Here is a 72,089-nt window from a genome sequence, read left to right on the forward strand (position 1 = left end):
GTTCTTGCTCAATTTGGAATGCTTCACAGATCAGAAGGATTATTTCATTATTAAAATGAGACCCTCGGTCTGATTCGATTGTTACTGGAAAACTGAAACGTGGTATGAGATCTCTTAGTAGTAGTTTAGCTAGAGTGATGCTATCATTCCTGCGGGTAGGGTAGGCTTCCACCCATTTTGAAAACAGGCAGACAATGACAACGACGTACTTCAGTCCTCGGCAAAGGGGTAATTGAATAAAATCAATCTGGAGTCATATGAAGGGACCTTTAGTCTTTCCAATCTTTCCTGTCAAAACTACGGTTCTCTTACCAGGATTCATTCTTTGGCATGTTATGCACCTCTGGCAAAGACTCTCTGCTACATTCCTGAATCTTGCATTGTACCAACTCTGTCTGAACTGTCTAATCATCTCGTCTCTACCTATATGTGAACTTCCATGATACATCCTAGCCATAGGAGCAAGCATACAATCTGGTAACACAGGTCTCAAATCGAGGCAAACAATAACACAATCCTCAGCCCTTCTCCGATATCCTATTTTCTCCCACTCTTCCTTTTCATTCATTTCTGCCTCATTTTGCAAATCTCTCACTTCTTCCCATGTTTTCACTCTCTCAAGAAACATAAATTGGCAGCTGTTTCCATGTGCATCAATTTTCCTAATTATTGCCATCTTATGTTTGGCACAATGCTGGGCTAGTTGGTCACCATATTGGTTACCTGCTGCCACTCAGTCATTTCCAGATTGGTGAGCAGCACACTAAACCACAGCCACTTCTTTTGGTAATTAAATTGATTCCAATATGTATTTTACATAATGTCCATTCTTAATAGGAGTACCCGAAGAAGTCAAAAACTCCCTTTGCATCCAAAGTTGGCCAAAGTTGTGCACAATCCCGTAACTATACTGACTGTCAGTGTATATGGTTACTTTCAAATTTTTCCCACATTTGCAGGCTCTTGTCAATGCAACTAATTCAGCTACTTGTGCAGACTATACTACTGGTAAATAGGATGCTTCCACTGGACCCCACAAAGTACACACAGCATAAGCAGCACTTAAGCCTCCTTCCTCATGTCTCATGCAAGAGCCATCCACAAACAGTTCATTTTAAAATGTCATCAATGGCTCTTCTTTTATGTCTGGTCGGGGTTTTGTACTGTATTCTATGAGGTCAATGCAACCATGCTCGACTTCCCCTTTCACTTCTGCGTAGTGTGATTCAGGTAACAGTGTAGCTGGATTTAAGACAGTGCATCTGGCAATGGTCACATTTCCTGCACCTAGAAGAATCTGCTCATACTTAGTCAGCCGACTAGGAGTCAAATACTGAGTACGTGTTCTGGTTAACAGAATCACCACTGAATGTGGAACATACACGGTTACAGGGTGTCCCATAATGATAGATTCACTTTGCTCTAGACTCATGCAGGTTGCAGCTACTGCTTTCAGACACCCTGGCAAGGCAGATGCCACTGGATCTAGTGTGGATGAAAATGCACAACTGTTGCGTGCATTACAGAACAATGCTAATTATTTTGAATAGTCAGGCATTCCTAAGGCAGGAGCTGAGCAGAGACAGTCTAGCAGTTTCAAAAAGGCAGTCATGCTCTGGTCATCCCACTCTACTGGGTCCTTTGCTCTTTTCGTTGTCATCTGTATCAGGGGTTTAGCTAGGTCTGCAAATCCCACAATCTACTGCCTACAGTACCCTACAACCTCAAGAAACATTCTGATTTCTTTCTGTGTCTGAGGTAGATTCATATTTCTGATTATTTTTATTCTTTCAGAGGTAACTCTTCTGACACCTCTTTCTATTTGGTGCCCCAGGTACTTTACCGATGTTGGGCAAAATTGCAACTTCTCAGAAGACACTTTATGCCCACCTTCTGCCAAATGATTCAGCAATGCAATGGTATCAATAACACAGTCATTTCGAGTCTTAGACGCCACCAACAGGTCGTCTATATATTGTACCAGGACAGACTGTCCGGACAAAACCAGAGATTCAAGGCACTTTTTCAAAATCTGATTAAAAATTGATGGACTTTCTGTGTACCCCTGAGGGACACAGTTCGAAACGTAGACATGGTTGTCGAATTTGAACGAGAAAAGATATTTGCTATCTGGATGGAATGTTTTGGTGAAAAATGCATGGCATAAATCAATTACCGTGAACCATACGACTCCCCACGGTATCTGATACAGAATCACTGCAGGATTTGACACAACTGGACAACATGGGACGACAATTTTATTAACTTTGCCGAGGTCTTGTACGACCCTATATTTTCCGCTCTATTTTATTTCTTTATGCCAATTATGGGTGAATTACATGGACTGCTCATTAGTTTCTGTAAAATGCCTTGCTCAATCAATCGTTTTATTTCTACTGCAACACCTGCCTTTACTTCTTTGCTCATTTTGTATTGTAGATTGTTTTATGTAAACTGCACCTTCTTTTACTGTCACTTTTACCAGGTCAACATTTTCCATTAATCCTACATCTTTTCCAGTGAAATCCCACACTTCAGGGTTCACCGTATGCTGTAAATCTTTTGGGAGGTCTTCCACTAGCATCTTTTTATTTTCAGCTTCTTGTCTGGCCAACATTGATTTATAAATTCCATCTTCGTCTGTGGTTTGTATTTCAACACCACTTGGGGTACAAAAGATTGTGCAATTCATTATGCACAGTAAGTCCCTACCTAATGTCAGGATTTCACCTGTCTATTTTTCTACAGGAACGCCAAGGAACTGAACAGGGGTCCGTAACCTTCCCCAACCACCTATCCTGCAAGCATAAAATGGGCAACAACAGATAACCAGGAAAATAAGAGAAAACAAAACAAGGTAAGGAAGGGAAGACACTCCTCTGAGATGAACCCAGGAACTGCAGGAGTAGTAAATTACCACCGAGGAAACAGCTGACCAGTAGTAAGCAACATGAAACTGTAAAGGAGGGTGACTCACATTAGAGAGAGTATACCATAAGCTGTGAATATGATTTATAACAATATATTATATACCTAATCTCTCTTCTTCTATTCAGGACTGTATTGGAGGATCCCTTAGTGAAATCAGGAATGTAAGTGTGAGTAGGGTCTGGATTGAATACTGCTGCAATACAAAAGATATGAATTATATGTGATAAGTTGCCACAGGATAATCGTATATTTTCTATTTACTCTGAGGTTGCCCAGCTGGACTTCTTTAGTGACTCACCTTGCCTCTCTCACAGATTCCCAACTGGAAAGCAGCTAAATATGCCCAAGGTTCGTTAGAGCAGCTTGCTCATTCCAATAACATGACTTATATAATGTAACAAAACTGTTCAAAATAAATAAGGCAGCGTAACGCGCTCAAATACCGTAACCACGGTCAATAAGTCTTCTTTTGGTTCTCCCTTCTATGCGCAGGTATCAGGATCCAGAATTGAATGAAGAAAGATAGGCACGGGAACTAAACACCCCGACGAGGAGTCAGAGACGCCGAGCGACGCGGAAGTGCAGGGAACCCGACGCACCGGAACTGATGTGACGGTAACAGGTACAGGATGAATGGAACGCAAAGCGCATTCCCTTGGGACGGCAGGGCTTTAACGAGCTCTGCCTAACCCTGCGCATGTGTTTCTGTCGGGGGCCATCTTAGGAGTGTGCAGGAGTATGTACTTCCGTGTACTCCGTGTCGGCAATCATAACACCTAATAGGTTTACTGGACTAGAGTCGCATACCACAAATGTGTGCATTTCTTTAAAATTCCCTATTCTGATTTCCATAGGTTCTGTAACAGGGGTACTAATTTTTTTATTAGGAACACCCACTACTTGGATCGCTTCTCCCGAGAGGGGTAGGTTTGGAACGTCTGCTGTTCTCACAGTAGAACGGGTAGCACCAGTATCCAACAAAAAGGTAACATCATTTCCTTCAACTTTTCCCTCAATGTATGTAATTTGCTTGGCTCCCAGAATCTGGTACAAGTGCAAGTGGTAACCTGGTTCTGCATTACCTGTTGTTGTGGCTTCCTTGACACCCAATTCTGGTTCTGTGGATTTAAATTTTCATTTTGTACATTGTTACTCAATACAGCTTTACACTTGTTTCTCCAATGCCGCATTTTTCCGCACCCATGACAAGGACATTTTTTCTTGGCCTCCTCTCTATTCATTCTACCTCTTGGTTTACCCCCATTTCCATCTCCTGGATTCTGATTATTTTTCAATTGATTTAACTGGAGTTCATGTTGTTCTGCTAATTTTACCTGTGCCCACATTACCTTTTCTTCTAAATTCTTTCATTTATTGTCAATCTCATCGCCACAATATTTTGCATACTTAAGTATTTTATCTACAGGCTTGGCCTGCCAGCAGATTTTATGATCCTTAATCATTTGTGAAATTACTGGCTTTAACCCTGACACAAATCGATAGATAAAATGTGTCATGTCTTTCGTGTCAGTACTCTCCAACCCACTGTACTGCTTAAATAACTGCAAAAGGTGTTCATGGTATGCATGTACCGATTCATCTTTATTTTGAGTAGTTCTGTCTATTCTTGTCCAATCTGTTTCTTTCGGGGGTACTTTCCCTTTCCGAAATGTTATTACTTGATGATACTTCTTCATAACGTCATCTGCTGGTGCCCTTGTCTTTGGGTCTCTGAGGTATTCATCACTGGGCCAATCGATAGTGATCTTACATTCTGTCCATAGATCAGCGGGGACTACAATTTCAAATAACCCAACTAAATCTTTTAACAGTACTTTTGAAACTTTTACAAATCGTTCGACTTGTCTGTACCACTCTACAGGTTTCTCTCTGAGTTTCAGGAAATCATTCGTAAATGATAAAATATCCTGTCGGGACCATGAGACATGCACATAACCTCCTCCTGGCACCTCTCTCATCGGACACAACCTTTCCACGCTTTCTGGTTCTTTTGATAAGTATTCATTTGCAGTATTTTTTGCTTGGGCTTCCTCCTTTTTCTTTGCCCATCTAGCTTTCCATTTGTCTAAATCACCCCACTTCTGTAATGACGATAGTAACCCCTTGATCTGCACTTTACGTCCTGACACATTCATATTTTCTAAATCCTTGTCAGAAAATTCAGCTCGGTAATGTTTCTGTAAAACTTTAGATTTTCCAATATCAATTCCCATTTCAGAAGCCAAGCTCACTAACTCTTCATTAAATATTTTAGTATTTTGAGGGATACTTCGACATATAAACATCAATTCATCCTCACTGAGGTTGTTTAATCTTTCCAATCCCACATTTCCAGCCATCAGTTCTTCTAATTCAACTCTTAATTTAAAAATATCCAATACCTTTGGCTGTGATTTTGGCTTTTCTATTTCTTGGGACCGTCTCTCTATTTCTTCTGGGGATACTACAGTAGCACTTCTTGTACCTGAGGATGTTTCCATCGTACCTCTCTAGAGCTTCCAGGAGTGTTTTTTCTGATCGAATCACCCACCGATGGTAAATCTATCAGGGAAATCACTTGCTTGATCAACTATCAAAGGTTCTTTTCTAGATTGCACTTCAGGTGTAGTCAGAATGGGAGGTATAGGACAGGACTGCTTCTCTCCATATAATGGAACAACGGGACCTATGGTTACGGGAATGGTCAAGGCTTCAGGACTCATATTCAGCTGTGAAATTTTCTGAATTAATTCGCTTCTCTGTTTATTTATGGCTTCTCGTTCCCTCTCCTATAGCACTTTTTCTAAAAAAGTTTCATGCATTACTTCCGGAACCAAAGGTGGTTTTAAGAACAGGGCGCTAAGGTTAACTCTGTTTGCTTATTCATTGTAAGGTGGCGGACTTTTCATTAACAAATCCTCCAAATAGTCATCATCTGACTCACCACTAGTCATTACATTTCTCATTTTCTCTGTGCATTTGCGTCCTGATGCTTCCTCTAAAGTCCGTACAGAATATAATCCTTCCACCATTTCTTCATTTGTTTATCTCTTGTCTCCTTTGGAAATCTGGGACAAAACTTACTCCAATTTCTGTCGCTTCTGGGTCTATCTCGCTCAAAAGCCTCAGTTTTCCATTCTTCTAATGCTTCGTATTGGGTTAATCTAGGTGTAGGATCTAATTCATTCATGCGTGTTCTCAAATTGTACACAATTCTACCATTAAAAGTACCATGTTCTGGAAATGCCAAAACACTGTCATCTTTTGTGTACTCCTTCCAATTTTCTAACCACACACAGGTGTGGTAGCCCCTTTCTACCATCATATATGATGCGGGCGTATTTGGTGAAGGAAGAATAATTCCTTCTCTAGTTTTAATCGTTTTGTCCTTTTTAAAGAAATTCTTAATCTTTTTAAATAGCAACATTTTCCTCCCTCCTCCGTACATGATATGAGGTCTTCCCCTTATGTATTGCTCGTACGCAAAACCTAAGTACCTCCTAGTGGGTATATTTCCTATAACTGCTGGGTCTAAATGCCACATATACTTTACACCAATAAATTTTGTATGCAGTTACATTCAATTGTTTACTAAATGCTTTATCAATACCTGCACTTTTCTTATTTTCGATAACCAATCAGTGATTTGAATTCAAATTACTTTTGACCAATGATTGCATTGCTTTTCTTGTGAGACAAGTTCCCACGCTCCTGCACTCACCCCTCCTTTACAATTACCTCAGCTACACACCCGCTGTTTTACCCAATACCAGCGCGGCTCTAGGTGACGTCAGCGCAGCACTGCAACTGACTCCCTCCTTTGCAAGGTAATAGGAGTACTTATTCCTTTTCACTTTTAAATGCAATATTCATTAACCCCTTCCACGCTGGTGACGGAACCGCTCCGTCACCAGCCTCGGTCGCGCTGTGCTGGTGACGGAGCGGTTCCGTCACGGTCCACCTGCGCGGCACTGATTTTGCACCCGTGCAGCGCATTCTATTGAGCGGGCGGGCCCGTGATGGAACCGCTCCATCTCAAGCACAGCGCGCCCAAGGCTCGTGACGGAGTGGTTCCGTCACGAGCGTGGGAGCGCCACGCAGGAGGTTAATTAACAACTTAAAAACATTCACCACTGTGCCTAAGTGCCTAAATTCCAAGGAAAGGATAATTTTCTCTCACTGCGAGTAGATCCCTTCTGCCTACTCTTCATACCAGCATTAGAGAACCTATTACTTCCTCGGGCTTACCCTTTCTAGGTGATATAAGGCCAAAGTTTCACCAACGAACTCCTTTGTTAACATTTATTCACACATTTATACAGAAATTCCCTAATCAGTGCTTCCAGTTTTACCTAATCATGCACTTACTTCCTTAGACAAGTGACCTCATTGCAAAGTGGCTTCCATTTACCACCCACTATTTTTCCCCCGGGGATTCCAAAACAAACATAGAACAATACAAACGGGTTTTGGTTAATACATAAAATCAAATTCAATCAATTTATCAATACACAACTAATTACCTATCCTAACTAAACCCTAACCATGCCCACCTGCTCAGAATTTTAATCATACTCACCTGGGCCCATAAACACATACACACTCTGAATATGTAAACCTTCGCTTAACCAGTGATTTAATCTTAACCTTTTAGGACCTATACCTTGACTTACCAATCCTAGTCAGCGGTACCTAGAGTCCTAAGGGATCAAGGGAGTTAGCAAGAAAATAGGTAGTAAATAAACATTTGCACACATTAAAATAACCACAGACTTGGGAAAGATTTTAAATGCTTTATCTAAATAATTTCTTTAAATGTTAAAATCCATAGTAAATTAATCAGAGCTTTATCAATCAAGAATAAAATCAAAGCAAGATGATGTGAAAATATTATGAAACGTTCTTTAAGCATTTAAACATAGGAAGGGTAAAAAGGGGAAACAAACCAATGTTATACCCTCGCAACTTTATATTTACCTAGAATGGTGTGAAGACTAACCCATGCCCTGGGCTGGGATAAAGGAAAGGACCCCGGATAGTGCAGGTGCCAAGAATAGAAAAGATGCAGACCAGAATCAGGATAAGTACGGACCAAATTGGATCAGGACAGGACCACCGCAGGTCAGGACCGGCACCCACAGCTAGAGTGCAATGCCAGCATCACACCCCTCTGGGCAGCTAACAGTCGGACCCCGATTGGGTTAGCGAATCTTCTCCCTCAAGAACCCCGATTGGATTATCGAACTCCTTCCCAGAACCCCTATTGGGTTATCGATTCTTCTTCCCAAAACCCCGATTGGGTTATCGATTCTTCTGACAGAGTGCTCCGCCAGCACCTCTGTTCTCGATTGCCTATTGAGTGCGTTGGGTCAGTGACAGGTCAGCTATTCAGACAAGTCGGACAATCTAACTAGCTAATCCTACCTTAGATATGCCATTTTCCAGGGCAGTGTACCACCCCCAATGTTGCAAATGTGTGTATTCCCTCAATTTGATTGGTCAAAAGACGAGGAGAGGTCATCACACCATGCTAGTTATGAAGTCATGCTCTTCAATATTCAGATCAATGTTCCCGGCCAAATATTTTATCTTTCCATGCACTTTTATTCCACTGGACAATGGATATTTCAATAACAAAAAGAATTGCATGTAAAATGTCCAATTTGACTTCCTCTCGAGAGGTTGAAGGGTGAGTTTCCCAGGCGCACCTTCAGGGAAGACAGTTACTGGCACAGGTTCAATGCCATGACTCAAGGATTCTTGGAATCTTGTGTGCAGACTCAAGTCTTTCAAAATGGAGTTCAGAAAATTACATCAGGCCCAAATACGAGCTAATAGCAAAGTAGAAGAGAAACAGTTTTAGAACAAAGAATACATTAATGCACTGTATACCACTTATCATACTCTATTCCCATTACTTTATTTTAACTACAGCATTAAGAATTAAGCAGAACAAACAATTTAGTAAAAGCTGGAATGCAAGCGTTAGCGTATGAGAACATAGAGCAGCCATCTTTAGTTCTAGTGCGCAGAAGCAAAGTTTTTCCCACCAAAGCAGTAAGCACGTCATGTCACGTGAGTGTGACAGACCCATGCGCAGAAAAGTTTGCGTGTTGCGGCTGCCATTTTGGGTTTTGGGTTAATCGAGTTACGGTTGGTAAAAGCACATATGCAAGCTTCCCCAGCTTACTAGAAATGTTGTGTTTTGCATTGATAATAAGACGAAACATGTTTATTAGTGTATTACAGTTTATTTCGAGAGGGTTGAGTCCAAGCAAGTTGCTTTATGTGAAGAACCTTGCTCCATCAGTAGTGTTTAATTTACAGGCCCTGGGTTTATGGGATACCAACATACTAGGTTCTTACAAATATGTCAAACATATGAAGACAAATCATACCATGTTTAAAGGAGAGAGCACATGCACTGTAGCACTGAATAGCAGTGGTAAATTGCCCAGAGTTCTAAAGCCAATAAAAACAGGTCAGAAAATATACAGGAGGTAGGCAAAAAGTTTGGGGATAACCCTGCAAAAAGGGCCAGGTTCACCAACCATGAATGCCTCTGATATATCCGATGTCAAAGAGGCTCCAGTAATCACGTGAAATGCCTTCGCTCTTCATAGATATAGCACTGTCAGGGTGATAAATCTGTGAAGGATAGCTAATGGACCCACTGAAAATGCATTATTTATCCTCACGAGTTAGTGATTGCTTTTTCACTCCTGACTTAGTGGCAGTGAAGCAAAGCCAGCAATCTGTTATGAAAGGCTATTGATCAATTGATCGAGTAACTAATGGATTCAAAGAAGGTCCATTAGCAATATCGAGCATGCACCACAGCTTCTGGATGATTTTTGTCCTGTTTGTGCCAAGCCTGAAATTTGTGCTTCTTATTTCTAGACTTTTTCTGCATAAATGCCAAAACTGTTATAGTTACAGTGTGCAGAAGGGTGGCAAGTGATAGCTGCTAATGGCTCAGGAATAGCCTACCCGGCAATGTACTGAATTGAGTAAATATACTAGCAGTGATAGGTACATTGGAGTGTCTGTGTATGCGAGGTAGGAAGAAATATCACGCAGGTGAATTAAAAATATATGTGCATTCACACAGCAGACGCCTACCGCAGCAATGAAAGGATAGCTTCCCCATTTTAAACTCAGTAACAACCCCCTCCACTCTGTAAATATTTATGGTTTGTAATCTTGGTTTCCGGTGGTGTACAGCGCTTCGTTGCCCCCCCCCCCCCCCCCCCCCCCCCCGGGGAGGTTTGCACTGACCCACATACAAACATACATACAATCATCAGGAAGTCACTATGAACAAGGCTTTAAAGTATATTGAAGAGACTGATCATGGCCATGGAGTACTAGTATGGTTTGCAAATCTGGCTGCAATCAGTGGGAAACAGTGAACTTCCAAAGTGCTGGGGCAAAAATCACAGACCAGAAATGCACTAAGCGAGCAAGCAACATTAAGAAGCTCAACTCGTTCCATAGGGGCGTTTACGTAGTTCTCTCTCAAAGAAAATGTTGAACAATTGGGTAAAACTTTACATTTTCAAGTTTTACAAAAAAGTAGCACACATATGATTAGCTTTACAGGCAGTTGTGAAGGTGCATTCATTAAATATTCAAATACATTAGGTTGTGCAAAGAAAGCATGACTCTCCCAGCAGTGGTTGTGGTGGGCGTTATTCCTCCCCCAAGAAAGTACTGTAAAAATTGGTGAAAACTGAGTTTTCAGTGCGAGTTTCCTAAACACATGGCTAAAAAGCATACATTTAATCCGCAGTCCAAACAATTAATGTGTGCTGATTGACATATACTCCTAGTGTTTTTTATAGATCTGGCTACAGACAGATCTAGCTTTGGGTAACTCTCTACCCACTTCTAGCACTGGCTTTCATGTATTTTCATGTTTTGCCATTACTTGGTTTTCCACCAAGGTCATGACATTTTGTGGATGGTCAAGTATTCGTTGATGGGCTGTCAAGTAGTTGTTATGTTAGACTATTGATGCGACATGAAAAGGTTTGAGCATATCCATTCAGAGCCAAAGTGATTTTCTGATGTATTTACTTAGCTGTCACAACGTTCCTATCAGGTTAGATAAATGATACAGGATCGGACATTAGAGACACTAATCAAGTTAGGAGTCGTTACAGGTTATGGGGCAGACTTTTTCTCTAAGGTCACGCCAATCTTAAAGACTCAAGCCGAAGATAGCAATATTGCTAATAATAAAATTAATACCATTAAGTTAGGTAATGAATAGCCTCTCTTACCACCAGATTCATCAAAGTGCTGTTTTGCGAGTCCTTAATAGCGATTTCTAAGGAATCGCTATTAAAGACTCGTAAAACGGGATGCATGTAGAAATTGCAATATTTTTTGCGATTTCTACTGCTTCCTTATTTGCGATTCGGTAATTGCTAATCGCAAATAAGGAATGGCTTTCCCATTCATTATTATGGGCCTAAAGGCCCATAGGAATGAATGGGGAGCCATTCCAGATTTGGATTAGCAATTAGCAAATCGCAAATAAGGAAGCGATTTCAGCACCCCTGAAATGCAAATGTACACTGGTGTTGTGCACACACATGTCAAAAGGACATGTATGTGTGTAACATACAACTTAGAAAAAAGCACTAGAGTGCATTTTTCTAAGTTTTTGCTATTTACCACGAAGTTACACTTCGCGGTAAATAACGGCCCTATATTGCGAATAGGCAATTCAAAAAAGGTGCATGAATAGCATTTAAGGAATCTCAATGCGATTTTTTGCAATTTAGCGATTTCTCTAATTGTGATATTTGCATTTGGGATGATGAATCCCAAATGCAAAAATAGCGCTCGTAAAGGGCCAGATTCTCAGAATCTGGCCCTTTGCGAGCCGATTTCAGCTTGATGAATCTGGCTGTAAGTGTCATAAAAACAGCCCCACCAGCTGAGAAAATATCAATTTGACATTTTCTGGGGAAATTGTAAAGGTGCCCCACATGTGTAGGCATTGTGTATGTATGTGTGTTGCTCAGTTGCACTTCTAGTGCCAGAGCCTCCAGCTAGAGTGCAGCAGAAAATACTGCTGAACACCTCCTCTTTCATCCATACCACTCTTTTGGACTCTTCACCAAACAATTTTTCACTGGCTGGAGACTAATACAAAATGAATTTCAGTGATGATGAGTTGGGTATATTCAACAATAAAATATTAAGGATAGGTTAACTTATTTGGATCTCTGACAAACAGCATTTACAAAAATCAAAGATTTCGAACAGAGTTCAACATAACTGGATTATGGCACAGTTTTTAAAAGAGCAGGCAATGACTCAAGGAATGAAGGATCAGAGAGAAATAAGAAGTATGTAGCAAATGGTCAAATGAAGAATAACTCCTAGCCAACATGAACTTGGACGGTGCAGAGGGTATTAGAATGCCTGAGCACCTTCCCAAGACCAATACACAGGGCAACACATACACTAACAGCATTTGCCACTTGCACACATTATTGGGAAAAAGTACGCCATCATAAATTATTATGGAAAATATCCTATTTTAAAAGAGCACCCTGAGGAAGCAAAACAACACTTGATTGGCACAACAACCAGTCAGAATTCGATAACAGAGGGCAGGCGCATCATCATGCACCTTCCAACAATTGCAGTAAGTCTATCTGAAGAAATAACAAAGTATTTTATTAGGCCACAAACTCCCATTTGAGAGGGCCCTGTCCGACCTCACCCCTAAGAGTGCGCCGAGAGGACTGACCCATCTCATCACAGCAATACATTATAACATGGTACAGTAAAGTAGAACACGCCCATACTGGAAAAGTACTTGACCCCAGAGAGGGTGAACAATGGCCTCACACAAGAGGCATCTGCACCTGCAATAGCAACATTTGGTTATCTCTGCCCAAGGCCGCGGAGCCGGGCCTCAGCGTCTCCAGCGCATGAGAACATTACTGATTAGAATGTTGTTATTAGTTTCGGCCACAGTTAGCTAAGAAACGAAAACTGCTGCGTTCAGGGTTTTTCCTATTCCTACGGGAGGGGGAATGAGCGAGTGCGACTCGCACACAGAGAGAAGCAACCAAAATGGTGGCACACAAGCTAAGCTAAGAAAACTGAATATCATCACACGCATAAATGAATAATGAAATGGAGAATACAAACGTAAATGCATAAATGAATACATCATTAGTTAGACACATTATGATAACTCATATATGTAAATGTAAGTGGGCGGGGCATCGGAAAATGAAACCTATCAGACCCTCCTTTTAGCATTATGTGGCTAACATGAGCATAGCCTTTATTAGCCAAAAGATAAGGCCTTTACATGTCATGCTAGGGACGGGGAAACATATCAATCAAAAACATCATCATCAATAAGCATCAACCAGTGAATATCAAGAAGCTCCATATCATTAGAAACAGGATATTGGCGGGTCGATCTTTTAGGAGATTGCAAATTACTGGCGCACATGGAGCAACAAGGGGGAAGGCAATAGACACAGAGGCAACAAGTCAGCAACACACCCACTACTCCTACAACACCCATCAGAATCTTCCAGCCCCAGGAGGAGAAAACGCCCCACAGCCATTTCTGTAGTGACCAAGTACCAGTGTCCTGATGAAGTTAAGTCGCTAATCTATGAAGCTTCTGTACAGCTAAGTTAACAGTGGGGGCCGAGTCTGGAATATAGACACAGCAAGACGTCCCGATGACATGGCAGGCTCCACCCCTATCAGCAAGAATGACGTCAAGCACCATCCTATTCTGAATCGCAAATAATCTCATAGCCTGCATCTCGACAGACATATAAGCTGCAATGTCTGCCTCAGTATTCACTACTTTCTCCATCACCCTTGACAGTCTCCGAATAGCCCTACTGTTAAATATGGGACCCCAGAACGGCAGTAGACCCTTAGAAAAATCTGTCCATTGTTGTAAAGAAGTATCAGTCTGATCCACATCCTCAACTTAGAGTGCCCTCCTTGTACACTGTCCAGGCATTATAGCAAACCGATGATGAGTTTTATGATAGTCTGAGGGTGCTACATAGACAGGTGGAAGCAGGTAAGCCAAATAGCAGATCCCACCCCAACCCTCAGGCAACCACAGGTATCCATTATCTCCACAAACGAAGTAAATATTTGGGGGAGTGACCAAAGAAGGACTAAAGGGCAAGCGGATCGAAGCAGTCACATTGCATGAACTGTTCCCAACCTTTATAGGGCCCCTCCCCATGATACAGAAGAATGGTGAGGGCCCAACAACTGCCAGAGGCACCAAAGAATGACAACTACTATTTGTCGCAGGAGGGTGTCTATAAGCCAGAGATGAGTTCAACTGTAGAAAACTCTCCCTAACTTTGTCAGTGTCGTTAGGAGTCACAAATCGTCCCACTTTCTTCGAGCATGTGTCCAGAAATGTCAGATTGAAACGTCCGTCAGTAAACAGCTGTCCAAGAGAATGGGTAGGCATAGGGCATACTCGCATGGTCAAAGTAGATCCTCTACTAGGTAATCGAGCATTTAGAAAATCGGGTTGTTGAAAGAATTTCACCATACCAATTAGAGTGTACCATCCCACACAACTATTCACAGATGTTAAAGGGAGCGCCAGCAATCTATCCTTTTTATAGGCAGCAGAAGGTAGCAACCCACAAACCCAACAATCTGTCACATTATACACAGCATGGGCATGATGTAGAGTCTTGATAAAAACATTATCACTGTAACCTTTGCGCAGACATTGTTCACCATAATCAACAGTAACCATATTGTGCTCAAGATGGGCAGAAAGGGTAGGAATAAACATATGAACAGGGTAGGCTTTATCCAAGAAAAACAGTATTCCAAGAATTATTAGAAACACAATGATGAATATCACAATGGCCACAATTTTTCCTTTTCGGGGTAGAGCTAACCATGGAGAGTCGGGATCTGGTCTACGAGGAGCTGCAAAAGGCTGCTCCTCTTCAGGAATGGGACGGCCAAAAGGGTACATATTCCCTAATTAAAAGTCCAAACCTAAACTAAAAGTAATCGAACAGTCACAGGCACACCGAAGCCGGCCAAGGGGGTTCTTCACCCTCAAAAGGGATCTTCTCCCTGTGTCCGTTAAAGCCTCACAGGCAGGCTTCTATTGTTCATTCCCTAATCCCACGACGGAGTCGCACAGCTTTTTGCAACTCAGGAGCACTCAATACAGGCCCAGGCGCAATCCTAGTGTCCCATCTGACAATGTCTCGACAGTGCACCAGGGCTCTTCCAGCAGTCCGTCCCTAACACTTAACTATTCTTCAGAGCCGTTCTCTTCTAAGTCCCTATCTCAGCCCTTCTTCCAGTGCTCAGTTCTCCTTTCTTCCCTTCCCAGGCGGCAGATTATAACGAGTGCTCCCTCGCACCTCTGGATCTGTGAACAGAATGGGGGGGCTCAATGGCAGGGGACTTATCCGCTGATGTATGCTCACTGTGATCAAGAGAGACCTCACCACTAGCAATCAGAGCCGGCCTCTTCTCCTTTTGATCTGGCTCCTCACCTCTCAATAAAGCATACGAGAAGGGTATGTACCGAGGAACTACTTCGCATTTGTCATCAGCAACGCCTTTTCTCACCCATTCGTCATATGGCAGTGGTAGTGGGACGCGCTTCACGTGCGACGCATGTGTCCACGCCTTGCGGCCCTGGATCCGGAGTGCGGTACGGGTGGTGAGGAGAGCTTGCCTCGGCTCCGACCACCTTGGATCCAAGCAGGACTTCCGCTGGTACTTCTTGACGACAACCTAGTCCCCGGGTTGTATAGTGTGTCCTTCCCCCTCCGGCCGTGGCTTCAGGGTGTTTGCTACCTGCTGATGAACAGAACAGATCTTTAGTCAAAGCATACAAGTAATCTATCAACAAAGGGTATTCTATTTCAGAGAAGCATTTAGGTCTGGGGACACCCCACACATTGGCTGGACGGCCAAAAATAACTTCGTGAGGTGAGACGCCTGTCGTGGAATTGACTGTCACTCTAGTGGAAAGCAAAGCCAGGGGAAGTGCATCCAGCCAAAGTAACCCTGTACTCTCTTGTATCTTGGCCATTTTCAGCTTCAACGTCCCATTAACCCTCTCTACCAAACCCGCAGCCTGGGGGTGTCGTGCTGCATGACATTTCTGTGATATCTGTAGTCCCTTACATATCAGTTCCATCAATTTGGCATTAAAGGATGTGCCATTGTCACTCCAGATCACCCGGGGCAATCCGTAGCGAGAGAAGTATTCCTTTATCAACATTTTAGCTGTTGAGCTAGCTGTACAATCCTTAGTTGGGAAAGCCTCCACCCACCTACTAAAAGAGCATACCACCACCAGGACGTATTTGAGGTTATTGACTCTTTCCATCTCAATATAATCCATTTGGATCACTTCAAAAGGGAAAGAAGGAGGAGCAAAATTTCCAACCGGGACAGGTGTTCCCTTTCCAGGACTATGTCTTAAACAAACCATGCACTGCTGCACTACGTGGGTTGCCATCTTGGAAATGTTCTTATTACTCCACACTGGGTCTAGTAGTTTACAGATTCCCTTCGCACTAATATGAGCTGGCCCATGAGCCATTGTCACCACTGGGAGGACATATGCGCCCCGGAGTAACCATCGTCTTTTGTCTGACACATCCGTCCAACACTCATCCACGTCCAACCGTCCCCCACCATCCTTCCGTGTCCTCAACTCATCCTCAGTCGCTTTTTCTTGTATGTTCCGCACACTTTGTACAGTATACATAAACATGTCAACGTCTGGTACCCACCTAGCTGGTCCTGCCACAAACATTCGTGGGAGTTTTGTCCTAGCTGTCTCCTTTGCTGTCTGATCTGCAAATGCGTTGCCCTGTCCTACATCATCTACCACCGCTTTGTGTGCACTACATTTGATCACAGCCAGTCGTCTGGGAAGCGTCAATGCTGTCAATAATCGTGATATCAATGGACCATTCTGGATCCTTTGTCCGTGTGATGTCAAAAACCCTCTCTCCGCCCACAGTCGCCCGTAACTATGAGCCACGCCGAAGGCGTATTGGCTGTCAGTTTAAATATTCACGTCCAGTCCTTCGCTCAATTCACACGCTCGCATCAATGCTATTATTTCTGCAGCTTGGGCTGAGTAGTACGGGACCCTAGAAGTCTCCACCACTGTTTTCAATGTCGTGACTGCGTATGCTGCAGTTGAGGTACCATCCGCAAGTTTAAAACAGGAACCATCAACATACAGCTCCCCGTCGGGATCATCTAGGGGAGTGTCCGTTAAATCTATTCTTCCCTTCGTCTCCTCCTCTGTCCGAAACAAACAATCATGGACTTCATCGTCCTTTTCATCTGAAGGGATGGGTAGCAACGTGGCGGGGTTCAAGGTGGCACATCTTTTAATCGTAACATGGGGTGCGAATAATGTGAGCTAATAACCAGTGAGACGAGCACTAGTTAAATGCTGCGTCTGCGTTTTGTTCAATAAAGTGTCCACAGCATGCGGTACCATTACTGTGAGATCAGAACCCAGCAAGAGCCCCACCGATTGTCTAATTGAGACCGCAGCAGCCGCTGTAGCCCTTAGATAGCTTGGCAACGCTCTCGCCACATTGCCAAGCATAGCAGAAAAATAAGCGCAAGGTCTCTGTTTCCCGCCAAAACATTAAGTTAGGACAGACAACGCGCAACCTTCCGCCTCATGTACATAAAGTACAAAAGGCTTCTGGTAATCAGGAGTTCCCAAAACAGGTGTAGAACACAAAGCAGTTTTTAGTGACTCAAAAGCTTCTTGACATGCTGGAGTCCAGGGTAGGGGTTCACGCACCTCTTTAGTAGTCAGATACAGAAGGGGTTTGGTTAGTAAGGCATAATTAGGTATCCACTGGGGACAATACGAGGTTATGCCCAAAAACGCATGCACCTCTCCCTGCATGTTAGGAACAGCCATGTTAGTTATCCCCTTGATGCGCTCCGGTGTCAACCTCCTCCCCTCCTTCGATAGGAGATGACCTAAGTAGGTAACATCCTGTCGACAGTATTGAAATTTGGGAAGAGACACTTTGTGTCCATTCCGAGCCAAATGATGCAACAATTTAACCGTAGCATCCCGACACCCATCTTCGGTGTCAGACGCTATTAAAAGATCGTCCACATATTGCAATAAAACATTGCCCTCGGGGAGTTCCAAATCATCCAATTGAGCCTTCAAAGCCTGACTATAAATGCTGGGGCTCTCAGTATAGCCTTGAGAAATTCTACAAAATCTGAAGCTGGGGCCAGCCAATGAGAATCCGAAAAGATAACGGCAGTCAGGGTGTACAGGGATACTAAAGAAAGCATTCTTTAAATCCAAAACAGAGAAATATCTGGCGGTGGGAGGGATCATGGTCAAAATTGTTGTAATATCAGAGACCACTGGATATTGGGGCTCAATCACTTTATTAATGTGGCGTAAATCAATCACAAAACGATAAACATCAGGTGCACCATCACCTGCATCAGCAGAGGGTCTTTTAAGAATCGGGAGAATGGGGCTATTACAAATGTTAGAGGCTGTCTCTTCCACTACACCCGACTGTATCAAATCCTGTATTATTTGTAGCAGAGCCATTTCACCATCCCTAGATATTTTATACTGCGGTATTCGGGGCAATCGAGCTCCCACCTTAACCTTGATGGACACGGGGTCAATATCCACCTTTCCCACATCAGTATCACTACTGGCCCACAATGTCTCCGGGATCCCCACGAACTCAGCTGGAAGAGGCTCGTCTTTTGAGAAACACTGTTGCGCACGTGCAACAGTAGGACCCAAAGTGACGTACACTCCGTCCGGGGAACAGTAAATGGTAGAATGCAGTCTCTTCAACAAATCCAAACCCAGTAAATTCTCACCACAATTCGAAGTTAGAAGGAAAGGAGAGTCAATGGTGAAAGGACCAATCATAAGCGTTAGGGGCTTAGAAATGGGGCTAATTACCAGAGTACCTGAGAACCCAACGGAAATATTATTCCTGCCAGACAGAGCCGCCCCTGGGACCTGAGAACGTGCTACAGAACTTTTCATTGCAAAAAACACAGTTGATGGACATAATGCAGAACAATGTCTTACATTCACCCCAGTACAAAGATCTGGGCCTAAATCCATCGTTTTTTTGCACTCCACACCACCCTAGGTCAGACACTTTTTTGCAACAGAACTTTTCATAGCACCCGTGTCCACCCAAAATTTCTGAGGAGACCCCAACAAATCCGCGGTCACATAGGGTCCTCGTTGATCAACAGCCACAGAAACTGGTCCCATGCCCTGTCAACAACCATTTGACCATTCTACAACTCCATAAGACTGTTAAATTCATAAGACACCTGTTGTAAATTCTGAAAAGAAGCTGATTTGCTTTTGTTTAATTTTTGTCTATGGTGTTTACCAAAAAAAATAACCCCGTTTTTTCATTTCATCCAAATGATCGGTTTGTGACATTACAATTGTACATATAGTCCTGAGTGCTTGTTGTTGTGTATGAGAGAGTAACTTATGAGTGTGAATGTTGATCAACTTGGTATGATATGTTGTTTCCTTCACTAATTGTTGTGCTATTAATGTTTGTTTTAAGCAAATGTCATTTTTATGAATAATGTTCCCTGTATTGTTTGTGTTCAAAATGTGTTGAATTGCTGGTAAACTATGAACCAACATATTCTTTTTAAAAAAAACTTTCTTTATAAATAAAAAAGAGTTATTCCGTGAACTGTGTCACTGCCCCGCACTTAGTTTAATTCTTGGCGCCTAGGCACTTTGAGGTAAATAGAAGTCTCAGTATTGGCTTTCTAGTTGTTTTGTTGCAACAACACTCTTGTCTTCAAATCTTTGGCTTTCTTTTCCTGTCTGTCTTTGTTCTAGTTCTCTCTATGTTCATAATACAGAGCCATACTCAGAATACCAGAGGGGCGGACGTCGTCCATGTACTCTCCGATGCTTGCAAACTAGCCGCTATTTCTGGTAACAAGTTTGTAACAAACCTGTTCACAAAAAGTCGCAAGCCCCCATCCTGACAAAGATCCTGACCACTAAAATCCAAAAAGGCTTCTTCGAAACGAGTGAAAAAATCTGAAACCGCTTCATCCTTCTTCTGCTTACATGCAGTCAACTTATCCCAATCCACCTTCTTTGGAGGAATAAGAGAGTGCATAAATTGTATTATTCGCCCCAGCAATGCTAGGATCTCAGCTTTCGGTTTGTCTCCTGGCTTCCGTTCCTTATCCCAGTCCTTAAATTCCTCCTAAGTACCTTCCAATTCCTCCGCATGATCTGTACCCTTCACCTGCCTTCACACGTCCGCCGGAACCAATAATCCAAAGAACAATTCTATGTCAGCTAAAGTCATGACCGTCGAGGAAGCTGCTTCCGTCAATTCTTTGTAATAAGCAGTCAGGTTTTTTCTAGAGTCAGGCAATTGCGCCTTCAGCGCCAACACCTCGCTTCGTTTCCAGGGGGTGTATACCCACTGTTCCTGGAAACGAGCCTCTACATGAGCTCTTGTCACATTCTGAGTTACTGGGTCTATCACTGCAGGCACTTCAGGATGGAAAATGGGGTGAACCTCGCGCATTGGGTGTACTCCAGAAAAAGAGGCCCCTCCTACTGACGGCAATTCATCTCTATATTCCAGCAAAGTCCGCAAATTCTGTAACACATTCTTCATTCTGGTATTAGCCCTATAGGCTCTGTCCTTAATGTCATAAAGAATCCGGGGCGCGTTCCACCAAAACCCTGTTCCCACAACGCTATCAGCGTCGTTGACATATGCCACAAAGCATGCTGCTGCATCAGAGGCTCATAATCCTTCACTGTAGACCAGATGTCTTCCAGTACGTAAATAGGATTCCTAGCCCACTGACAAGCCTGATTAGCCACCATTGTTTTTTCGTCCAACCCAACAGTAGAACGTGTAAGCAATTTACGTACTTGGGTAAGTAGCCCACTTCCGGCACTTCGAATCGGGGTCGTCAACTCACCTTGGGGGGGTAGCGCTAGCAGAGACAGTGGAAAGTGCGGAAGAGATCACAGAGGGGGCAGGTGGGCTCGCCGCAAAGAGAGAAATCAGAGGCGCGGTCACGGAAGAAGTGACAGAAGACAATGCTTGTTCAACATCTCTCAACAAAGTAGGGGCCGAAACAGAGGAAGTGGGGGTGCCGAGCAAGGGCGTAGCAAACGTTTGTGGAACTGAAACCACCGCAGGGGAAGCAGACCCTGTCAACACGGGATACAATGATTGTGGTGCATACGGGGGAGGGGGCCGAACATTCAAAATGTCCTCCATCTCGTCTTGCTCTTCTTCTCTTACTACATAACTTTTATCCGTCTGCAACCTATGGAGTCTGTCTGCGTGCTCAATCTGCGTCTTGTTCTCTTTCTTAGTATGTTCTCTCACCTTTTGTGCCATCATCTGCGCTGCTCTCTTCTGAGCCACCTTCTCCTCTCTCATCTATCGTTCCCTTACTTCCTTTTGCCACACTCTCAAAGAATCGAACATACTCTGGCGGCTACGCTTAGCAAATAATCTGTCCTGCAAATAATCTAGTTTTGCCACATCAAAAGAATCAGTCAACGGCCATTGCAAATCTACGTTACTTTTAGTATATTTATGCCACAAGGTGTTGAACAAAATTGGGGTAAATCCATGCTTAACATACATCTCGAAATTAGGTGAACCCTCCACCGGGGCGGGTTGGCTCTTAGCCAATCTAGTGTCCGAGGCGCCGCAGCAGCACCCGAGGCACCGTAGCTTACTGAAACGCGGCATTTTCACCCACTCAATCACACACCAACACAAAATTCACATTTACCCTCTCACCAACACCCAAACCACACAATCACTACTAAAACACACACACATATATTCACGCCTCCTATGCGTCAAATCCCTGCCAAACACGTGTTACCAAAATGGGACAAGGCCCGTCGACCAAGTCCTGGGGAACCTGGACCCTACCGCAGACCGAACAGTACACTAACTGTTCTGAGGTTGGAGGAAACATCCGCCACCCGGGCGGCACTACAGATCGCTGCGCACTTTACCACGGCAGACCCTGGACCCACTCTCAACGAACCACACACTAGGGTTTCGGGTGAGCCCCAGATTCCGCCCGCAATGAGCCACGCCTCCAGTGCAGTACCACCCGGCCGGATGACCACAAACAAACGTCCACCCAACCTCCGCCAAGTCTGTCAGAGCACCGCTCGTACTCTGAGTTCCCCGGAGCACACTAGCCCCAGGAGCACACCGGCTCCTCCAACCACTAGAGACACACCGGTCTCGGAGACACACCGGTCTCTTGGAGTGTCTCAGCTCCCTCAATCAACAGTCGGAACACTCACCTTCTATACGCGGTACCGACCTCTACCGTTCTCCACCGCCGGCTGCTGGGACCAACACGGTCAGCTCCAAAGTCCCGCCTTCTGGACCCCGGCGCAGGATCATGAACCGGGACCTCTCCTGATCAGCAGGGTGGGGCAGCGCTGCGAGAACCAAGCTCGGCATCAAAGTGGGTATCCAGACCCACCGTGCCGACCAGAGGGTCCCCGGCCTTCTGCTACCCACTTACGGGTGAGAAAGATCCTTATCGCGGGGACCCTGTTCGGGCGCCATCTGAGAAGCATGGCTCAAATCCACCCGAGTGACTTACCGCACTCACCTATGAATACCAAGTAAGAAGTCAGCTGGACAGTGGAGAAGAAATAACAAAGTATTTTATTAGGCCACAAACTCCCATATGAGAGGGCCCTGTCCGACCTCACCCCTAGGAGTGCGCCGAGAGGACTGACCCATCTAATCACAGCAATACATTATAACATGGTACAGCAAAGTAGAACAGGCCCATACTTGAAAAGTACTGGACCCCAGAGAGGGTGAACAATGGCCTCACACAAGAGGCATCTGCACCTGCAATAGCAACATTTGGTTATCTCTGCCCAAGGCCGCGGAGCCGGGCCTCAGCGTCTCCAGCGCATGAGAACATTACTGATTAGAATTTTGTTATTAGTTTCGACCACAGTTAGCTAAGAAACGAAAACTGCTGCGTTCAGGGTTTTTCCTATTCCTACGGGAGTGGGGATGAGCGAGTGGGACTCGCACGCAGGGAGAAGCACCCAAAATGGTGGCACACAAGCTAAGCTAAGAAAACTGAATATCAAAACACGCATAAATGAATAATGAAATGGAGAATACAAACGTAAATGCATAAATGAATGCATCATTAGTTAGACACATTATTCTAACTCATATATGTAAATGTAAGTGGGCGGGCATTGGAAAATGAAACCTATCATGGCGATCACTGCATTTGAGGGTGAGCAATTCAAATGTCACATAAATATTGGCAATCTAACCCTCTTCATCCACAACATTTCCTGGGAGTTGGAGACAAGCTAGGGATAGAAGAGCAGATGTTTACTGTCACTTCACTACCAGTGATAGGGCACTTCCAAGTGGAATTCAAAGAATGTTAATTAGGCCCCTTCATGAAATATAAGTCCAGAAACAATTATAAAGGCTGTAAAGATTGTTTCGCACACCAGCTGGTTGAAGAAAAGACTTTATTATACATCCAACAGACTTGCGAGGGGAGAAGTGCCTCCCCGTCCTCTCCGGTCAGTCATCAGCTGTCATCTGTCAACATTCCAGAACGCATAGCTGAAGGCCAACAGAGAGCAATGTGTAAGGTATCCTAAAGGGGACATCTGAGGAACAATACACAGCACATCTTCCCCTTCATATTAAAAACCCATAAGTTATACCTCTTGAAAACTACCTACAAAAATAAAATAATAGATGCCAACATGAATAGAAATCCTATAAGTGTCTTACAGAAAATACATACACATTTTGTAGATGCATATAATTATACTAAATGTCCCTAACGGACAGCCCAATAAAATAAATGTAAGCAACTGTAAATGTAATAGGCTTTCATTAAATAGGTTGACGTAGAAAATACACATTTTGTAGCTTATAATTATACTAAATGCCCCTAGCAGAAGGGCTAATAAAATAAATCTAAGCAACTGTAAAAGCAATAGGCTCTCATTAACAGGCTGACGTAAAACACCTACAAGTAACATGAATAACAAATGGTAACTAAAAGTGGCCCCGATGAAGCGATTACTCACAAACATAATCCTATAATTGTCTTGGTTTTACTACTGGCGTCCTGCCTATTCGTTTTGCTGCTAGTAGAGGCAGTTTCATTTACAGATGTGGAGGATTCTCTATCCACATGAGGATGCTGGTGTATGACGCAATCCTGTTTGTTAGCCTGTTCACACTCCTCCTCAAACAGCCATCCATCATTCCTCTTGGTTGTAACATGCTTATTAGTTTCAAAAGGTGGATCTAGCCCACATTTACGCTTGCATATTGCAATAGAGAAATGCCACACTCTTACATCACTCAGTAAGGCTGCATCAGAAAAAATCTTTTGCACTGTAAATGGTTGCGAAACCCTGCTTTGGCCTTTGGAAATGTGTCCACTTTTCTTTACTCTTACTAAGCCTCCCACTTTTACTTGGACTGCCTTACTCTTATGTTTCTTGTCATCGTATTTTTTACACACTCTCTGTGCTTACTCTGTTACCATTGACTACCTCAGATGACCAATTTACCTTTCTGGATGCTTCCATCCAACCTATATTATCCTTGGTCATGAGCGTCCTACCTCTCAGGAGGTCAAAGGGACTGAGACCCTATCACACAGAATGATACTGTGTGCCCACAAAGTTTTATGTACTTCAGTTCTCCAAGGTAGGCTATTATTGCTAGCTAATTGGACTATGCACTTGATGACACGGTTGAACCGTTCTACAGCACCGGTGCCTGCTGGGTGGTAGACAGAGGTAATCTTGTGAACAATACCATTTCTATGCTAGTATGCCCTAAAAATGTCAGAAATAAATTGCAGGTCATTGTCACTTAGGATAATCTTGGGAAAATCCTCTCAGAAGAAAATGTTTTCTAGAAATATTAGAATGCGACCTGTAACAGCCTTTTGCACCACCACAATTTCTTTCACTTGGAAAAGTGGTTGATAAGGACTAACACATAAACCTGCTCACTCTGTTCCTGTATGGGTCCCATTATATCCACTCAAACTTTTTCCCAAGGCATGTTGAGACAGGTAATAGGTTGGAGGGGGGGCCTGAGGATGTCCTGGGTTTTGTCAGAATTCTCAAAGAGTAGGCAAATCCTGACCTTCCTTTCTATATTTTTATCCACTCCAGGCAACCAGTACCAATTCTTCACTCTACATTTTGTTTTGACAATTCCTAAATGCCCCTCATGGCAGATTTCAAGAATCTTTGGGGCACATGCATCAATCCCGCATTTTACAATTTTTAAATAGCGAATTTTACAGATTCGTTATTTAGAAATCGCAAAACGCAATACATGAATGATTCGCAAAAAAAAATGTGATTCCTTAAAATTCCCTAATTGCGACCTGCAATTTGCGAGTCGCAATTAAGGATTGGCTTACCATTGCTTACCCCTCCTGGGGGACATCAACTTCCACCTGGAGAACAACAACGACCGCAACACCACCACCCTGCTTGACAACCTCGCCATCCTCGGACTCAAGCAGCTGGTGACCACCCCCACCCACCTCGCCGGACACACACTCGACGCTGTCTTCTCATCCAGCAAGGACATCGTCTTCAGCCACGCCACCGGACTCCACTGGACGGACCACAGCTGCGTCCACTTCACTTTCAGAAGATCCACGATCCACCACCACCAGCAACAGGTTGCTCGAAGAAGCTGGAACAAGATCACAGCAGACCAGCTCGCCGCTTCCCTGAGCCAGCACCCTCCCGCCAGCTCAGCGAACCCCAGCCAGGCCGCCGACAACCTCACGAAGTGGATCAGCAACTGCGCAGACGACCTCGCCCCACTGAGGACCCCGCCTAGCAGACCCGGCAGCAAGAAGGCCCCATGGTTCACCGACGAACTCAAGAGCTCCAAGAAGAACTGCCGAGCCCTCGAGAAAGCCTGGAGAAGGGAGCCAACACCGGACAACATGACCACCCTCAAGCTCGCCACCCGGAAGCACCATCAACTGATCCACGCCACCAAGAAAACAGCATTCAAGGACCGGCTGGACAACAACGCACACAACTGCAAGGAACTTTTCAACATCGTGAAAGAGCTCTCCAACCCCAACGCCGGAAACAACGACATCACCCCGTCGCAAGACCTCTGCAACTCCCTCGCCTCCTACTTCCACAACAAGATCGCTGACATACACAACTGCTTCAGCCCACAAACAACGCTCCCAACGACCGCACCAAAGCCCCCCACCACCACCCTCAGCGCCTGGACCCAGATCAACACAGAAGACACCATCTGCACGATGAACTCTATCCACTCCGGATCTCCGACCGACCCCTGCCCCACCACGTCTTCAACAAGGCCGATGCTGTCATCGCACCCCACCTGCGGGACATCATCAACACCTCCTTCGACACCACCACCTTCCCTGAGAGCTGGAAGCACGCCGAACTCAGCGCTCTACTAAAGAAACCAACAGCGGACCCCACTGAACTCAAGAATTACCGCCCCATCTCGCTCCTCCCGTTCCCAGCCAAAGTCATCGAGAAGACCGTCAACAAGCAGCTGGCCGCCTTCCTCGAGACAAATGGATCCCTCGACCCCTCACAGTCTGGCTTCCGAGCCAACCACAGCACCGAGACCGCCCTCATCGCTGCCACCGATGACATCCGAGCCCTGCTGGACAACGGTGAAACAGCGGCCCTCATCCTCCTAGACCTCTCCGCGGCGTTCGACACTGTCTGCCACCGCACCCTAGTGCAGCGCCTCAGCAACATCGGAATCCAGGAGAAGGCACTGGAGTGGATCATCTCCTTCCTCGCTGGAAGGACACAGAGAGTCCGCCTACCACCGTTCAGATCTGCAGCCACGGAAGTCATCTGCGGCGTTCCTCAGGGCTCCTCGCTCAGCCCCACCCTCTTCAACGTCTACATGAGCCCCCTTGCGGCCATCGCACGCCAACACAACCTCAACATCATCTCCTACGCCGATGACACCCAGCTGATCCTCTCCCTGACCAACGACCCCGCCGCCGCCAGAAACAACCTCCACGAAGGGATGAAAGACGTAGCCGAGTGGATGACGACCAGCGGCCTGAAACTGAACTCAGACAAGACGGAGTCCTCATCCTGGGCTCCTCGCCCTCCGCCTGGGACGACTCCTGGTGGCCCCCCGCCCTGGGCACCGCACCCAAACCGACAGACCACGCACGCAACCTGGGCTTCATCCTGGACTCCTCCCTCTCCATGACCAGACAAGTCAACGCCGTCTCCGCGTCCTGTTTTAACATCCTGCGCATGCTACGGAAGATCTTCCGGTGGATCCCCACCGAGACCAGGAAGACGGTCACCCAGGCCCTCGTCACCAGTCGACTGGACTACGGCAACGCCCTCTACGCCGGAACCACCGCCAATCTCCAGAAGAGACTCCAGCGGATCCAGAACGCCTCAGCCAGACTCATCCTCGACATCCCACGGCGCAGCCACATCTCCGGACATCTGAGAGACCTGCACTGGCTCCCCGTCAACAAGAGAATCACCTTCCGTCTCCTCACCCACGGACACAAAGCCCTACACGACCAAGGCCCGAGCTACCTCAACAACCGCCTCAACTTCTACGCTCCCAAACGCCACCTCCGATCGACCAACCACGCCCTCGCCACCGTCCCCCGCATCCGAAGAGCGACAACAGGAGGAAGGTCCTTCTCCTACCTGGCCGCCAAGACCTGGAACACCCTCCCGACCGACCTTCGCCTGACCCAAGACCACCTCTCCTTCAGGAAGAAACTCAAGACCTGGCTGTTCGAGCAGTAGCGGCACCCCGCCCCCCCCAAGCGCCTTGAGACCCTCCGGGTAAGTAGTGCGCTCTATAAATGCCCTGATTGATTGATTGATTGATTGATTCCCATGGGCCCTAGGTCCATAGGAATCAATGGGAATTGCATGCGCAATTTGCAAGTACCAAATAGGTACTCTCAAATTGCGCATGCAATTTCAAGGGTGATAGGGGGTCCAAAAGGACACCCTGATGTACCCCTCAAAGTGCAATTAAAAACATGTTGCATGGGGCATGTGTGGGTGCAACATAGAACTTTAAGTTGATGGGAAATTTGCATGTCTTAATTATGAAATTGCGAATTTTTCTTTGTTGTTGCATTGCATTTACGGAATTGCAATTTGCGATTCCCTAAATGCAATTGCAATTTAAGTAATCACAAATGTTGCTTCTTTGCGAATGCAAAAAGCAATGATGCATGTGCCCCTAAATTCTTAATTAGAAAGGAGGATTGACTATTCCACATCTTAATACTAAACCACCCTCTTCCGATAATTCATACGTATCTACCAAAAAGGCAACATCACTTTAAGGACAGATTTCTTTTCAGGTCAACCCTCAGATATAATGCCTTGAAAATCGTCGACCCTGACTTCATTGGCATCATTTAAGTGTTCAAACATGCGACTTAGGAAGTCGGCTACAACATTCTGGATGACTGGTACATACTGTACTTCATAATTGAAGTTGAATAGGCCAATCGACATTCTGGCTAATCTTGGGGAATCAGGTACAGACCTTTTGTGGCCAATACCTTGTTTAATAGCTTATGATTGTTGCACAAAGTGACTTTGTTACCCCAGACATATTGTCTGAAGTGTTCTAACCCCCGCACACACTTCAATGCCTCCCACTTTATGATTGAATACTTCTCCTCAGCAGGTGTCAAAGAGCAAGATGCAAATGCTATAGTGTCTTATTTCCCACAAGCATTCTTCTGAGTGAGTACAGTCCCAAGACCTCTTCCACTCGTGTCTGTGGATCTAAGGAACAATGCACAATTGAGACACGTGGCTGGATCACTAAAACATTCTGACTGGCATTGGTATATGTCAATGGTAGTTCGTAGGTAGCTCTTGGTGCCAATATACTTTATCACCCAATAACGAAAGCAGACTTGTATAGGTATATGTGACAAAAAATATCTGGGCATACTTTTCTTTTGCCTATTAGTGTGGCAGTGATGTAATTGTGTGCTCCTGTGTTTTTGTGCTGTACTATAGTATTTTGCTGTTGTACTGTAGCTCCTGTTTTGCGTTCTTTTTTTTTCTTGTTGCATATTGTTACGTTTTTTCTGTGTTGCTTTTTTGCTTTGTGTTTTGTTATTGTGCTATTTTTTATCATTATTTTAGACATGTAAATGCTGATACTTTTCCAGTCAAAAGCAGCAGTTTCCATTTTTCATTATGGTTCAAGTGGCATTCATTAACCCATGTTCCGGCGTTTCACCTATTTAAGTTACCAATCAGCCAAAACTGTGCAATGCTGTAAATTAGCTCGTTCACAGTCTGCTTTAGGTTTAAAGTATTTTATTGAAGCAGGGTGGGGTAGGACACAAAGGGGGCAAGGAACAAGTAAACCACAGGAACCGCACAGCAATGCGTATTGTACAGCAAGTACAGTAATGCAATTACAATTTCGTAAGAGGCCCCATCCGACTCGGGAGCATAGCTTCCCCAACTGTGGTCACATACAAACAACGAGGGGGGGGGGGGAGAGGGGAAGAGGGGAAGGGGAAAAAGGGGGGGGTGAAGGGAGGGAAGCAACCCCGCTCCAAGAACCAACCCAACCAAACAGAACCCCCAACTACCCAACCCTAACCCACCCCCTGCACTGTGCCAGTATCTACAGTCTCCGCTACATGCAACTCTCCGAAAATCCCCGCTACACAGTACCGATCCCACCCAATCAAGTAGGCGGGTCCGGTGGCGGTGTCAGCCTTAACAACCTAAGGTATCTAGGGCAGGTGATCTCCCGAAACTCGGAACATAACAGGCTGTGAAAGGGCTCCCACAGTTCCTCAAAAGTATCAGTATCCCCCAAGGCTACTAAGGACATCTTCTCCATTCCAAGGACATGCCATAATCTGTGCAGCCAACCAACTACAGAGGGAAGTGTGGTAGTGCGCCAGTGTATGAGAATATTCTGCACCGCTGACCCCAGCGCAATTGCGATCTGTCTACCTCTCTTAGATCTAAGGGGATACATCAGCCCATTCGGCAACCCTAGCAGAACATAGGCCGGGAATCTAGGCAGTTCTATCCCAAAGCATTTGTCTACTTCGCCCAAAACCTCTTCCCAGTAAGGAGCCAGCAGGGGACATTCCCATAGTATGTGTGTTAGCGTACCAGTATTGCCACAGTTGCGCCAGCACGTCCCTGGTATTGCCCTGTCCATCTCGTGCAGTTTCTCCGGAGTACGGTACCAGTAGGTCGAGATTTTAGTGAAGGTCTCCGTAAGACCCGTGTGGTAGGCCGAGTGACGTGCGCGGAAGGAGATGTGTTCCCATTCTTTATGGCTCAACACGCGCCCGAGCTCACGCTCCCAACGTTCCCGACCGGGGTTGTGAATATGAAAGGAGGGGGGTTGCAGCATTTTATACAGGTCTGAGATCAGTTTAGCGTTCGACGTGCGAGTAATTAACCAACGCTCATACGCAGTGATTTCCCGGTGTGCCGCGTCGCGCACTTGGGGTTGTAATGCCCAGTGGCGTGCCTGCATGTATCGCATGCGCTCCGTTTCCGGGAGGCCATAATCCCTCCTCAGGTCCGGGAAGGGGACAACCCCCTCAGGGCAATACAAGTGATACAGAGTGCAGCAGCGGGCCACCCGCCATCGCTCATAAGCGCCCTGCTCCATCCCGGGGCCGAAGTCCGGGTTGCCAATGAGCGGCGTAAAGGGAGAGGGGAAGGTGGTAAGCTCGCACCTGGCAGCCAACGAGTCCCACGTCCGGAGCGGGACCCGCGTTACCAGAGACGCATAGAGATTGGAGGGTCGATGGGCCCGCTTCAAGAATGGCACTTCCTGCAGCGTCCTTCCCGCCACCGCCTGGTCCTGGAACAGCCAGTGCTTATCAGACTCCCACCGGCTCCATTCCACTAGATAGCGGAGCTGAGCGGCATGGAAATATTTCCGCAAGTCCGGTATCCCCAGCCCCCCAGATTCCGGTGACAGCATAGCGATGCTTCTCTTGATCCTCGGCCTGCGGCCCTGCCACACGAACCGCGCGATGGCAGCCTGTGTCTCCGCAAGCCACCCCGCGGGGGGCTGGAGCGGCAACGCTCTGAAGAGGTAAAGCACCTGAGGCAGGAGAGTCATCTTCACCGCGGCCACCCTACCCAGTAACGACAGCGTGCCCTTATCCCATCGGCCCAATTCCTCCCTGATTTTCGCGCCCAGCACCGCGTAATTGGCCGTGACCATCTCCGGGAGGGAGGGCGCCAATAGGATCCCCAAGTACGGGATCCGGTCCCTGGACCAGCTCAGAGGGTAAAGCCTCTGTAGTTCCGTTCTGGTGGCGTTAGTAAACGAAATGTCAAGGGCGGCCGACTTCCCCAGGTTCACCTTGAAGCCCGCCACGTCGGCGAATAAGTTCAATTCCTCTACACAGGCCGGCAGCGATCTCCGCGGGTCATCCAGCGTCAGAATGACATCATCCGCGTACAGGCTGATCGCATGATGGAATTCACCCATCTTGACACCGACAATGTCGGGGTTCTGCCTGACCCTCTGAGCAAAGGGCTCCATGTACAGGGCAAAGAGCAGAGGGGAGAGAGGGCACCCCTGTCTCGTACCCCGCTCAATGGGGAAGGGTCGAGAGCTGCCGCCGTTCACCCGGACTACCGCAGAGGGGAACCGGTAACAATTGAAGATCAGATGACGGAACTTCTCCCCAATCCCGAATTTGCTCAGGACCTTCTCTAGGTAGGGCCAGTGCACCCTGTCGAAAGCCTTCTCCGCGTCTATGGACAGGAGCAGCCTCTCCCCAGGGATCCTGGAAGCCTTCTCGAGGATGTGCGTCACCCTCTTTGTGTTATCTACTGTTTGCCTACCGGGCACGAAGCCCGCTTGGTCCGAGTCAACCATGCCCGGGAGGTGCAACGCCAGGCGTGCGGCTAATATACTGGTGAACACTTTCAAATCTGTGTTCAGTAGCGAAATGGGACGGTAGGACCCACAGGCGGTCCTGTCCTTACCCGGCTTCGGAATCACGGAAACCGTGGCCTGGAGAAATTCGGAGGGGATGGCTCCCGGTTCTGCGAAGGAGTTAAAAAGGCGGGTCAGTAGAGGCGCCAGTTCCTGACAGAAGGTTTTATAGAACAGCGGGATAAAGCCATCCGGACCCGGGGCCTTGCCCAATTTAAGCCGGGATATCGCCGTGATCACCTCCTCGATACGGATGTCACGCTCCAGATACTGAGCCTGCTCCTGAGACAACGACGGGAGCGGGACCGAGTCCAGATAGGCCATCTCAGCCCGGGCCGAGGGGCCCTCCCCGGTGTAGAGGTCAGCATAAAAGCTGCGAAAGACGTCTGCTATTTGCACATCAGCCGTGACCCTACCACCGGTCGGGTCCACCAGTTCCTTCACACGGTGCTGCTGGTGTTGCACCCTAAGTTTATTAGCCAGGAGCCGCCCACACCGATCGCCCCCTGTATAATATTTGTGTTTCAGGCGAAGCATCGCATACTCCGCCCGGTCCGTGTCAAGGGCCGCCAGGAGTTTCCGTGCCGCCTTCAGCTGCCTCCACACCCTGGGGGCCCCTGTTCTGTGATGAACCTGCTCCAGCTCCCTCACCTGCTGGGTGAGCCCATCTCTCTTGAGCTGTCGGTCCCTATTCTCGGCCGAGGAAATCGCTATAAATTCGCCTCGGAGCACCGCCTTCAGGGCTGCCCACTGTGTCGCACGAGAAGTATCCCCAGTATCATTTATGGTCTGAAAATCCAAAATGGCCGCCCGGATCTGATCCACCACCGACCGCCTGTGCAAAAGCGTGTCCCGGAGCCGCCAGACCCCTCTCGGCCGGACCACCGGGGGCAGAGTGAAAGCGCCCTCCACCGGGGCGTGGTCAGAAAGAGAGAGGACCCCCATGTCCACACTTGAAGCCAAAGGGAGCATTGGGCCCGATACAAGGAGATGATCTAATCGCGCATAAGATCTATGGGCATGTGAGAAGTAAGAGTATGCGCGGGTGGTGGGGTGGAGGTGGCGCCACATGTCATGCAGATCCAGCTCCTCAAGTCGAGCTCGAATCGAGCCCGAAAGCTCACCCAACTGGTGGCGCCGCTGCACAGACCTGTCCACCGCCGCATCGAAAACCAGGTTCAAATCACCCCCCAACACTATGTGCCTATCAGAGGTGGATGCCACGTCCTCCAAAGCCCTGTGTAAGAATTGGTCCTGGTGATCATTGGGGCAGTAGACGGTGCCAACAGTCAGTGCTAAACCCCCCATCTTGATCCTGTACACTAGAAGTCTCCCCTTCTGTTCTGCTACCCTGCACACGACCTCTCCCCTGAACCCCCTAGAAAACAAGATCGCCACCCCTGCCGTCTTGGAGGCGCTAGAGGAGAACAGCTGCGTGGGGAACTTAGGGGTACGCATCCTCGAGCAGTCCTTAGCCAGCAAATGGGTCTCCTGCAACAGACAGATATCCGCTTGTGAGTTTTCCAACAAGGATAACACTGCCCGCCTCTTAACCGGATTATTCAGCCCTTTCACATTGAGAGTAAGCACCTTAAGAGCCATCAAGGAGGGGGATCAATGGAGCACATTTCAAGAGGCAAAGCCCCGCAGGCAAACACAGAAGGCACCACTCGAGGCCTCAAAACAGAGCAACTTTGAACCGTCCACTGGCACAGTACAGTCCCCGAACCCCAACACCCCACAACTAGAAAAACCCCCCTCGTCCCCACACAACCAAATCTACACCACCCCCCGCAACTGCCCCCCCCTCTAGTCCCCAGAATCAAAACATCTGCCCGCCTGTCCCAACCCCATTCCCTGCTACTCAAACTTTTCAAAAAAGACATTGTCCCGGTCCGGCCCGTAACGGGCAGGGCTGTGGTAAATCAGTCTAGTGGACGTCCAGCCACCTCCTCCAGCACTCGCCATCCCTCCCAGCCCACCCCCCAGAACCCCGCACCTGCAAGAGGAATAAGCTAAAGTAGACTCCCCCCGGAGTGAGTTCAGGCCGTCAGGGCCACTTCGCCGTTCGCCGCCACTCTGGAGGCCTCCTGGATGGCGGCCGCCATGTCCGCCCTGATCACGGGCGAGCCCGGACGCTCCGAAGGAGGAGAGGTCCCCCCTCCAGCTTGCTGCCATCCGTCACGAGTGCTTCGCCTCCGCCGCGGAGCCGGGGTATCTGTATCCGATGCTGTGAGGCCCAACACCGCGCAGACATCCTGGAGGGACCGAAGCTGATGCAAAACACCGTTCCATCGGAATATCAGACGGAAGGGGTGCCCCCAAGAGTACTGTGTCCCTCGTTCCCGGAGGAAGTCAGTGGCGATCTTGAATGATTTCCTCTTCTGCAGCGTGACTGTAGATAAGTCCTGAAACAGGGTCACAGGGTGGTCCCGGAATCGGAAAGATTGCTGCCCTCGTGCTTCTCGGAGGATTCGCTCCTTCAAGGGAAAGTTCGGGAGGAAGGCCAGAATGTCCGGGGCGGGCGCCGTAGCTCTGCTGGGGCGGCCCACCCGATGTGCTCGGTCTATGCGGATCCGAAAGTCCTCCGACTCTCCCAGGATCGCACGAAAGAGGGCCACTAGATAAGCAGTCACGTCTTCACCCTCCTCACCGGACGGCACACCGCGGACCCGTATGTTGTTCCGCCTGGACCGATTTTCAAGGTCCTCGGCGTGGGCCTGTAGCTCAATCTGTTGCTACCGCAGTCGCAGAACTTCCTGCTGCAGATGGGTGATCTCTTCATCCCTGGAGTGACCCGCTTCCTCCACTGTGTTCACACGTTCCCCCAGGGAGTCCATCTCTCTCCTTACTTCGCGGACCTCCCCGGCCACCTCACGCTTGAGCGTTTGAAAGTCCTCCCGAAGGGAGCTAAAGAGCGATTCGAGAAATGATCTCGTCACCGGGGGTTCTCCGCCATCTGCACCCCTGGTCGGGGCCGGGGAGGTCGTGGCGGGTTGGGTTCCACCGCTGCGTAGGGCGCCGCGTCCCAGCATGTCCGGCAAGGTTCGGTCGCCCCGTCGCTGTCCTCTAGCGTTCGACATTGCAGCTGAGTAGAGGACGTTGAGGGCAAAGAAAGCAGCTATATGCTAGTCGGGGGCAGCGCCACTTAAAGAGCACCAGGAAGGCCGAGCTGCCCGGCCGGAGACCACAAAATGGCCGCTCTGTGATGTCGAGGGGCCAACGCCCAATATGGAGAACCCCTCTCCGTCTCCGATCTGGGACCCAAAATTCGGCCAGTGGGCAAAGTCACTGTGCGATGGCCGCCGGGGGCCGCGGCCTCAGGGGGCGATCTGCCCCGGGAGCCCCGCTCCGCTGCTCCGCTCAGACAACCGGCCGGAGCGGCCTCTCCCAGCGGGCCTCTTCAATCCACGGGCTGGCGTAGTGAGGCGATGTCGACTCCGCCTCCGCCCCTCACCTCCGCTCTGCTCCGTTCTGCACAATCGCCGTCGGACAACTCCGAGCCGTTCGCGAAGCCGCTGCAGACTCCCACTCCGACAGTTCATGCACCGCTGCGGGCTTCACACACAGGCGGCTGGGCGCTCCGTCACGCTCCGAGGGTCGGGAGACTCGCGGCTTCCAGCTCGCACACGGGCCATTCAGCGAGCCCCGACCCGAGCTTCACCGGTCAGGATCACACCCCCGACGGCGCAAACCGGGCTCAGCAGTCGCTCCACACCTCCACCGTGGGCACCAGGCTTAGTCGCCGCGTGATCCGGGGGGGAATCAGCGGTTACAAGCGGTGCAGGGATTCAGGGGTTCGGGAGCTCTCGGCAAGTGCGACCTCTCAGCCCGCCATCTTGGCCACGCCCCACAGTCTGCTTTAAAAAAAAAAACATTCTGTAAATGGATAAAGGGAGCAGTATGGTACCAACATTCAGCAAAATAAAAGTCAGTTCTTAATTAGAGATATAGCCTACGCTTGAGGAGTGGTGTGGCAGTGGATGCGGGTCCTTGTATTCTTGCTAGAGTCTAGGGGCCCGATGTAGGTAAATCGCTTTTTCCGATTTCAAAATACCGAAGCGCACCGAATCGGTATTCTGAAATCGGAAAACGAGATGTAGGAAAAAAACCCGAAAAAATACCGATTTGGTCGTAATCGGTATTGTGATTCGATACGTACCGAATCGGCATGCACCGAATCGGAATGTACCGAATCGGCTACCACCGAATCGGAATTTGCCGATTCGGCAAATACCGATTCGGCAAATACCGAATCGGTGATCGAAATACGCCCCCATGGCCAAAATGCCCATAGGAATGCATTGAACAATCCGATTCGGTGAAATCCAATTCGGTAAAATCCGATTCGGTAAAATCCGAAACAGCCAATGAGGTGGATCCACCCTCCCCCACCCAAGCAGGGAGTGGCTACCCAGGCAGGTGCAGCTCATTAAGAACTTTCTGAAGAGGCAGCCTGAGCTGAACATTCGCAGTGAGCAGCAGTGGAAGCAGGAGCCAGAGCACTGTGAGAGAAAGATGGCTAGCAGCAGTGAGAGCCAGAAGGCTGGCCACAAGAGAAAACCCAAATTCAGTACCATGGAGCTGCAGGTGTTGGTGGAGGAGGTGGTGAGGGTGCACAGGCAGCTCTTTGGGAGGCTGTCCCTCACTGTACCGGACAGCACAAAGAGGAGGCTCTGGAGCGAGATTGCTGAGAAGGTTAACTCAGTTGGTGTTACCCCCAGGAGCCTTGATGACCTAAAAAAAAGGTTTTATGATATCCGCAGCCTAAATAAACGGAAAATGGCAGAGCTGCAGAGGCAAGCTGGACTGACTGGTGGAGGCAGGAACCCGGCGCCACCCCTCACTGAGCTGGAGGAACTGGTGTCCAGCACCATCGAGAGGGAGAGTGTGTCTGGAATCGGGAACCTGGATAGCTCAGCCAGAGCTACAGCTAAAGGTAAGAAGCATGCGCATCATGACACACCCTACCAGACACCTCCCCTTTAGACACAATGCACAGCCAAACCCCTGCCCAGTACTGCTACCAACAGACAAGAGAAATGCTTCATGGTAAATGTAGTCAGCAGAAGTAGGCAAAATATGGCAGTGCAGAACCATAATATAAAAAACCGTGGAACAGAATCAAAGTATATGCAAGGACATGTGCAATGCTTTAATTGTAGTGACTGTAATACATCGGCACTCAATTCACAAATGCTTCTTTATACCTAGGGGCACCATCAGGCGGAGGAGCAGAAGCAACTGAGGCACTAGCACCAGCAACAACTTCCAGTGCGGTGGCAGGGCCAAGCACTAGTCAGGCTGCCCTGGAGGAGGAGGAGGAGGACAACACCATTGGCCAGGAAAATGAGGGAGACCTAGGACTTGACTTCACATTTCTTGGCACACCCCCATTGCTGTTCTCCCCTGAGAACTCACCAACAACGGCCCACCCTGCACCTGCCACATCTCCTGCCAGGAGTATTGTTGTGGCTCCACTGAACCCTATCCAGGGAGCAGCGGGTCAGGCCCCAGCTACCACCACAGCAACACCAGTGGCACCCCAGCCCACTCAGCAGGGCAGCAGCAGTTCCCGGAGGCGTACAAGTTCCAGCACTGCACTTCCGGCACGGGAGGGCAGCGTCTTTCAGGGGCTGGAGGGCAGCATGCTGAAGATACAGCGCATGCAGGCGAAATCCATTATGGCCTGCCAGCGCCAGCTTCGCCAGCATAACCTGCAAATGGGAGAGATGGTGCAAGGGTTCAAGGCTTTCGTCGAAACCAATAAGGAAGTTGCTGCAGGTCTTGGCCGTGTGACCACAGCCATCACACAGCTATGCACCAAACTTGACGAGCACGAGCACTCTCGCCGCCGGGATGCCCGCATGCACAACAGATCAATTAGCCGCCTTGCTGCTGCTACCGCACAACTATGCCAAAGTGGGGCAAATATGGAGGCCAGCTTGACCCAGAACACCGCTGAGGTCACCAGGGGCATGGCCCGCATAACAACTGCCATGGAGGCAATGATTATTTCCAACACTGTGGCCAATCCAGCCCTGGACCTGGGCGAGGCTGGGGACAGCAGCAGCCGCAGCAGCCCGGCCAGCGCTGTGTCGGAGCCGCGTCGGAGCACCAGGCGCTCTGCTGAAGCTGCTGGACATGCGGAAGGGGGAGAGGCACACCCCAGTGGGGCTGCTAAGCACAGCAAAAAGTAGGCTTGCCAGGGCGGGTGAGGCAACCCGGACCTTTGACATTGATTTACTTTACATTAACATTTTCTTTTGTTGCACATCAGTGCAGTAACGGTGTTGCAACATTATTAAAATTTTCTTTTCCTCACAACCATTTACCTGTCTGTGCATCTGTACTCACTCAGAAATAGTTTCTGTAATCTCCTCACGTCTGTATCTGCCATCACTTGGCGTAGACACCCCAGCAGGTTGTGTTTGTGGCACAGCAACGTCGTCGTCATGGTCCTCGTAGTCTGACAACTCCACCTCAGTGCCCTTCTTCACCGCAAGGTTGTGCAACATTGCACAGACAGCTATGATCTTGCAGCAGGTGATGGGGGTATACTGCCTTGCACCTCCACTCTTGTGCAGGCATCTGAATCTGCTTTTCCAGATGCCAAAGGTCCGTTCAACTACATTCCTTGTGCTTTTGTGGGCCCGGTTATACCTCCTTTGGCTGGGTGTGGAGGGGTTGAGGTAGGGGGTGAGTATGAATGAGCGGAGGGCATATGCACTGTCGCCTAGAAGGAAAAGGGGTAACATTACTCACATGCATACATGTATTTCACTTAGCTACTTTGTGTTATGGGGGTCTGATGATGTGTCTCACCTAGGAGGTATCCTTCACCAAATTCGCCAGCCATCAGCCGTGCATAGATGCCGCTCTGTTGAAAAATGTAGGAGTCGTGGGTACTCCCTGGGAATTTTGCTACCAGGTCTGTGATGGTGCACTTCGCATTGCAGATCACCTGAACATTGATGGTGTGCGTAGACTTCCTATTGCGGTATATGTATTCTGTGTCAGCTGGGGGGCAAATCGGAATGTGCGTGCCATCTATGCAGCCAATGATTTGGGGAAATTGTGCCATCTGGTAGAAGTCAGCTTTAGTTTGTACCAGTTCTGCGTGGGTTGCAGGGAAAGAGATGTATTGGTCCATCCTGTGTATCATGGCGTCAAGGAATGTGTGGAAGAACCTTGACAGGCTGCTCTGGGCCACCCCTCCTACCGCTGCAACTCCACTTTGATAGCTGCCAGACGCAAGCAGGTGTAGGCTGCATAGCACCTGGACGTGCGCTGGGATGGCGTGTGCCCTTGGGGTGGGGTGGTCCAACAGTGGTTTGAGGTCCCTGATGAGCTCCAGAATGGTGTCTGAGTCCAGCCTGTACCTATGAACAGGGTGATCCTCTGTCTGTAGACCTGTTCCTCTCTTTGCCATTCCCTCTGTCCTTCCTGCTGTAGCCATAGCCGCCTTGCAATGACATAAAAAGCTGCCATCCTGCAAGTTGCAATGCATTTTGGGTCTATTTTTATGGGTTGGAGTTGGTTACCACCTGATTGTAATCCATGGTAAATACCGATTTAGAAACACCGATTTTGAGCCAAAATCGGTATTTCTGTGCTTCCCTACATCTCCCTATCTGTCCGAATCGGGGATTTTCCGAATCGGTGATTCTACCGATTCGGTAGGTTATCCGATTCGGCTTTTTTCCGATTCGCTGTCTCTATCGATTCGATACATGGACCGAATCTGATTTTTTCCGAATCGGTGTCACTACCGATTCGGTACATGGACCGAATCGGTTTTTTTCCGAATCGGTGTCACTACCGATTCGGTACATGGACCGAATCGGTATTTTTATCCGATTCGGTATGTTACCGATTCGTTATATTTCCGAATCGGGGTATTTCCGATTCGGATTATTTTCGATTCGGTAGTCATTCCGATTCGGTATTTGTACCGATTTGGACGATTTTCTTTGCCCTACATCTCGATGGCTGTATACCGATCGGTAAGGGCCCAACATCGGTATTTTCGTCCGTTACCGATCGGTAACGGCCTACCTACATAGGTTCCTGCAGGACTATAAGGAAAGACGATATATCCAGGACTAAAAGTATGCACTGGTCGAGTAATACATGTAAATAGATACTTGAAAAAACACAACTAAATATAAGGTTCTTGATACATCAATTAATAAAGAACGTGAAAATGATCTTCTAAATATATGTAATTTTCAATTGAAATAGTGGCTTGATCCACTGTAAATATCTTTTAGTTAACTATAGTCGAACAATATTTTTCAAATGTTTCCAAACTGAATAATAGTTTACCAAAACAAATCGTTGTTCATCTTTTGTTGACTGAATCTAAGTCTAAACAATACATTTTGATTTTTTCTGAATGCAGTTTGAGAATCGACAGTTATCTTCAACAAGAAGCTTGTTGTCCTTTAATGTTCAGAAATATGCAGACAAAATATGACTCACAAATATTATAAATCCCTATAGGTGCCTACTCTTCAGATCCGACGCATAGCAACAATTTAGTTCTCTTCAAAGTAAAAAGGAATGAAGTAAAGTCCGTACTTCCAGACCCTAGTAGACCAATATCTATCAAATAACGGAGAAAGGCAATACTCAGTTTAAGGTGAAAGATCCACCCTCGTATGGGCTTAGAAATCTGCAAACATTTTAATATTTATCGCTTTAACTATCAAACTGTGCTGGATAAATGACACCAATTATTGATAATAAAGACAATATCGAGAGGAGAGTGGTCAGAAGTGGAAAGCGGTCAGCAGGGCCGGACTGGGAACCAAAACCGGCCCTGGCAAAGTGCTCGGCCGCCCCCTCCCCTGGTTTTCGGCCGATTTTGTTACAGGGCCGATTTTGCAGCTATGCTGCAAACACGACCCTGTAACAAAAACGGCCCCCAGGGGCCCAAAACCGGCCCCCACCCTTGCGGCCCACCGGTGGATTGCCCGGTGCCGCAATGGCCAGTCCTGCCCTGGTGGTCGGAACTCAAGGCCCGAACAACTCAAGTGCAACCACGCTTGCCTCAACCACGCATACGCATGGTTAAGGCCTATGGGTGTTTGAGATGTCCGGAATGGCGGGCCCAAGAAGAGGAAGGATCAGAAGAGGACGTGGTGAGGTAAGTGGAGCTGGGGCCTGTTTTTGGAAGGGGGGTAGTTTTCAGGGCTGAGGTGGCTCAGGGGAAGTTTTGAGAGCTCAGGGGGGTCAGGGAAGTTTTTAGGGCTGGGGGTCGTTTTTAGTGCTTGGGGGCAGGGTCGTTTTTAGGGCTCAAGGAGGTTGGGGTAATTTTTAGGGCTCAAAGCTTTTAGGGCTTGGGGAGAAGGGAGTTGATAGTCAGGAGGGAGGGGGTAGTTTTAGGTCTCAGGGCGGGGAGGAAGAGGTAGTTTTTGGCCTGGGGGCCACTATAGGGCTCAGGGTGGGGTCCAGGGACCAGGTTTGTGTTTGGGCATGGGGGACTGTTTTAGGGGTCAGGGTGGGAGAGCTGGGGTAGATTTTTGCCTTGGGGCGTTTTAAGGCTTAGGGTGTGGGGCAAGGGGTAGAACGGGGGCAGGGTTAGAGGGCCTGGGGGCAAAGTAGATGTTTACCTTGGGGGGCATTTTAGTGGTCAGGGCTGAGGGCAAGGGTTGGGGTATATAGGTATGTTTAAACCACACATGTCTTTGCCAAACATGCCTTAGCAATGCATATTTCATTGTGAAGGCATGTGTGGTAAAAGCATATGCGAGGTTAAGACCACCTTGAACTGGCATGCGTGGTACTGGAAAGCATGGTTCTGTTACACAGCCGGTCAGAAGATTTCATAGCAGAGTTAGTGCAATAAAAAGCTGGCAATTAATAAACACTAGTTCCCAAGATGGTGATAGTTAAAACTTAAATCTATGGTTCTTACATTCCGCCCCTGTGGCTGAATTGGCTACTTCTATATGATGTCAGCTGCTGTTCCTCCCATGAATCTGATTGGGCTACCCCTACAAGGGCGATGCTGGTACTGTCTCCTCACAACAATCCATTGGTGCATCGAAGTAAGAAGTGGGAGCGACCATAACCAATCAACAAAAGCCTTGGCAAACTGGCAAGCCACTACCTCTTTACTAACCATCATGTCCCCTACCGCCCTAAGCCATCGAAGTTACTAAAAGATACATTTTTCAATGGTCACTTTTAAATGCTATTTTGGATCAAATCAGAGATACTTTGTATAAATAAATCCAGTTTAGGGCTTCATGGTTTTTTGCAGCTTCTCTAAGATCATAGAGCCTTCCTGTAAATTCCTAATGGACGCCTGTGCCTTTCCATTCAGGGCTGCTTTGAAAACAGCGCTGATCCAGAAAAGAACAGATGCTATACTGTCTAGGCCCCAACCCACGTTAGAACGAGAAAGCCTTCATAATGCTGGTAAGTGGTCAATGGACATTATTGTTTCTGAACCAAAGGATCCTTATAACGGTCACTTCTGAATTTCGTCCTGATTAGCAAACAGGCTTAATTAGAGTTCTGCTCAGTGCTTCTAACCTGTCGTAACCAATTTTTATTTTGGAATTTTGAAACAAAGGGCCAGATTTACCAAGGTAAGTTACATTTTTGAGTAAATTCACACTTTGTAGTAAGTCTGCTACTTTCGGTATTCACAAACTCCGAGTGCAACTTACTATCAAAGTGTAAGTGACCGGTCTCCACCTTCAGAGTAATGCAATTGGCTCACTTGTGAGTGGGAGAGAGACATATTACTACAAAACGTACGGCAAAGTGCAGTTTGACAATTCGGCTTTCAGGCTTTTTTTCAGCCACAAAACAAAGTGTATGACTCTGCTATCATGCCCATTCCTCCAATCATTGTAACCTTGCTCAGCACCGCAACACCTCTAGAAAGCCAACATATAGGTGCAAGCAAATATCTGTTCCAAAAAGGACATGTATACATTCAGCAACTCTCTAAGCATGCTAAACAGACCTGGGGTGGCCAGAGGCTACAATGTATCTATTTGGACTTGCCTTGCTGCCATCTTCTATAGCCAACCATCATTATCATCTTCCCTTGAAAACACACTGGTAATGCGTCCTTATCCCTTGTATTTCCTAAAAAGGTTACTGTTGCTAATCATTCGACAATCAAGGATTCCTGCTTCCAGATCCCTGCCCTTCTTCCTGTATATCTCTACTAGGCCTAATTTATACCAAACATCCCTGCATAGACGTCTTAAAGCATGGGCAAAGAGGGCAATTGCTTAGGCCCCCACCTTAAAAGGGGCCCCCTGGAAAAGTGAAATTCTGCTCTACCATACATCTGTTTATCCAACTCAGCCCTTAATATATTATTGAATTTTGTTTGGCATCATGGGGCTTGTATTAGCAGAAAATGGGTAATAAAATAAAAACTTGTTGTCGACAGAGGCCCCTAAAGTATGCAGCATTGCCCAAGGCCCCCTAAAGTCTTAAAACAACACTGCATCCCTGGCTAGGAGAATTCACTACTAGTTGATTAAAACCGCGAATTTAAAATGTCAAAGTTCTTGTTGGAACGGCCCCATGTTTGCCTCTGCTTCTAGCACCTGTCTCCTGAAAAAAGTCTTAAAGTGAAATTTCAGACATAGCATGAGAAATCTCCTTCTTGTAGCCTGGCTCACATTCAGCAGTTAAATTCATATACTATGTGCAGGTCAGAGCCACAACAGCCTCAGAATGTGAGGGACGTTGGCAATATGCTTGTTTACGACCCATTGTGCCCAGAAATTATTGTTTCTATTGGTAAAGTGTTCCTCCCATACTTCTACCGCTGCATTTAAGGAACAGCTCTTGGAATCTGATGCTGTTTTTTTTAAATTTATTTATTTTAAAGGTTTTATATAGCGCTGGCTAGACCCAGGGGTATCAGAGCGTTTTACAGGAGTGCAAGGAAGAACAGTAATCAATACATTTGGTCAAAACATTGCAATACGAGGGGCGTGGCTTGGCCACCAGCGAGTATGGCTGCGTGAGCAAAGAGCTCCGCGCTCGCCTCGCTCAAAATCCTGATTTCCTGGGGCTGCCCGTTACACCAGGGAGCCCCTTGGAACATCCCTGACTCCCGTGGGCGATTTGCGGGCTGCTCGGGTCAGCGCTGCCAGTCTGAGGGTGGACTCCGTTGCCGGCCTACGCAGATGGCGCCGGCCATTTTCACTGGACCTGGAACGTACTGCGGATCCCTGGCCTCGAGTGGATGTGGCCCGCGTGAGGTGGACAGACCGGGGGCAGCCCCGCTGAGTGCGGGAGTGTCGCACTCGCAGCCTCCAGGCTGTGACCGGGCGGTGATACCTGCATATAGCTCCGGAGCCCGGGGCGGGGCCACTGATGTAAAGACCCCCGGCTGTTGGAATATAGCAGAGTGAGAGCTGGGGGAGCCGATTTTGTACCGGCCGGAGCGGTAGCATTGCGGCCGAGGGACGGAGGTCCGCGGATTGGGAGCACCGGCGGAACTGTGGAGCTGCTTTCCCCACCGGGGCATTATGCAGAGGTGCACTTGAGGAGGGGTTTAACCATTGTGACCTCCTTGGACCCATTGACGAGAGGAGACCGGGAGCCCTGATTGTTCACAGTGTCACCCCCCCGTGCCCCCCATCCTGAGGGGTTGACAGTGACTGTGGAGAGCCGGGGTGTCTACTGCTGGACGGAGAGGAATAGATAGACGATCAGAGTGGACTATTGGAGGCACAGGTACTGTAGATAACTGGAGGGCCGTCAGATTCATTCCCTGCAGCTGGAGGTGTTGCTGAAGGGGCTGGGAGAGAAGGGACGCACTGCGGCATGACGTCAGGACCCCCAGCCATGCGGTTCATTCTCACTATGGGGTGTGCTTGAGCAGCCGGCGCAGGGAGGAGTGGCGGTGGCTACAAGGTACAGGAGAACACTGTGGAGCCTCGGAGCTTGCCCACAGAGAGACTGCAGAGGCTACACCGGAGGGGGTCGATGTGGTAAAGGAGTAAATTGGCTGGCTATCGGGGGAGCCTGCTGGATCAGTAATACCCAGCCTTTGAGGACGAGTGAGGTACGCTTTGGGGTGCTGTCATAGGAAGAGATGGCTGGCTTATCTGGGGGTGCTCACCTGCAACAGAGACTGTTGGTTGCATCCTGAAGCGCCGTTGCGCCACCCGACTCGCTGTTGATGTTCGACAATGGGAAAGCCAAGGGCAAAGCCGGGACCGACGCCGCCTGACCCCGTTAAAGACCCTCCGGACAGCCCATATCAGGACTCCGCGGGTGTGACGAATGCGGGGCTGCAGCAACAACAGATGGACCAAATTCTGAAGGCTACAGCAGACACGAAGGACACGTTGCGCCAAGACATCGCTCAGGTGGCCACGAGTCTGGGGTTGCTGCGGGCAGACCATGGGAAATTATCAGACCGAGTCAAACAGGCCGAAATGACCCTGGAAGACTTGGAGCCAGCCCAAAAGGTGACAGATGCAGCCATAGGAGACTTACTATGGAGAGTGCAGCACTTGGAGAAAAGGGCGGAGGATGGCGAAGGGCGTAATCGGCGCAATAACATTCGGGTGGTTGGTCTACCTGAGAAAATTGAAGGGGACAATATGGTAACATATCTAAAGGTCGGGTTGCGGGATGTAGTCGCCCCGGATGAACTGTTGCAATTATATACACTGGAGAGGGCCCACCTGGTGCCTGCACGCCCGCCTGCTCTTGGCCGACCCCCACGTCCGGTGGTGGCGCGCCTATCGCACTTTAAAGATTGTGACACTATCTTGCAGACAGCGCAGACAGCGGGCCCTTACCGGGTAAACAACGTCTCTGTCTCCATTTACCCTGATAACACCTACTAAGTTCAGCGCAGCCGATCGTCCTTTCTAGCGGTTAAGAAGGCCCTCCGAGATGAGGGCATACAGTATTCTCTTCTATTCCCGGCCCGCCTGAAGGTGATGGTAGATGGTAAGGCGTCTTTCTATGGTTCGCCGTACGAAGCATGGAACTGGCAGGAGCTGTACCGAGCTGGAACTGATGGTCATAGAGGAGAAGATGGGAAAGCAGAGGACGGACCAAAATCCCATAGGAGTCGACGAACCAGGAAACGCCCGACGGCTGGTCAGGTGTCATCCACATCGCAGACAGATTTGGAGAGACAGGCGGCACTGCAAGCGGTCTCTGTCATATCGGGGGCGGCGGCTTCTGTCTCGGTGGCGGACTCGTGGTCACAGCCGGGATCGGAGGCGTTGGTTTCTGATGTCTCGGAGGAGGGTACACAGAACTTGCCTCATGTTACGCCAGGGACGGCTGATGGACTATTGGACGAGTGAACACTCCTGATCCCAGTCTGCAAGTAATACGAGGGTACATTTACGATGGTGACGGATGTTGGGGGAGAAGGGCGGTGGTGATTTACTAATGCTGGCAGGTGGCTTGTTCCATTGTCTTATTTCTCCCGGGGGAGATGGGAGACGATGGCTTGGAGTGGGGGTTTAGCTGGGTCGGGGTGGCCCCAGGGGACACGACATGTGGGAGGCTGAGTGCGGGCAGGAAGGATAAGGATATTGTAGCACAGCTCGAATTGGTGTAGAGTCGCCCCCTCGACCTCACGTTAATTGTGAGACTCTGGTAGCTATCAGAGAAGCCCGTTAGACGGGATTGGGTTTGGATGGGTTACTATGGTTTAGCACCTGTTCTGGGGGAGGGAGGGATGGGGGTTCGTTGGGACTGTTTTGGGGTTCAGGGGACTGTCAGTGTGCCTGTTAGACCATGGGGGACATTGTTTTGTTGCATGCTCCACTATGGGGCCCAGACTTGAGTTAAAGTGTATTACCTGGAATGTGCGGGGGCTGAACTCCATGACAAAATGCTACAAGGTACATGCATATTTAATACGTAGGGGAGCACAAGTGGCCTTCCTGCAGGAAACTCATATAGATGAAGGCGAGGAGCGGGCGCTGCAGCGGAGATGAAAGGGGCAAATTATTTTACACCACCTATTCTGCATTTGCAAGGGGGACATTGATCTGGGTACGGTCAGGTGTTCCCTTCCAACCTGTGACCACTCTGGTAGATCCAGAAGGGAGGTTTGTGGCAGTGATGGGTCGGTTAGATGGGAGGGATGTGGCATTGTGTAGCATGTACGCCCCGAATATTGATCAATCAGCCTATTTTTCGCGTGCGTCGGGTAAGTTGGCGCCCTTCCTGACCGGTACAGTGTTTTTAGGAGGCGATTTTAACTCAATCACTGATGTGGAACTGGACCGCTCTCAGCCGCCACTGGCCCAATCTGCAGTCCATAGACTGGCAAAGGTACGTTGAGAATGGCAATCTGCCTGGCATTTAGTGGATGTGTGGCGAACTCACCACCCCACGGTTAGGGATTATTACTTTTATTCAGTGCCGCATGATTTACATGTACGATTGGACAGTATATTGTGCTCTCCGGGAGCTCAGGAGCTAACGTCTCATAGTGAGTATTTGGTGAGATCTATTTCTGATCACAATCACTGTCTGGTAACTGTGCGGTGGTCCAGACAGCAGCAGGTGATTCCTACGTGGCGCTTGAACCCAATGATGTTAGAGGACCTGGTCTTTAGAGCGGAAGTTGGAGAGGGTATTGAAAACTACTTCTCAGAGAATGCGGGGTCGGCTTCCGGTAGAGCTAAGAGAGTGGGATGCCTTTAAGGCGGTGGTACGGGGAGTGTGTATCACATCAACGGCGGGAACCCGTAAAACGTTGTTGCGTGACATAGAACAAGAGGAAGATCGCCTGAGTCAGGCAGAGAAGGATAGCCATGCGGAGGAGAAGGGGCAGGATGCAGTTGTGGCAGCACGTGAAGGGGTGGCAGTACAGATCGAAAGGTTGCGCTGTTTTAATTATAGGGAGTATTCTGTTAGAGCCCATTCCAAGAGAGACGGGGTAGGATCATTATTGGCCTTGCTGGCTAACCCGCCGATCCGGGGCTCCCCGATCTTGTCGCTGACTGCGCTGGCCGGGGGCCTGCACAGCCGAAATTAATAACCAGTTCCTAGCTTACTATACACAGCTTTATCAGAGTTTGATGCGGGACCTCCCTGATGGCGCCTCAGACTTCTTGACCGCGGCGCGGCTCCCAAGGTTAGACCCGGAGCATGAAAAGGTGTTGGGGGAGGATATCTCGCTAGGGGAGATCCGTACAGCAATCAAACATATGGATAGACGGAAAACGCCGGGAGCTGATGGCCTCACCGTAGAATTCTATGCGGCATATATAGATCTTCTTGTGCCGCATTTACAGGCAGTGTACAGAGAGGCATGGGAAATGGGTAGGTTACCTTCGACCACCAGAGAGGCGATCATAGTCCCACTATTGAGGAGAGGTGGTGACCCCAGCTCCAGAGTGGCATATCGACCGCTTTCCATGCTCACGGTGGATTATAAAATCCTGAGTAGAATTTTGGCAACGCGCCTGCTGGAGCACATGACCACTCTGGTTCACCCGGACCAGGCGGGTTTTATTCCCACCAGGAGTACTGCAACGTGTAAACGCCGGCTGATTAGAGTCATGGGAGGTGACAGGGACAGGAGACTATCCTAGAATATTTCTCCTTGTATGCAGATGACTTACTGATATACCTGGCGGACGTAGAGGAATCTTTGAGTGGAGCTAAGGACTTGCTTCAGGAATTCGGCCGTGTTTCTGGATTGAGAGTGAACTGGAGTAAGACCTGTTTATTTCCTCTGGCTCGGGATGTCCAGATGCCTGCAGTACTAGGGGATCTGCGGTGGGAGCCTCGATGTTTGCCCTACTTGGGGGTCCGTATATATCACACTCAACCTGACCTCCTAGAAGGCAATGTGGGCGGAGCGATGAGGGGCCTCCGAGGCAGTATGGAATTTTGGCGAACGCTCCCCTTGTCGGAAGCGGGGAGAGTAGCGCTGCTGAAAATGGTGGCGCTCCCACGTTTGCTTTATTTTTTTCGAACATTACTGGTGTGGATTCCGGCATCCTTTTTTCAGAAGCTCAGGTCCCTGATTACAGGTTTTGTCTGGGGTTCGGGTAGCCGGCGGGTAGCAATGAATACTTTGATGCGACCGCGTGCAGAGGGGGGACTGGCGGCCCCCGATTTTGAGTGGTACTACCTGGCGGCACAGCTGCAGTGGCTCACGCAGGCGGTAGCTAGGGAGTTTAGAGGACCAGAGGGTCCACAAGGTAGGATAATTCCCAGGCATGTGCTCTAGTTTATACTTCTCCAGCAGAAGTTAGGGCTTGATCAGCTTACACTTGAGGAGCGCACCCTTCACTCGTGCTGGAACTGGAGTCAGAGGCGAGCGGGGTTTCCTCGCCCCTATGCCCCGGAGATCCCCCTGGGCATGTGCAAAGCCCTGCCGCATGGAGGGGACTGGTCGGCACTGGCTGTCTGGGAGGAGCTTGGGGTCCTTATGCTGGGAGACTTGTATAGGGATGGGGCCCTGTTGAACTTTCAGGATTTGCAAAGCACTTTTGCATTGCCGCGGGGCGACTATTTATTGCATGCTGCACTCGTGGCGGGTATTCAAAAGCAGTGGAAGATGGGGTTGCTAGAACCTCCGATTTCTTTGGGCTGTCAATATGTCGTCAAGGCGGCTGGCACGTTTAAAGCTATCACGTGCCTCTACAGATGGCTGTCGACTGAGCGGATACCTCCCCTTGACACTCTAAAAGGCAAATGGAAGGTAGACATAGGTAAACCAATCCCAGAGTCGACGTGGCCACACTTATTGCGGCGTACCTGGAAAGGCACACGCAACGCCAGGTTCCAATTGGTTCAATTTTTCACGCTACATAGGGCCTATCTGACCCCGGTGAAAATTTTACGGTATTTTGGGGGATCCCACTCACCATGCCCGAGATGTAATACCGATGGGGGCGATTTTAAACATATGTTCTGGACTTGCACAATGCTGGGGTCCTACTGGGAGGAGGTGATGGTGTGCCTGTCCCGGGTTACAGGACGGGAGATAGAGGCAGAGATGGGGACCTGCTTGCTGCTCTGGTTCCCGCATACCCCCCGCACTAAAGTAACTAGCAAGTTTTGCGATTTGGGGCTGATAATGGCGAACAGAGAACTCACCACGCATTGGAAGTCAAGAACAGGACCCAGTTATCTGAGATGGAGGGCAAGTTTCTTACATTGGACGGGTAGTGAGGGTACACTTCGCATGCAGCTTGCTAGGCGTACCGCTAATGAGAAGGCGTTGGAGACAGCAAGGATGTGGGGTGCGCTGGTGGCAGAGCTCCAGGCTTCGGATAGAGAGGAAGAGGAGGAGGAAGAAGTTGTAGAGGTAGATCAGGGGGAGGGAACGAGGGAGAATGACCCATGAGGGATAAAAGGAGGGGTGGTAGGTCTCATTGGTTGAGGGAGAAGGACAGTTTTTTTCCATTCCAGGTATGAGATGCTAGCGGATCCCTGCGGAGACATAGGGAAGTAATGCTTGACTTTCGGAACTCCCAACCGGTTCTCTGTTATGTTTTGATGGGGAGTCGATAACTATAGGAAGAGCTGGGAGATATTGGAGGGACCAATTGGGCTGAGGCACACTGATGGGGGGTGGGGGCAGGAGGGAGGGGGCCAGGAAAGTTGGGTTAGAAATTCATCTGTACAGATTTGAATGATATACGTAAGACTCAATAGACCATCAGCGTAATGGCCGTACAAAGGTGAAGATGAGGTAGTTTGTCTGTTATGGAAACCAATAAAAAAATTTGGGAAAAAAACCCAAAAAACATTGCAATACGAACCAATATAACAGGAAGAGCAGACAAATGCAAGTGCTATTTACAAGAGTACAATGATAAGCTCATGTGGGAAGAGGGTAATTAGGTTAGGGTGGGTGTGTGGAGGTGAAAGAGAGAAGATAAAGGTGGGGGATAAGGAGATCGGGGTTAGAGGACTAGGGGAATGGGAGATCAGTGGGAGCCCATGCTTGAGGCTAGATGTCGTAGTTAAAGGTAGGGGCAGGGAAGGGGGTTGGGGGAGGGTAAGTGTTGGACCCGGCCTCGTGGCGTGGCCTGACCCCTCCCGCATGGCGGGTCCCGGACTACCGTCACCCCTGTTCCCCAGACAAGAGCCGCACCTTCCGCCCTCCGGGCTACCCCAGCTATTCCCCAGACTCATGTCCGCAACCTTCTCGGCTGGCCCGGACCCCGTTTCCCGGACCACCGCCCCCGTCCCAGCCGCCATCTTGGGCCCTCCACGACCAGGCTTCGTGGCCTCGGGTCGACCTCCACCTCAGGCCCAGCCAAGCCCCGGCATCGAGGCACCACCATCCCCCCAGGGGGTAAAGAGACCACTCGGCGAGTCAATGGGAGAAGGAGTGTCGATGGCTCCCATCCGCCTGGTTTCGATCGCCCCCGGCCTCCCTGGGCGCTGGCTCCACCCCCCTGCTGGGTGTCTGGACTCCCTCATCCCGGACCCCCCGACCTCCAAGTGCAAAGGTCCGGACATCAAAGGGCACCAGACCTATAACTGGGGCAGCTCCAGAGCAGGAAGCCAGTTGTATCCTGGAGTCGAGAGACACCGAGACAAACTCATCTTTGAAGGCCTGCTGGCGCTGCCGCGGCTCATCCTCATGAACCATCATTGAAGGCCTGCTGGCGCTGCCGCGGCTCCTCTCCGTGAACCCTCTTTGAAGGCCTGCTGGCGCTGCCGCGGCTCATCCTCGTGAACCATCTTTGAAGGCCTGCTGGCGCTGCCGCGGCTCATCCTCGTGAACCATCTTTGAAGGCCTGCTGGCGCTGCCGTGGCTCAACCTCGTGAACCATCTTTGAAGGCCGTGGTCAAAGGCTTATTGAAGAAGCCATCTTTAGATCCCATGGACTGGTCCAACTATAGACCCATCTCGCTCCTCCCCTGGATAGGGAAGGTCGCAGAGAAACTTGCAAATAAACAGCTGTCCCACTTCTTGGAGGCAAACCTTCTCTTAAAAAACTCCCAAACCGGCTTTAGACCAGGGCAGGGGACAGACACCGCCCTCCTGGTTGCTGTAGAAAAAGCGAGGGAAATCATTGACACAGGAGGATCAGTGGCAGTGGTCCTCCTGGACCTCAGCGCGGCATTCGACACTGTCAACCATCAGGTCCTAGCCCAGCGCCTAGACAACATAGGCATACAAGACAGTGCGCTGAGATGGCTTACATCCTTCCTCTCCCAACGCTCCTTCCAAGTTTGGGAAGGAGAATGCCGCTCCCCCTCAATCCCCCTCCAGTGTGGAGTGCCTCAGGGCTCCTCACTGAGCCCCACGCTTTTCAACGTGTATATGGCCCCACTGGAGGAGCTGGTCGCCCCATTCGGAGTCACAATCGTCAGCTACGCTGACGACACCCAGCTGGTGGTGACTCTCTCACACCCCAAGCTAAAACCCTCCAACCTGCGTGACTGTCTCTCCACCGTCCACCAATGGATGAGCGACTCGGACTTAAAGCTCAACGGGTCAAAAACAGAGATCCTGCTCCTCGGCCACAAAACCTCGAGTCTCCCTCCTGACATCTGGCCCGCCTGCATGGGCGACCCCCCGTCCCCCAAAACAGAGGTCAAGAGTCTAGGAGTGTGGCTGGAGACAGACCTCACCTTCCGGACTCAGGCGAGGAAAACTGCAGGCATCTGCTATGGGCTGCTGAGATCATGTAGAAAGGTACTCTCCCTACTTCCATTCCAGTCTCGTCTCTTGCTAATTCAAGGTCTAGTGCTAGCAAGACTAGACTATAGCAACGCCATCTACCTCGGCGCGCCGGAAGCCACCTACCAGATCTTACAAAAAACCCAAAATGCCGCAGCCCGCTTGCTCACAAACACCCCTTCAAGAACATCGGCTAAACCAGCGTTGAGAAAACTTCATTGGCTCCCTGTGAGGGAAAGAGTTGCATTCAAGGCCCTCTGCCTAGCCCACAAAACCCTGCACAACGCTGGTCCCCCCATTCTAAGCACGTGGATCACCCCTTATAGACCATCGAGAGCGGTCCGGTCTGAACAGGGTAACCTCATCGTTGTTCCTAGGGTGAAGAAAGCCCGCTTTGGCGGTCGCAGATTCTCTGTAAACACGGCCAAAAAATGGAACGCTCTTCCCCCGAACCTTAGAGTGGAACCTAACCTCCTAAAATTTAGGAAGTCCCTCAAAACCCTCCTTTTTCCTTGAACTACTTGAAGTCTCCTTCGCCCCCACCCCTGTAAGAGCACAAGGTCTAGCGCTGGGATACTCGAGGGTGACTACGCGCTTTATAAAAATCTAAAATAATAAAATAAATAAATAAGGCCTGCTGGCGCTGCCGCGGCTCAACCTCGTGAACCATCTTTGAAAGCCTGCTGGCACTGCCGCGGCCCCTACTTGAGAACCCTCCAGCTCGAGGATCGAGAGCGGACCGCCCGATACACCTGTACCAGACCGGTACCGAGACGGTCCCGCTACCCCCTTCCCACAGAGACTAGAATTGCAGGGATCCCAGTATCCCGCTCCTTCCGTAACGTTCCGTTAACCTGCCTAAGAATACTGATAAAAGTGTTGAGAATCTATCTTTGTGTGGTGTCCATCCGTTGGGGGGGTGGTTGCCCGTCCGTACGATCTGAGGAGAGGACCCTCGCCAGGAGGCCTCTCCCCTTTGCTCGGCCGACCCTCAGGTTGCCCGTCTAACATTGGTGGCCAGCGGCGCGATTCAAACCGACGCAAATCGTACGGAGAGTAACTCGCCCCACTACAAACGAAAAACACACAGCGACCATGTCGACAAAAGAAACCGGAACAACCGCAAAATTCCAGATGGAACGGCTGGAAGAGTACAGTCACAAGGAATTGAAGCAATTCTGCATAGACTTGGGTATCGCTACCACGGGACTAAGTACCAAAGACGATCTCAAGCACGCTTTGCAGACTTGGGTGGAGACGGGAGCATCACCACCCCAAAGCGAAAACATCACGACCACAGAAATCATTACCACCCCCGAGGAGGAGAGAAGTGCGGGCCTCTCTCCCGAGGAGGCCCGAGAACGAGAAAGGAGCCGGCTCCACGAGTTAGAACTGGCTAGACTCCGCTTGGATGGCGAACTGAAACTAGCAGAAAAACAGATAGCCCTTGAACACTTGCGATTACAGGGAGAACGGGAAGAGAAAAAAAGCCAGAGGGAGCTGGAGGAAAAGAAGCTCGCGTACGAACACGAGCGCGGGTTAAAAGAACTAGAAATAAGAAAGCAAAACAGGGACCTCGGCGTCCCCGAGAACCAGAGCTCCACTCCCTCTACGGACACCAAGGTCCACATCCCCAAAGATGTCGTTCGAGAGTACTACCGGAACGACGACATCCAGCAATGGTTTAAGGCATACGAAGTAGCCATGACCTCCCACCGTGTCCCGTGAAAAGACTGGGGGGCCGGATTGTGGGGGAGATTTGTTAACGAGGGAAGAGATGCCCTGCTACAGCTCCCTGACGCTGAGATGACCTCCTACGACCATATGAAAGCCGCCCTTCTCACTCGCTATGGGCTCACACCCGAGATGTACCGGCAGCGATTCAGAGACTGTAAACGGATCCCCGGTACCACCTGGGTGGAATATGTGAACTTTTTTAGCAGAGCCTTAGAGGGGTGGATCAAAGGCAGCCAGGTCACCACCTACGAACAATTAGTCGATCTCATTGTGTGGGAGCACCTCTCCAATAACTGCTTCGTCAAACTAAGGCAGCATCTCCTCGACAGCAAACTGACTGAGCCCAGGAAACTCGTCATTGAAGCGGATCGATGGGAAAGCACCCGGGTCCCCAGGAATTGGGCGGGTGACCAAGGCCGAGCCTCCCCGGGGTTCCACCGCCCGCAAGGAGGAGGAGGAGGCCAGGGTCAGGGCCGGGACTCCACCACGATGCCCCCCACTAGCACTCTCCCGACCGGAAGAGGAAGCCCTCCGACGCGGCCGGGATTCCGCACCAACGTTGTCTGCCACAAATGCCAGCGACCCGGTCATTACGCCAATGACCCCAACTGTCCCAGAAACCAGCCAGGCCAGGACACGGGTCAGCTGAAACGCCAGATCACCGCCGTCGCCCTCGGAGAAGAGCGAGGTGAAGAAGAAGCCGAAGATTGTGAACTATACCTGGCAGAGTGGGAACCCGCAGCCATGTCCCTGGTGTGTCTAGGGGAAAGAGACAAGGTCCCTCGGGCCCCCATCCCGGCCAACACGCAGAAGTACAGCCAGTGGGTCACCATCAATGGACGCCGGGCCGAAGCCCTCCGCGACACAGGAGCCAGTGTAACAGCCGTCCGTTGCCATCTGGTGACCCCGGATCAAATCTTGCCCAACGTACTATGCCCAGTACGATCTGCCGACAACTCTGAAAGCCTGTGCCAGATGGCCCGCGTCCCCTTCGAAAGGGGGGGAGTTTCGGGCATGCTGAAAGTGACCGTCCGAGACGATGCTCCCGTGGACTGCCTCCTGGGGAACGGCCTGGAAAGCTCCCCCTGGGCGGCCGTTGAACGAAGGGAGCACCTGGGGATGCTTGGCCTTCCTAAATGGGTCTGTGCGACAACCCGATCCATGGCCGCCCGCGCCATCCCCTACACGGAAGAACCCGAGTGGCCCGAACCTCCACCGCCCGTCACCTCCCAGGACGCCACCCCGGACGCCGCCCCACTCAAGAACAGTTCCGCCAAGAACAAAAGACGTGTCCCTCCCTCGAGGGGATCCAACAGCAAGCGGCAGCCCAGAGCGCAGGGGATGCCTTGGGGGCTCACTGGGTCTATTGGGACAATGAGCTTCTCTATAGCGAGCAGAAGATTGCCGAGCTAGGGGCCAGCCGGGTGCTGGTGGTCCCCCTTCGCTTCCGAGACTTCCTCCTGAACCTGGCTCATGATGTCCCTCTCGCTGGGCACCTGGGACAGGACAAGACTTACAGCCGCCTGGTGACCCATTTCTACTGGCCCAAGATGAGGAACGACGTGATCAACCACTGCCGGGCCTGCCCCACCTGCCAGGCCAGCGGAAAGAGCGGCCGAAAACTGAAGGTCCCCCTGCAACCCTTTCCTATCGTCAACACTCCCTTCGAACGGATGGGGATTGACATTGTGGGGCCCCTGGAGCCCCGGACATCGCAAGGTCACCGGTTCATACTCGTCCTGGTGGACCATGCCACCCGCTATCCCGAAGCCATTCCCCTCCGGACCGTGACAGCGCCCGTGGTGGGCCGAGCCCTGATGGGGATCTTCTACCGGGTAGGCTTCCCCCGAGAAGTCGTCAGTGATCGGGCACGAACTTCATCTCCCGATACATGAAGTCCCTATGGCAACAGTGCGGGGTCACCTACAAATTTACGAACCCCTACCACCCGCAAGGGAACGGACTCGTGGAACGCTTCAATCGCACCCTCAAGGGTATGACCATGGGCCTGGAGGAGCCCCTACGGCGCCAATGGGACGTGTTGCTGCCCTGCCTCCTATTTGCCTACCGGGAGGTTCCACAGAAGTCCCTGGGATTCAGCCCCTTCGAACTGTTGTATGGGCACCCCGTCCGGGGTCCCCTAAGTCTGGTCAAAGAGGGATGGGAGGTGACCCCCCAGAACACCCCTCCTGATGTGTACAAATACCTCTTAACCCTCCGGAACCAAACTCGGCGATTCCGGGAGCTTGCCAAGGCCAACCTCGAAGCCAGCCAAGAAGACATGAAACGTTGGTACGACCAAAACGCCTCATCCATCGAGTTCGAGCCGGGACAACAGGTCTGGGTCATGTCCCCGGTCGAACCTTGTGCCCTCCAGGACAAATGGACAGGACCCTTCAAGGTAGTGGAGCAAAAGGGCCCCGTCACCTACCTGGTGGACCTGGAGTCCCCCAGGAACCCCCTCCGGGTCCTCCATGCCAACAGACTCAAGCCTCACTTTGTGCGCTCCGAACTTAGTCTCCTGATGGCTACCAATGGTGGGGCTGAAGAGGACTCCGAGCCCCTCCCGGACCTCCTGAAGACCCTCAAAAAGGATGGCTCCGTGGAAGGAGTCAACCTCTCTTCCGCCCTGACCCCAGCCCAACGCCAAAGCTGCCAAGACTTGCTGCAACAGTTTGCCGACCTGTTCTCCCTCACCCCTGGGGTCACTCCCTGGTGCCTCCACGATGTCGACACCGGGGATAGCCCCCCTATCTGGCACAGGGCCTACCGAGTGCCCGATCGAGTACGCGCCTGCATCCAGGCGGAAGTATCCAAGATGCTGGCTCTGGGAGTGATCGAGCCCTCCGACAGCCCCTGGGCCAGCCCGGTCGTGCTGGTCCCCAAGGCCGCCGCCCCTGGCATCGCCCCCGAACTCAGATTTTGTGTGGACTACCGGGGCTTGAACACCGTCACCCGAACAGACGCTCACCCCATCCCTCGGGCTGATAAGCTGATCGACCGCCAGGGGGCCGCCCACTACCTGAGCACCATTGACTTAACTGCGGGCTACTGGCAGATCGGCCTCACCCCGGGTGCCCAAGAGCGATCCGCCTTCTCCACTTCGGATGGCCACTATCACTTCAAGGTGATGCCCTTCGGGATGAAAAACGCCCCCGCCACGTTCCAGAGACTCGTGAACAAGGTGCTGGCAGGGCTCGAGGAGTTCAGCGCCGCCTATCTGGACGATATTGCCTTGTACAGCCTCCACTGGGCCGAACACCTCCACCACCTCAGGGAGGTCTTGGCCGCCATCCGGCGAGCAGGACTAACAATCAAGGCCAGCAAATGCCAAATCGGCCAAGGGTCCATGACCTACCTAGGGCACCAGGTGGGAAGTGGCCAGGTGGCCCCCCTTCAACCCAAGATCGCCGCCATCCGGGCCTGGGAAACCCCGGTCACCCAGACAGAAGTCCGAGCCTTCCTGGGGCTCACCGGATACTACCGGCGCTTCGTGAAGGACTATGGCAGCATTGTGGGGCCCCTCACAGAACTAACGTCAAAGAAGCACACCCCGAAGGTACACTGGACCCCCGAGTGTCAGGCCGCCTTTGAGACCCTCAAGGCAGCGATGTGCACCGCACCGGTGCTCCAAGCTCCCGACTACAGCTGGGAATTCGTGGTGCAGACCGATGCCTCCGACCACGGCATCGGAGCCGTTCTCTCCCAAATCAATGCAGAGGGAATTGACCAGCCGGTAGCCTTCATCCGCCGACACCTGCTGGCCCGAGAACAGTGCTGGAGCACCATTGAGAGAGAAGCCTTCGCCGTGGTATGGGCCCTCAAGAAGCTCCGACCCTACCTCTTTGGTACCCACTTCCGGGTACAAACAGACCACCGACCTCTGCAATGGCTGATGCAGATGCGAGGGGAGAATCCGAAGCTGTTGCGTTTGTCCATCTCCCTGCAAGGGATGGACTTCACTGTGGAACATCGCCCAGGCAACGACCACGCCAACGCCGACGGCCTGTCCCGCTTCTTCCGCCTCGGCGAGGAGAATACCCAAGGAGATGGGTGACTCTCCCTGCCTACAGCTGGGGGGGACGCATGTTGGACCCGGCCTCGTGGCGTGGCCCGACCCCTCCCGCATGGCGGGTCCCGGACTACCGTCACCCTGTTCCCCAGACAAGAGCCGCACCTTCCACCCTCCGGGCTACCCCAGCTATTCCCCAGACTCATGTCCGCAACCTTCTCGGCTGGCCCGGACCCGTTTCCCGGACCACCGCCCCCGGCCCAGCCGCCATCTTGGGCCCTCCACCACCAGGCCTCGTGGCCTCGGGTCGACCTCCGCCTCAGGCCCAGCCAAGCCCCGGCATCGAGGCACCACCATCACCCCGGGGGGTAAAGAGACCACTCGGCGAGTCAATGGGAGAAGGAGTGTCGATGGCTCCCATCCGCCTGGTTTCGATTGCCCCCGGCCTCCCTGGGCGCTGGCTCCACCCCCCTGCTGGGTGTCTGGACTCCCTCATCCCGGACCCCCCGACCTCCAAGTGCGAGGGTCCGGACATCAAAGGGCACCAGACCTATAACTGGGGCAGCTCCAGAGCAGGAAGCCAGTTGTATCCTGGAGTCGAGAGACACAGATACTAACTCATCTTTGAAGGCCTGCTGGCGCTGCCGCGGCTCATCCTCGTGAACCATCTTTGAAGGCCTGCTGGCGCTGCCGCGGCTCCTCTCCGTGAACCCTCTTTGAAGGCCTGCTGGCGCTGCCGCGGCTCATCCTCGTGAACCATCTTTGAAGGCCTGCTGGCGCTGCCGCGGCTCATACTCGTGAACCATCTTTGAAGGCCTGCTGGCGCTGCCGCGGCTCAACCTCGTGAACCATCTTTGAAGGCCTGCTGGCGCTGCCGCGGCTCAACCTCATGAACCATCTTTGAAAGCCTGCTGGCGCTGCCGCAGACCGCCCGATACACCTGTACCAGACCGGTACCGAGACTGTCCCGCTACCCCTTCCCACAGAGACTAGAATTGCAGGGATCCCAGTATCCCGCTCCTTCCGTAACGTTCCGTTAACCTGCCTAAGAATACTGATAAAAGTGTTGAGAATCTATCTTTGTGTGGTGTCCATCCGTGGGGGGGTGGTTGCCCGTCCGTACGATCTGAGGAGAGGACCCTCGCCAGGAGGCCTCTCTCCCTTGCTCGGCCGACCCTCAGGTTGCCCGTCTAACAGTAAGTAAGTAATTTTTATTTACATAGTTAATTAAAACCGTTGTAGTGCAAAAAAATATATTCAATTAAAAATCTGTCTTATACATGCATAAAACGTATTCCTTCGTGTTACTTATGTCTCAAAACCATGCTAAGAAAGCTTGCTAGTTTTGAGCAAATATAGCAGCAAAGTGACTTGTCAGCTTTATCTGCTTAAGTTATATGTTAAAAGAGTCCTCAGAGCCGCCTTGCTCATTAGCTCATATTTTTTCTGACTAGGTTCTTAATGTCTCCATTTCTGGCATTTTGCTCCTACACAGTCTCAAAAACCTTACTGCTCTGCAGTTCACTTGTGGATCACTAGGTGCAAAGCATGCTAACAGAGCCTGCCTCCTTGTTCGAATCCCTCATAGATTAAAAAGTTGTTTCAGCAATTTCTTTCGTTCTTTGAGGAGTTCTTTACATGAGCATAGTAAATTCCCGAGCTGTTCCGCATAATCGGCACACAGAGCCTGCTTTATTGCGTAGCCATAGGGGAAGATGCTGGGCGCAGGGGAGCAGTCCAAATCTATATTTCATAAAGGCAATTTTTATATTTTTGTCATATCTCAGGTTAAAATAAGCTTGGACTCCAGACTTCATGTATGTGTTCAGAGTCATCCATCCATGGGCTTTCTTTGATAGTGCGGCCTTGTCCTCCAGCCATGAGAGTAGTTTCACCGTCTTCCACATACATTTTTTAAAGGTTAGGGTGGTTGTCGAGGTTTCCCAAAGTTGGTTTAGTCCCAATTTGTGTAGACTGCTGAGAAGGTATTTCGCAGCTGGTGATGTAGCGTGCATTTGTAGCTCTTTCCACAGCTGTTCATTTAGCGTTACCCGAGGAGTTGTTCACACTTTATCCCATGCAGTGATAAAGGCCCCTTGTCCGGCAATTGATTGCTTCAAAACGCCAAACTCAAGTCTAATTTGTGCAGGTGAAGTATATTTCGGCAGCACAAAATTGACACTGTATGCGGTTGTTCCTGTGGCATTGAGTATTATCGCTTCCCTGCCTTTCTGTGCCTCGTTACCATAGGGGATTGTTGGTAAGAGTTTTGCACGAACCACCTCAGCGAGTGGAAGGATCGATGGGCCATTTAATTTAGAGTTTAATGTTTTTAGAGAGATTGCTATTATTAAACCTTCATGCCTTATGCTGTTCTTCTGTGCCAAGAAATGACTGCCAGTATCCAGCTTCCCGCCGAGATCATTATATTCTGTTGTATCTCCTATTCTGGTTTCTCCCCAAAACCAGGCTGCAGTTTGTCGCCTTTTTTTCCCCGATTGTCATTGTTTTCATTTTGCCCAGGTTGATTGTTAAATCATTTGCTTGGGAGAAGTCCCGCATTGTATAGATATGTTGTAGCCCTACTTTTGTTTTGTGATCAGGACTATGTGGTCGACCTGAAAGTAGACAGGGTAGTGCCGTGTCTCCTAATTTCGGGGCGTGTGAATTGCAACTGATTAGCAGCGGTACTAAATCGGCTATGTAAAGGTTAAAGAGGGTGGGTGCTAAAACACAGCCCTGTTTCAACCCTTTTTTCCGTGGGAATGTGTCTTGACAGGAAGGTTTCATTACCCAGCTTCACCTGTAGCCACGTGTCGGTATGCAGATTTATGATCAAGTTGATTAGGGGCTGAGGATGCCCCCAATGATGTAATTTGTACCAAAGTCTGATACGATTAACATGATCAAAAGCAAAGGTATAAAGACGTCTGTGTAGCCTCGGCCTTGTCCATAAGCATAGCCATGCTTAATATGTTAGTTATTGTCCCAACTGATTTTGTGAAGCTGGTCTGCTGTAGGGGAATTGCGGATTTTTCTTTCACCCATGCCTGGAGGTCTTCCAATAACAAAGAATTTTGCTTTGTTATCTAATAGAGCCACTAATCAGTAATTGTGTGGTTCAGACTTATCACCAGATTTATGGATTGGGGAAATGATTGAGCCTCTCCATGAACTAGTTTGGTTTTATGTTTGAGTTGGACATACACATTTATCTAAAAAAAAACGTACATTTATATTAGGATACAATCCAAGAATCCCAGGTATTCATGGTGAAAAATTGTGTTCCCATCAGATACCCTTCCTGTACCACCCTACATCATTTGGGATCCTTCACCCGAAGGAAGTGGAAACATGTCCACTATGGGTTAGGTAGATTGTAGCCTAATCTTGTGGGAGGATACAGAGATGTGATGAAGGAAGAGTAGTATCAGGGGGTAAACTGACTAGCAGTGCAAAGAAATGTGCTATGTGCAAAAAATAGGTGAATAAGTTAATATTGGGTTGCAGGAATGGAAAAAAAACTTTAATAGGATTCTACCCACACCCAAAGTTAAAAAACAGTGCAAAGTAGTGTAACAAATAACTACTTAGATGTAACCGAGGTCGACATGTTTCTGCAGTGTAGTAGGGTCAAGGGATCCCTTTCTGCTTCTTCAGGACCTTTACAAAAAAATGCTACTGCTGGTGTGCAAGACGTAGTGATTTATAATATAAAATCATATCACCTGAAATCGCCCATGGAGATAATCCAGATGGTCAGGGTATCGTGTTAGACAAACAAACACACAAAAAACATACAGTTAATGACGATAGCTTGTGAGGAAAAACGAATTTCTCGTGAGGAATTTATGATGCCAGATAGTACTGGTAGATAGTTGCTAAATAATCAACTTAATCATTCAAATCAAAATGATGATGTGAAAAGGATAACACTGTACCCACTCACCCACGATATGGGGAATAAACTCTCCACCTCACCCGGCTACAGCTCAGGTAGAAATGAAGCACCGCTCTATTGAAAAGAGAGAAGAAGAAACACTATAGAACGAGGAAGAGCTAAGGAGCTATTAGCTAGACACGCCCTGTCTCAGCAGGATCATTCATTTCTGTAAGGTATGCCATGATATTCTGCAACAATCATCAGCGCCTACCCTGCGCTATTTAAAAATTAATAAGGAAGGAGGGGCGTGGCTAGCAGCCGATCATGGCGGCAGCATAAGGGACGAGCTCCGCAGCTGAAGCGGCCTCTTCGTCAATCCGATATATAATCCGACACACTTTCTAAGCCCTATAGGAGGGTACCAGAGCCCAGGACCGGGTGGAGTAAGCAGCGACAAGCGGCGATAAGATCCGACGTCTGGAGACCGAGATACGTCGAAGCTTCGGTTTGGCCTACTCCGACCTCCTAAGCCGGGGCCTCCCCTGGTCGAGTGGCCCAGCAGGAAGTACAGGCGGACCTGAGAATCCGGACCGGAAGTGCCCGCGGGGCGCGGGAGACGGCAGAACGAGTGCCTCCTGGACGGTCAGAAGCAGCGTAACACGCAGACCGAGGGAGTGTGGTGGACAATAGCACTGTAGCCGGTGCTTCGACTGTCCCAGCGGTCAACACAGGCGGCTTTGAGTGTCATGGAACCGGTGACGAAGGGGACGTCCGCCATTTTCTAAATCGAGGAAGGTGCTGCGCACTTGGCAATTACCGGCGCTCCTCGCCCTACGACACACCCTACTTGAGGCTTGAACACTATATAATTGGTTTGGGTAGTACATCCACGCAGCTCCGCATCCTGGAGCGTAGGGGCACGAGGAGCACGACATCCAGCGGTATGGCGGGGAAAGGTCCCAAGGGCGGCGCCACACAGACCCGCATCGAACGGTACACCTCCGACAAGCCAACCGCCTCCCCGGCGGGGAAAGATCTGGGAGGCAAGACGGCCGACACCCCAGGGGGCAAGAAGGCGACGCCGGACGATGTCATGCATGCTCTGGCTCAGCTACAAACGACTGTGGGTACGATTTCCACGGATGTCACCTTGCTCAGAGTGGACCTCCACAAAATGTCGGAGAAAGTTAAGAACATGGAAGTGGTCACGAAATCTCTAGTGGAGGACGTCTCCGAACTCCAACGGGAGATGGGGAAGATGGCGCAGGACAATAAAATGCTCCGGGAGAAATTGGATGACCAGGAAGGACGTTCGAGGCGGAACAACATCCGTATTATTGGAGTACCGGAGTCGGAAGGAATTAAAGCCATGGACCTCTTTGTGGAGAGCCTGATCACGGATTTACTTAAGCCAAAAGGGCTGTCCAACTTTTTCTCCGTTGAAAGGGCCCATCGGGTACCAGGAGGCCAACCAAAGCCGGGGGCAGCTCCACGGCCCATAGTAGCCCGTATGTTTAATTTCTGTGACCGGGACGCCATTTTGCAGGCGGCCAGAACTTCTCCTCCACTTAAGATCCAGAACGCTACCGTCGCCATTTTCCCCGACTACACAGCGGAGGTCGCCCGTCGGCAACGAACGTTCTTTGATGTGAAAAAGGAACTGAGGTCAAGGGAACTACCGTACTCCATGCTTTTTCCTGCAAGGTTGAGGGTGGTAGCAGAGAACAAAACGTGGTTCTTCGACAACCCGGAAAACGTGCAGGAATGGTTGGAAGGCTGGAGGCCGGGTCAGAATCCGAGACGGACAAATCGACCCAAGAAGGACCGAAATGGAGGTCACCGCCAGGACTCCCAGGTTTTGGGAGGTGGACCAGAAAATAGCGACTCTTTGGGAGCAGAAGGCGGCCAAGAGGAGTTCGAGGAACAATGAGCACCAGAGTCTATTTTTGTTACAGACGTTTAATGCAGCGTAAGCGCTTCCCGCCATTGGACACTGGGTGAAGGGCCTCCGAGGGTGTGAATGAGAGACTGCCGGCAGCGGAGAGTCCCTCACCCCAACGCGCAAGTACACTGTTTAGGGGATGGGGTATGCACTCTGCTCAGTTGGGGGGGCGGGCAGTTTTGAGTCCGTGCAGCAGGGGGGCAGGGAGGGGGGGGAAAGGGATTTGGATAAGTTTGCACTACGGGACCCTTTGGTCCTGCGAGTTTCTGTTCTATGCACACATATATTTACTGGTATGTTTCATTCTACTGAGAGCATCTGGTCTATTTGGGACGATGGGGGATTGGAATGTCGGAAAGGATCTCATCTGCCCTACACCTGTCTCCGTATGCCACCTCGCATACGGCGAGGGGGCTTCATGATGGTTCACCGTTTTTCTCATGGCTGGAACAGATAACCACACCACACCGAACCCGTTGCTCGTCATGTCATGGAATGTTAGAGGTCTGGGAGACAAGATTAAGAGGGGATTGGTGCTACAGGGAATTAGAAGACAGGGGCCTGCTCTTGTTCTCTTACAAGAAACACACTTGACGGGGGCGGCCACGAAGGCCTTAGATAGGAGAGGTTATCAGATGATAGTGCATGCGGAATTCACTTCAGGGTCCCGTGGTACAGGTATTTTGCAGAAGAAATCCTCTCAATTTATTGTGAAGTCAACAGCAGTCGATGCCCATGGCCGCTTTGCGGCAGTTCATGGTCAGTGGGAGGGGAAATTGTTAAATGTAGTTTCCGTATACACACCGCCAGCGCTACACTCTGTGGCCCTGCCGGACCTTGGCAGATTCTTATTGGACCTCCCTGATGGGGACCTACTCATAGGTGGGGACTTCAATATGACACTCACGGACACCCTCGACCGGTTTCCCTCCCGAGCACACACTGACGGTCCCAGCAGGCTCCAGACCTTTCTAGACGCGCAGGGATTGGTGGACGTATGGCGCACACTACACCCTGGCCAGCAACAATATTCATACTATTCGGCCACCCACAATAGTCTCTCCAGGATAGACTACTTTCTCGTATTGGGCAACGGGCATCTTACTGTGGCCGAGACAAGTATACAGCCGAGGGGCATCTCGGACCACTCTCCGCTCACTCTGAAAATCACTACCACAGACACTAAACGACAGCGGTTGTTCCCGATCTTCCCTGGATATCGTAAAGTCCCACAGATAAGTAAAGACCTGAAAAAAGCCACCCGGCTTTACTTTAAGGAGAATCGGTCCTCGGTAGACTCCCCCTCCACGTTATGGGAAGCGTATAAGGCCGTGTTTAGGGGCCAAGCCATTGCCATTGTTGCGAACCACAAAAAAGCACACAGGAGGGAGGCATTAGACTTAGAATTGGGCCTCGAGAGGGACAACACCGCCCATATGGCAAATCCTTCGGACGGTACACTCCACGACCTACAGGTCCACCAACGTCGCTTCACTGACCACTTACGGAGGGTCACGGTGGCGGATATTGCTGCGACACAACACAGGGTCTACGACATCGGAGACAAAGCTAGCAAACTCTTGGTGTGGCTAGACAAGAAGCAGGGGGGAGGGAGAAATATCCTACAGCTCACTGACTCATGTGGCGTCGTCCACACCCGCCCTGGCGAGATAGTGGAGGTCCTAGCTGATTATTTTAGTGAGGTGTACACCCCTATGACAGTGGTGGCGGAGGATGAGGCTCGTTTTGCCCTCGACCATGTGCCCCTGCCGAAATTGACGGACGAGGCGTCGAAGGACATCGACGCGCCCTTGACAGTGGATGAGATTCAACTGGCCATTGGCTCCCTTCATTCGGGTAAGGCCCTGGGCCCCAATGGAATACCCATCGAGTGGTTTAAAACCATGTCAGAATCCTTGGGTACACCCCTTATTCAAATGTACGAGGAATGTAGGTTGAAGGGGATGTTGCCGCCGGACCAACGGATGGCGACTATTGTAGCCATCCCGAAACCGGGTAAACCCCCCAGTGAATGCTCGTCATATAGACCCATCTCCCTTCTGAACCCAGAGGCCAAAATTATAGCTAAAGTGTTGGCGAATAGGCTCTTGCCGTGCTTAACTCAATTGATTCACCCAGACCGATCCGGCTTCATGCCACATCGAAGTACGGCCCTAAACCTCCGCAGGGTGCATGGGGTTGTGGCGAGACTCTCACTACTGCGAGAGCCAGCTGTGATCCTCTCACTAGACGCCAAGATGGCGTTCGACATGGTGGAGTGGAACTATCTTTTTGCAGTGCTCGCACGTATGGGCTTTGGTCCGGTGTTTATCTCCTGGATACGTATGCTCTACAAAGACCCCGTAGCCAGAGTGGTGGCTAATGGCCATATTTCTAGAGCCATACATCTAGGTCGTGGCACGCGACAGGGATGTCCACTTTCGCCCCTCCATTTTGCTCTGGTTCTGGAACCATTGGCGGTTACTATTCGCACCACGCAGCTCCTGAGGGGGATCCAATGGACTCCGCAATGGGAGGATAGAGTGTCCCTATATGCGGATGACATGTTGATATACCTCACTGACCTAGAGGACAGCCTTCCTAACCTCCTGGCTCTTTGTAATGCACATGGGCGAGTCTCGGGCTACACCATCAACTGGGCGAAGTCGACAATTTTCGAGCTCCAGGGGCCACTCCCGCCACTCCCGGACTCCTGTCCGCTAGAGATAGCGCCCACTTCTTTTAAATATTTGGGGATCCATATTACCCGAGACGAGGCAGAGTTCGCACGGCTTAATTTGCAGCCTCCCTTGTTCCGACTCCGTAATGATGTGCAACATTGGAAAGAACTCCCATTGACACTACTGGGAAGGGCAGCGCTCTTTAAAATGATGGCCCTGCCGCGCTTCTTGTATATTCTTGAAAACGCTCCACGTTTGATACCGGATAGCTTCCTCCAAAAGATAACGGCACAGATCACGGGCCTGCTCTGGGGGAACCGGCCAGCCCGGATCTCGCACATAAAGTTGAATAGGAGTTGGTACGATGGGGGCATCGCGTTGCCCAACATACGGCTGTACTACTGGGCGGCCCAGCTTAAGATCCTTAATCAGTGGATACACGCCCCGCAAGAGGATCCAGCGTTCAAAGCAGATAGGGCACAACTGGGTACGAACAGTTTGTTGGCCCCACTGTACCACCGCGGTATTGCGTCGAAACTCATTGGGCCCACGAATCACACTGTTCGTCTATGGTACAAGGCGCAAGCAAAACTGAAATGGGATGGGACCATTACAAAACTTACACCTCTATGGGACACGAAAGCATTGGAACATCTACGACGCACCAAGGGCTTCACCCAGTGGGATAACATCGGGATCTCAACTGTGGGGGACCTATGGACGAGGGAGGGGGTGATTCCTTTTGCAACTCTACAGGAGCAGTATGAGCTGGGCGATAATGAGCTATACAGATACATACAGGTTAGACACGCCCTACAAGCGGCAATTCCACCAGACACATCTCCACCAGAATCCTCTCCGCTGGAGGATCGCCTGCTCACAGACTTCCTACAGGAAGGGGCGACCTCGATGACCTACCGCAAATTGATTAATAACATGCCTGACCCACTAGAGAAGCTGAAAGACAGATGGACTACGGATGTCGGAGATTTAGATGAAACCGACTGGAACGCAGCCATGGCGTCCCCTCGTGAGGCAGGCATATCCTCCAAATTCCGCCTGGTACAGTTAAAGATTCTGCATAGGATTTACTACACTCGCACGACACTACATAGACTGCACAGGGCGGATCATCCCTATTGTCTCAGGGGCTGCGGGGCAGAGGGCACGTTTATTTATTTATTTATTTTTTAAGACCAACGGTCCCAAACTTTATTCAGTTTCACAGATAAGTCAGTAGTTATTCATACAGTGTCATAACAATGCATTATTGTATACAGCAAATAGTACATGGTGACATTTCGGTTATGCATGAGTGAAAATAAACATTGGCTGATGGAAGTGCATTAGTCCATAAGTGACGGTACCAGGAAATGTCTCATGACGCAGTGCTCGCGGGTCGTAGCACTGCAGAAGGACCAGCGTGGTCTCGGGGGTCAATAGTTATTGTCCGGAGTTGAGGTCCCTGATCAGCACTGTAGCAGGTAGAGGCGGTGCCATTCCCTCCGCTGTTGTATGGGTCGCCGGGTGCCCGTTCCCTGACCACGGATACACCCAGCCTGCTGTATGCAAGACGTGAACAGGGAAGGGGGGGGCCCAGCAGTATCATGAGTACAGAATGAACAGCCTCTGTGTCAACCAAAAGATATAACGGGGGAGCATAATACAAGGGGAGGGGGGAAACCTGTCAATAACTGTTGGACTTGTATTTGCGTGTATGGTGGTGTATCTAAAGCTCTAGCTGTGTGTGGTGCATCCTATGTGGGTCGTGCGGGGGCGGGGACAAGTGGAGAGGTGGTGTCGCTGCAGCCGCAGGGCGAGGGGGGGGGGAGGGGGCAAAGGGGCGGGGGGGGGGGAAGCGGAAGGGGGACATCTCTGTCGTGCGGGGTCTCAAGGAGCCGGGGGGGGGGTATGGCGGCGGAGGGCAGAGGGCACGTTTATACACACGTTATGGGAATGCCCGCTGATTGTTAGCTATTGGCAACGGGTTCTACGTACCATAGCCCAGGCACTAAACACCTCACTCACCTTGGACCCGCGGATGTGCCTGCTGAATGTCTGGGGGCCTACTGACCTTACTTTTTATGCGAGAGCGTGGACCACAATAGGGCTGGTCACGGCCAAACGTGACATAGCACAGAAATGGGGGTCGGCTGATCTCCCCACACTGGCTCAATGGATCCGAAACATGGACATGCTCATGCTGACTGAAAGAGCAGTATACAAATTACGGGATAATCCGCGTAAAGGGAACGGGGTTTGGCAGCCTTGGAACTCCTATAGGGGGGACATATGTGAGCCACTGGATGAGGAAGATCTTGAGGGTTCTGAGAGTGAAGAAGAGCACTGATTGGGTCTGGGGTTGGTTGATGGGCAACGCATATGGGAGTGGGATGGTTTTGTGCTGGGAGTTTGCTGGAGGGGGATGGGGTGGGGCTTGGGGAATGGGATTGTCTGATTGGTCCCTTTTATGACGAGTATGATGCTAGATGCTATCGAAGCTACCTCAATGGCATGCCGATTTACGTGTGCAGTTTTTCTAGTTTATGTTCACTGTTATTTAAAAAACATAAAACGCGAATTGTAATTTCTACGCTGCACTTATACTCCCTGTTCATCAGATCACCTTGAATAATGACTTCGTTACACGACCAGTGGAAACTATCACAATACATACCGTTTCACATTTACCTTGTGTTATGAATTGGCCATACGAATGTAAGCTTTTATGTGACTGATGATGATGATGATACTATTTGTATTTTGCAACAAAAATAAAAATTAAAAAAAAAAAATTAATAAGGAAGGTTGCATTTGTCGGCTATTTATAAAATACCAACACGAAAATGCTATTAGCGTTACATGCACCTTCGTTATGCTGACGTGAAGTGTTTCTTCCATTTCTGTTGTGAGAACTAGAGTATAGAGACAGACTATAGTTCCCAGCAGCTTAGCGTTATTTCAGCGCGAAGAACTTGCGGTCACATGATCTATACCGCAGTTCGTCAATAGAGTTTAGAAGTGCGCTTCCTGTCCGTCTCGGTACCTCCCACATGACAGCCTAGACGGATGTCAGGAGTACCGACGGACAGGTAAGCGCATTTAGAGGAGACGGGATAAACTCCACGTCTCTAGTCAGATGTGCTCATAGCGCTCATTCAGCAGGCACTGCAGCTTTAACCGACTTGCATTAACACGGCGGCAGCATTCCGTCTGTGCGGATGCGATGTCCTTTGAACCAGGCAACGCTCTGTTTTGTCTACAAACAATCTGGGTTTCATATTTAACTTTTCTCACGGCCAACTCTCGAAACGCATGTGTTTCAGAATATCAGCATAACGAAGGTGCATGTAACGCTAATAGCATTTTCGTGTTGGTATTTTATAAATAGCCGACAAATGCAACCTTCCTTATTAATTTTTAAATAGCGCAGGGTAGGCGCTGATGATTGTTGCAGAATATCATGGCATACCTTACAGAAATGAATGATCCTGCTGAGACAGGGCGTGTCTAGCTAATAGCTCCTTAGCTCTTCCTCGTTCTATAGTGTTTCTTCTTCTCTCTTTTCAACAGAGCGGTGCTTCATTTCTACCTGAGATGAAGCCGGGTGAGGTGGAGAGTTTATTCCCCATATCGTGGGTGAGTGGGTACAGTGTTATCCTTTTCACATCATCATTTTGATTTGAATGATTAAGTTGATTATTTAGCAACTTTCGACCAGTACTATCTGGCATCATAAATTCCTCACGAGAAATTCGTTTTTCCTCACAAGCTATCGTCATTAACTGTATGTTTTTTGTGTGTTTGTTTGTCTAACACGATACCCTGACCATCTGGATTATCTCCATGGGCGATTTCAGGTGATATGATTTTATATTATAAATCAATACGTCTTGCACACCAGCAGTAGCATTTTTTTGTAAAGGTCCTGAAGAAGCAGAAAGGGATCCCTTGACCCTACTACACTGCAAAAACATGTCGACCTCGGTTACATCTAAGTAGTTATTTGTTACACTACTTTGAACTGTTTTTTAAATTTGGGTGTGGGTAGGATCCTATTAAAGTTTTTTTTCCATTCCTGCAACCCAATATTAACTTATTCACCTATTTTTTGCACATAGCACATTTCTTTGCACTGCTAGTCAGTTTACCCCCTGATACTACTCTTCCTTCATCACATCTCTGTATCCTCCCACAAGATTAGGCTACAATCTACCTAATCCATAGTGGACATGTTTCCACTTCCTTCGGGTGAAGGATCCCAAATGATGTAGGGCGGTACAGGACGGGTATCTGATGGGAACACAATTTTTCACCATGAATACCTGGGATTCTTGGATTGTATCCTAATATAAATGTACGTTTTTTTTTTAGATAGCTTGAGTTATCCCTGACCCATTGCCACTAATTGTTGTTTCACTATATCTAGGGATCGTAACAATGCCAGGTCAATAAATATTTCCCTTACACACCCCCTTTTATTGTTTAACGCATACACATTTATCAACATTATGTTAGGATCCCTTTTATTTATCGATGGTGATGAAAAAGAAATAGTGACTGCTAATGTTGACTGTATTGTGAAATCAAAGATCCGGGCAGAATAAGCAGCTGTATTTGCAATGTATGTTGTTAGACGGGGACCCTGAGGGTGGGCCGAGCAAGGGGGAGAGGCCTCCTGGCGAGGGCCCTCTCCTTAGATCGTACGGACGAGCAACTACCCCCCCACAGATAGACACCACACAAAGATAGGTTCTGTACACTTTTATCGGTATTCTTAAGCAGATTATACTGGACGGTACAGTAGGACCAGGATACGGTGGTTCCTTCAATTCTAGTCTCTGGGGGAAAAAGGGGTAGCGGGACCGTCTTGGTACCGGTCCGGTACAGGCGTATAGCTCTCAATCCTCGAGCTGGAGGGTTCTCAAGTAGGGGCCGCGGCAGCGCCAGCAGGCCTTCAAGGATAGTTCACGAGGAGTAGCCGCGGCAGCGCCAGCAGGCTTTCAAAGATGGTTCACGAAGATGAGCCGGGGCAGCGCCAGCAGGCCTTCAAAGATGGTTCACGAAGATGAGCCGTGGCAGCGCCAGCAGGCCTTCAAGGATAGTTCACGAGGATGAGCCGCGGCAGCGCCAGCAGGCCTTCAAGGATAGTTCACGAGGATGAGCCTCGGC

Source organism: Lissotriton vulgaris, chromosome 6 (genome assembly GCF_964263255.1).
Source record: "Lissotriton vulgaris chromosome 6, aLisVul1.2, whole genome shotgun sequence".
NCBI lineage: Eukaryota > Metazoa > Chordata > Amphibia > Caudata > Salamandridae > Lissotriton > Lissotriton vulgaris.